Below are 72,089 nucleotides of genomic sequence, written 5' to 3'. Positions count from 1 at the left end.
TGTGACAAATGTACAATTTCTCTTGTTGTTTAAAGTGCAATTTATTGATCTGAATTCCCAATTCAGATGTGGTTCTGTGTATGACCTCTAGTTCAATCTACCACTGTCCCGGCAACCTACCGGTCGTCACTAGTTACCACAGCCACAAAGTCTAAGCGTTTCTCAAATGTATCTTCTTGAAATGTGATTTTAAACCTAACCTTAACCACACAGCTAACCTTATGCCTAACCTTAAATTAACCTTAAAATATATATTTTTTGTTTTCGTTAATTTGACTTTGTGGCTGTGGTAACTAGTGGAACCCCCTACCAGACAGTGGTCACCTTAATGCTGTACCCCACTCAGCAACGATGGTATTAATGCCTCCATGTTCTCTGTTGTCAGTACATACTAAATGTTCTCTGTTGTCAGTACATACTAAATGTTCTCTGTTGTCAGTACATACTAAATGTTCTCTGTTGTCAGTACATACTAAATGTTCTCTGTTGCGTGTCTCTCCTCCATGTTCTCTGTTGTCAGTACATACTAAATGTTCTCTGTTGTCAGTACATACTAAATGTTCTCTGTTGCGTGTCTCTCCTCCATGTTCTCTGTTGTCAGTACATACTAAATGTTCTCTGTTGTCAGTACATACTAAATGTTCTCTGTTGTCAGTACATACTAAATGTTCTCTGTTGTCAGTACATACTAAATGTTCTCTGTTTTCAGTACATACTAAATGTTCTCTGTTGCGTGTCTCTCCTCCATGTTCTCTGTTGTCAGTACATACTAAATGTTCTCTGTTGTCAGTACATACTAAATTATCTCTGTTGTCAGTACATACTAAATGTTCTCTGTTGTCAGTACATACTAAATGTTCTCTGTTGCGTGTCTCTCCTCCATGTTCTCTGTTGTCAGTACATACTAAATGTTCTCTGTTGTCAGTACATACTAAATGTTCTCTGTTGTCAGTACATACTAAATGTTCTCTGTTTTCAGTACATACTAAATGTTCTCTGTTGCGTGTCTCTCCTCCATGTTCTCTGTTGTCAGTACATACTAAATGTTCTCTGTTGTCAGTACATACTAAATGTTCTCTGTTGTCAGTACATACTAAATGTTCTCTGTTGTCAGTTCATACTAAATGTTATCTGTTGTCAGTACATACTAAATGTTCTCTGTTGTCAGTACATACTAAATGTTCTCTGTTGTCAGTACATACTAAATGTTCTCTGTTGTCAGTACATACTAAATGTTCTCTGTTGTCAGTACATACTAAATGTTCTCTGTTGCGTGTCTCTCCTCCATGTTCTCTGTTGTCAGTACATACTAAATGTTCTCTGTTGTCAGTACATACTAAATGTTCTCTGTTGTCAGTACATACTAAATGTTCTCTGTTGTCAGTACATACTAAATGTTCTCTGTTTTCAGTACATACTAAATGTTCTCTGTTGCGTGTCTCTCCTCCATGTTCTCTGTTGTCAGTACATACTAAATGTTCTCTGTTGTCAGTACATACTAAATGTTCTCTGTTGTCAGTACATACTAAATGTTCTCTGTTGTCAGTACATATTAAATGTTCTCTGTTGCGTGTCTCCTCCATGTTCTCTGTTGCCTCTCCTCCAAGTACATACTTCATGTCCCATTTCTCATTGCAGTGATGGCTCATTGTGATGGCTCTTTGCAGTGATGGCTCATTGTGATGGCTCAGTGATGTACAGTGCATTCGGTTTTTAGACATTTTTGCTAATTTATAAAAAAACGGAAATATGACATTTACATAAGTATTCGGACCCTTTACTCATTTAGAGTCTAATTGGGTATGACGCTACAAGCTTGACACACCTGTATTTGTGGAGTTTCTCCCATTCTTCTCTGCAGATCCTCTCAAGCTCTGTCAGCTTGGATGGGGAGCATAGATGCACAGCTTTTTTCAGGTCTCTCCAGAAACTTTCAATCAGGTTCAATTCCGGGCTCAGGCTGGACCACTCAAGGACATTGAGACGTGTCCCGATGCCACTCCTGCGTTGTCTTAGCTGTGTGCTTAGGGTCATTGTCCTGTTGGAAGGTGAACCTTCACCCCAGTCTGAGGTCCTGAGCACTCTGGAGCAGGTTTTCATCAAGGATCTCTCTGTACTTTGCTCCGTTGATCTTTCGCTGGATCCTGACTAGTCCCCCAGTCCCTGCCGCTGAAAAACATCCCCACAGCATGATGCTTCCACCTTGCTTTACCATAGGGATGGTGCCAGATTTCCTCCAGACGTGACGCTTGGCGTTCAGGCCAAAGAGTTCAATCTTGGTTTCATCAGACCAGAGAATCTTGTTTCTCATGGTCTGAGAGTCCTTTAGGTGCCTTTTGGCAAACTCCAAGTGGGCTGTCATGTGCCTTTTTACTGAGGAGTGGCTTCCGTCTGGCCACTCTACCATAAAGGCCTGATTGGTGGAGTGCTGCAGAGATGGTTGGCCTTCTGGAAGGTTCTCCCAGGATGATCAATGGAAACAGGATGCAACTGAGCTCAATTTCGAGTCTCATAGCAAAGGGTCTGAATACTTATGTAAATAAGGTATTTCTGTTTTTAAAATCTGTTTTCGCTTTGTCATTATGGGGAATTGTGTGTAGATTGCTGAGGATTTTTTTATTTATTGAATCCATTTTAGAATAAGGCTGTAGTGTAACAACATGTGGAAAAAGGGAAGGGGTCTGAATACTTTCCCAAGGCCATGGCCCCAACTGTTGACCAGACTATGATAGAGCTGCAATCTGACCTCGTTACCTTACAGAAAGGTTGGTTTAAAATGTTAACTTAATACGGACTAAATACATCAAGAATGTTTCAGATGGACTATCTCCTCTATCTCTATCTCTCTCTCTTTATCAGTCTCTCTCTCTATCAGTCTCTCTCTGTCTCTCTCTCTCTTTCTGTCTCTCTCCCTTTATTAGTCTCACTCTCTCTTTATCAGTCTCTCTCTTTATCAGTCTCTCTCTGTCTCTCTCTCTCTCCCTTTATCAGTCTCACTCTCACTCTCTTTATCAGTCTCTCTCTCTCTCTCTCTATATATATATATATATATATATACATATACAGTGGGGAGAACAAGTATTTGATACACTGCCGATTTTGTAGGTTTTCCTACTTACAAAGCATGTAGAGGTCTGTAATTTTTATCATAGGTACACTTCAACTGTGAGAGACGGAATCTAAAACAAAAATCCAGAAAATCACATTGTATGATTTTTAAGTAATTAATTTGCATTTTATTGCATGACATAAGTATTTGATACATCAGAAAAGCAGAACTTAATATTTGGTACAGAAACCTTTGTTTGCAATTACAGAGATCATACGTTTCCTGTAGGTCTTGACCAGGTTTGCACACACTGCAGCAGGGATTTTGGCCCACTCCTCCATACAGACCTTCTCCAGATCCTTCAGGTTTCGCAATACGGACTTTCAGCTACCTCCAAAGATTTTCTATTGGGTTCAGGTCTGGAGACTGGCTAGGCCACTCCAGGACCTTGAGATGCTTCTTATGGAGCCACTCCTTAGTTGCCCTGGCTGTGTATTTCGGGTCATTGTCATGCTGGAAGACCCAGCCACGACCCATCTTCAATGCTCTTACTGAGGGAAGGAGGTTGTTGGCCAAGATCTCGCGATACATGGCCCCATCCATCCTCCCCTCAATACGGTGCAGTCGTCCTGTCCCCTTTGCAGAAAAGCATCCCCAAAGAATGATGTTTCCAACTCCATGCTTCACGGTTGGGATGGTGTTCTTGGGGTTGTACTCATCCTTCTTCTTCCTCCAAACACGGCGAGTGGAGTTTAGACCAAAAAGCTATATTTCTGTCTCATCAGACCACATGACCTTCTCCCATTACTCCTCTGGATCATCCATATGGTCATTGGCAAACTTCAGACGGGCTTGGACATGCGCTGGCTTGAGCAGGGGGACCTTGCGTGTGCTGCAGGATTTTAATCCATGACGGCGTAGTGTGTTACTAATGGTTTTCTTTGAGACTGTGGTCCCAGCTCTCTTCAGGTCATTGACCAGGTCCTGCTGTGTAGTTCTGGGCTGATCCCTCACCTTCCTCATGATCATTGATGCCCCACGAGGTGAGATCTTGCATGGAGCCCCAGACCGAGGGTGATTGACCGTCATCTTGAACTTCTTCCATTTTCTAATAATTGCGCCAACAGTTGTTGCCTTCTCACCAAGCTGCTTGCCTATTGTCCTGTAGCCCATCCCAGCCTTGTGCAGGTATACAATTTTATCCCTGATGTCCTTACACAGCTCTCTGGTCTTGGCCATTGTGGAGAGGTTGGAGTCTGTTTGATTGAGTGTGTGGACAGGTGTCTTTTATACAGGTAACGAGTTCAAACAGGTGCAGTTAATACAGGTAATGAGTGGAGAACAGGAGGGCTTCTTAAAGAAAAACTAACAGGTCTGTGAGAGCCGGAATTCTTACTGGTTGGTAGGTGATCAAATACTCATGTCATGCAATAAAATGCAAATTAATTACTTAAAAATCATACAATGTGATTATCTGGATTTTTGTTTTAGATTCAGTCTCTCACAGTTGAAGTGTACCTATGATAAAAATTACAGACCTCTACATGCTTTGTAAGTAGGAAAACCTGCAAAATCGGCAGTGTATCAAATACTTGTTCTCCCCACTGTATATACACTGCTCAAAAAAATAAAGGGAACTCTAAAATAACACATCCTAGATTTGAATGAATGAAATAATCTTATTAAATACTTTTTTTTTTTTTTTTTACATAGTTGAATGTGCTGACAACAAAATCACACAGATTATCAATGGAAATCAAATGTATCAACCCATGGAGGTCTTGATTTGGAGTCACCCTCAAAATTAAAGTGGAAAACCACACTACAGGCTGATCCAACTTTGATGTAATGTCCTTAAAACAAGTCAAAATGAGGCTCAGTAGTGTGTGTGGCCTCCACGTGCCTGTATGACCTCCCTACAACGCCTGGGCATGCTCCTGATGAGGTGGCGGATGGTCTCCTGAGGGATCTCCTCCCAGACCTGGACTAAAGCATCCGCCAACTCCTGGACAGTCTGTGGTGCAACGTGGCGTTGGTGGATGGAGCGAGACATGATGTCCCAGATGTACTCAATTAGATTCAGGTCTGGGGAACGGGCGGGCCAGTACATAGCATCAATGCCTTCCGCTTGCAGGAACTGCTGACACACTCCAGCCACATGAGGTCTAGCATTGTCTTGCATTAGGAGGAACCCAGGGCCTACTGCACCAGCATATGGTCTCACAAGGGGTCTGAGGATCTCATCTCGGTACCTAATAGCAGTCAGGCTACCTCTGGCGAGCACATGGAGGGCTGTGCGGCCCCCCAAAGAAATGCCACCCCACACCATGACTGACCCACCGCCAAACCGGTCATGCTGGAGGATGCTGCAGGCAGCAGAACGTTCTCCACGGCGTCTCCAGACTCTGTCACGTCTGTCACGTGCTCAGTGTCAACCTGCTTTCATCTGTGAAGAGCACAGGGCTCCAGTGGCGAATTTGCCATTCTTGGTGTTCTCTGGCAAATGCCAAACGTCCTGCACGGTGTTGGGCTGTAAGCACAACCCCCACCTGTGGACGTCGGGCCCTCATACCACCCTCATGGAGTCTGTTTCTGACCGTTTGAGCAGACACATGCACATTTGTGGCCTGCTGGAGGTCATTTTGCAGGGCTCTGGCAGTGCTCCTCCTGCTCCTCCTTTCACAAAGGCGGAGGTAGCGGTCCTGCTGCTGGGTTGTTGCTCTCCTACGGCCTCCTCCACGTCTCCTGATGTACTGGCCTGTCTCCTGGTAGTGCCTCCATGCTCTGGACACTATGCTGACAGACTCATTGATGTGCCATCCTGGATGAGCTGCACTACCTGAGCCACTTGTGTGGGTTGTAGACTCCGTCTCATGCTACCACTAGAATGAAAGCACCGCCAGCATTCAAAAGTGACCAAAACATCAGCTAGGAAGCATAGGAACTGAGAAGTTGTCTGTGGTCACCACCTGCAGAACCACTTCTTTATTGGGGGTGTCTTGCTAATTGCCTATAATTTCCACCTGTTGTCTATTCCATTTGCACAATAGCATGTGACATTTATTGTCAATCAGTGTTGAAGTGACCTACGGGACTTTAATGAGGACCAGCCAATCTTTTGATACAGGATGCAGTGGTGAGTATCAGAACTGTCACCAGTGATAAAACAAATGGCGCCACGGTAGACGGCAACCAAAGGTGTAAGAGTGTAATCAGTGTTGCTTCCTAAGTGGACAGTTTGATTTCACAGAAGTGTGATTGACTTGGAGTTACATTGTGTTGTTTAAGTGTTCCCTTTATTTTTTTGAGCAGTGTATTTATTCATTGGATGGTTCTCCCATTTCCACCTATAAATATCTGGGCATTTGGATTGACAAAGACTTCATGTTTTAAAAAAACATACGGATGAGCTAGTTAAAAAGCTCAGATTTAAAGTGGGCCTCTTTTTTTTTTTATAGATCTTGCGTCTCCCAAAACAGCAGGAAGCAGATTGTACCATCAACTTTCCTGCCAGTTCTTGACTATGGTGACACCATTTAGCAGACTGCAGCAGCCACTGCTCTTACACCTTTGGTTGCCGTCTACCGTGGCGCCATTTGTTTTATCACTGGTGACAGTTCTGATACTCACCACTGCATCCTGTATCAAAAGGTCGGCTGGTCCTCATTTAAAGTCCCGTAGGTCACTTCATTACTCCCTTTTTATTTACAAAGCCTTGCTACACAAGCTTCCAACTTACCTAGCTTCATTGCTAAAGTATAAAAGAATGAGCTCTCAGGGTTGGTTAACTCTTGAGGTCCCTTCTGGTCTCAACCAATTCAGGTAAATCCTTTAGTTTTATTGCCTCCCATCGTTGGAATAACAACCTAAATGACAGAGTGACAAGAAGGAAGCCTGTTCAGAATAACAATATTCCAAAACATGCATCCTGTTTGCTACAAGGCACTAAAATAATACTGCAAAGAAATAGGGCAAAGTGTTATGAAATCAACACATAAAGACACTTCATCATTTCAAACCCTTCATTCTGGGTTATACAATCTAATTAGTACGGTAATTCTATCATAATAAAGGTTATACTTCTATGAATGTATTAAAAATACACACACATACACAACATATACACATTGCAGGCGTCCGCTCTGGTTGTGTGGAATTATTCTTAGCAACAGTGGCGAGATCAGTCATATTTATCATTCATCGCCAATGATTGCACAAGTGCCCCCTTGACCTGCCAAAAGATAGTCATGAGCCTCTCTGTTTTTCTGAGATCTCCCAAATTTGGTCCAGGGCACATTGTTGGTCATAGTCTTTAAAAGGCCTTTTTCTTATCAATGCTATAGCAAAGTTCATCACTTAACCGGACACAACCCAGGGCCCCAGCAGGGCTCTCCTTCCTTCTACTTCTGGGCCTCTACTCCGGGCCGGCGTTGGTCCCTTTTCGCTCAGGACTCCTTTTTACTTTGACTCCGGCCACAAATACATTTGCATTTATACTTAGGTAGGTCACATCCACACCACTCCATCTGCATCCTATGCATCCTATATGTGTATCTTCAACGGTTCCTCTGTAGTCACCACAGTTCCCATGTTCTAGATAGCCTCTATAGCCCCTCTAGTCCTGCCGCTTCTATACTTAGGTATTCCCATCCACACCACTCCATGTGCATCCTATATGTATCTTAGGTATTCCCATCCACACCACTCCATGTCCATCCTATATGTATCTTAGGTATTCACATCCACACCACTCCATGTGCATCCTATATGTATCTTAGGTATTCCCATCCACACCACTCCATGTGCATCCTATATGTATCTTAGGTATTCCCATCCACACCACTCCATGTGCCATCCTATATGTATCTTAGGTATTCCCATCCACACCACTCCATGTGCATCCTATATGTATCTTCAACGGGTTCCTCTGTAGTCTCCCAGACACTATGGTACAGTGGTCCCGGACCACATTTACTAATTCCCAGAAATGCCTATAGACCGCTGCTTCCTATACATATAAAACAAACACTCCCCGTGTTCAATAACACCTCGTGCTGTTACTAGTAGTCCCAGACTGCTGCTTCCTATAAATATAAAACAAACAGCCCCCGTGTTCAATAACACCTCGTGCTGTTACTAGTAGTCCCAGACTACGATGGGCGGTGGTGGACGGAAACCCCCCCCCCTAGACAACGTTATTGATGGGGGGAAAAACTCATCTCACGCAGAACTGGAAAACTCAGTTTACATTCCCCCTGACAGCTCTCATTCACTCAGTACGTTTTAAAAAGCTCAATTTCCATCTCTTATTGTCCACAGTTCAATCAGCTTAACATGGTGGTAGAAATATTTAACTCAAAAGTATCTAAAAAAAACCCAGAGCTTGTGAATTCAAGAATATACTTTATTATAGCGCAACAAAGCCGCTCCATGGAGCATCTGGTTGCTTTGACTACGAGCCGCTCCATGGAGCATCTGGTTTGCTTTGACTACGAGCTGCTCTATGGAACATCTGGTTGCTTTGACTACGAGCTGCTCCATGGAGCATCTGGTTTGCTTTGACTACGAGCTGCTCCATGGAGCATCTGGTTTGCTTTGACTACGAGCTGCTCCATGGAGCATCTGGTTTGCTTTGACTACGAGCTGCTCCATGGAGCATCTGGTTGCTTTGACTACGAGCTGCTCCATGGAGCATCTGGTTTGCTTTGACTACGAGCTGCTCCATGGTGCATCTGGTTTGCTTTGACTCCGAGCTGCTCCATGGAGCATCTGGTTTGCTTTGACTACGAGCTGCTCCATGGAACATCTGGTTTGCTTTGACTACGAGCCGCTCCATGGAGCATCTGGTTTGCTTTGACTACGAGCAGCTCTATGGAACATCTGGTTTGCTTTGACTACGAGCCGCTCCATGGAACATCTGGTTTGCGTTGACTACGAGCTGCTCCATGGAGCATCTGGTTTGCTTTGACTACGAGCTGCTCTATGGAACATCTGGTTTGCTTTGACTACGAGCCGCTCCATGGAACATCTGGTTGCTTTGCCTACGAGCTGCTCCATGGAACATCTGGTTGCTTTGCCTACGAGCTGCTCCATGGAGCATCTGGTTGCTTTGACTACGAGCCGCTCCATGGAACATCTGGTTTGCTTTGACTACGAGCTGCTCCATGGAGCATCTGGTTTGCTTTGACTACGAGCCGCTCCATGGAGCATCTAGTTTGCTTTGACTACGAGCCGCTCCATGGAGCATCTAGTTTGCTTTGACTACGAGCTGCTCTATGGAACATCTGGTTGCTTTGACTACGAGCTGCTCCATGGAGCATCTGGTTTGCTTTGACTACGAGCTGCTCCATGGAGCATCTGGTTTGCTTTGACTACGAGCTGCTCTATGGAACATCTGGTTTGCTTTGACTACGAGCCGCTCCATGGAACATCTGGTTTGCTTTGACTACGAGCTGCTCTATGGAACATCTGGTTTGCTTTGACTACGAGCCGCTCCATGGAACATCTGGTTGCTTTGCCTACGAGCTGCTCCATGGAGCATCTGGTTGCTTTGACTACGAGCCGCTCCATGGAGCATCTGGTTGCTTTGACTACGAGCTGCTCCATGGAGCATCTGGTTTGCTTTGACTACGAGCTGCTCCATGGAGCATCTGGTTTGCTTTGACTACGAGCCGCTCCATGGAGCATCTAGTTTGCTTTGACTACGAGCTGCTCTATGGAACATCTGGTTGCTTTGACTACGAGCTGCTCCATGGAGCATCTAGTTTGCTTTGACTACGAGCTGCTCTATGGAACATCTGGTTGCTTTGACTACGAGCTGCTCCATGGAGCATCTGGTTTGCTTTGACTATGAGCTGCTCCATGGAGCATCTGGTTGCTTTGACTACGAGCTGCTCCATGGAGCATCTGGTTTGCTTTGACTACGAGCTGCTCCATGGAACATCTGTTTGCTTTGACTACTAGCCGCTCCATGGAACATCTGGTTGCTTTGACTACGAGCTCTCCTTTCATACAGACACATAGTAATGTTTATACATCCTGCACAGTTACTCCCTTATATGAGGAAAGGGGAGGGTTTGGCCTTATATGAGGAAAGGGTTTGGCCGGCAGGGATGTGGGTTTGTTTCCCAAGGGGGCCAGTATGAAAAAAAACAACAACAAAAACATGTATGCATTCACTAACTGTAAGTCGCTCTGGATAAGAGCGTCTGCTAAATGACTAAAATGTAAATATGTACATCACGCCACCACCATCTTCCAAAGTCCAAGTATCATGCATAGTTTCCTTACAAGGGCCAAGTACCACACATATTGTCCTTACAAGGGCTACGTGCGCTTCTCTAGATGAGTCTTATTTAACATTTTTGTCATTTAGCAGACGCTCTTATCCAGAGGTTATCCAAGGGTTAAGTGCCTTGCTTAAGGGCACATCGACAGATTTTTCACCTAGTCGGCTCTGGGATTAGAACCAGCGACCTTTCGGTTACTGGCACAACGCTCTTACCCACTAAGCTACCTGCCACCCATCCTATCATATTGGTGGCGTGACTCAGACACTTTCTTCAAAATGATATTCATACACACACTAAAGAACAGTTACCCACTGTATTGACTATAGTCACTATCCAGGCATGCATCTGGATTACAAAGTATCAATCATGTTTACTATGTTTTACCCTTATCACTTCATAGCATATGTACTAGAAAATTACCCATAACATCCACATTTCAATCAGCTTAACACGTCCTTCACACACTTACACAACTCTCACATCCACATTCACTTAGTACTATTCCCAAACACATTCGGTGCATCTTCAACGATTCTCTGTCCTTACTTCAGATGCACCATATGTATCTTTCACATACAGTTGAAGTCGGAAGTTTACATACACTTAGTTTGGAGTCATTAAAACTCAACCACTCCACAAAAGTCTTGTTAACAAACTATAGTTTTGCCAAGTCGGTTAGGACATCTACTTTGTGCATGACACAAGTCATTTTTTCCAACAATTGTTTACAGAAAGATTATTTCACTTATAATTCACTGTATCACAATTCCAGTGGGTCAGAAGTGTACATACACTAAGTTGACTGTGCCTTTAAACAGCTTGGGAAATTTCAGAAAATGATGTCATGGCTTTAGACGCTTCCGATAGGCTAATTGACATTATTTTAGTCAATTGGAGGTGTACCTGTGGATGTTTTTCAAGGCCTACCTTCAAACTCAGTGCCTCTTTGCTTGACATCATGGGAAAATCAAAAAGAAATCAGCCAAAAGCTCAGAAAAGAAATTGTAGACCTCCACAAGTCTGATTCATCATTGGGAGCAATTTCCAAATGCCTGAAGATACCACGTTCATCTGTACAAACAATAGTACGAAAGTATAAACACCATGGGACCACACAGCCGTCATACTGCTCAGGAAGGAGACTCGTTCTGTCTCCTAGAGATGAACGTACTTTGGTGTGAAAAGTGCAAATCAATCCCAGAACAACAGCAAAGGACCTTGTGAAGATGCTGGAAGAAGCAGGTACAAAAGTATCTATATCCACAGTAAAACAAGTCCTCTATCGACATGAACCGAAAGGCCGCTCAGCAAGGAAGAAGCCACTGCTCCAAAACCGCCATAAAAAAGCCAGACTACGGTTTGCAACTGCACATGGGGACAAAGATTGTACTTTTTGGGGTAATGTCCTCTGGTCTGATGAAACATAAATAGAACTGTTTGGCCATAATGACCATCGTTATGTTTGGAGGAAAAAGGGGGTTACTTGCAAGCCGAAGAACACCATCCCAACCGTGAAGCACAGGGGTGGCAGCATCATGCTGTGGGGGTGCTTTGCTGCAGGAGGGACTGGTGGACTTCACAAAATAGATGGCATCATGAGGAAGGAAAATTATGTGGACATATTGAAGCAACATCTCAAGACATCAGTCAGGAAGTTAAAGCTTGGTCGCAAACGGGTCTTCCAAATGGACAATGACCCCAAGCATACTTCCAAAGTTGTGGCAAAATGGCTTAAGGACAACAAAGTCAAGGTATTGGAGTGGCCATCACAAGGCCCTGACCTCAATCTTATAGAAAATTTGTGGGCAGAACTGAAAAAGCGTGTGCGAGCAAGGAGGCCTACAAACCTGACTCAGTTACACCAGCTCTGTCAGGAGGAATGGGCCAAAATTCACCCAACTTATTGTGGGAAGCTTGTGGAAGGCTACCCGAAATGTTTGACCCAAGTTAAACAATGTAAAGGCAATGCTACCAAATACTAATTGAGTGTATGTAAACTTCTGACCCACTGGGAATATGATGAAATAAATAAAAGCTAAAATAAATCATTCTCTCTACTATTGTTCTTTCACTTCACATTCTTAAAATAAAGTGGTGATCCTAACTGACCTAAGACGGGGAATGTTTACTAGGATTAAATGTCAGGAATTGTGAAAAACTGAGTTTAAATGTATTTGGCTAAGGTGTATGTAAACTTCTGACTTCAACTGTACATATATAATAACTCCTTATGCTATTAGTAGTGGCTGCAGACCACGTAGACACTTCTCTTTATAAATGCCTAAAGACAGCTGTCCGCGGAGCTTTCCATGGTACCGTTACACCCTCGCTCTAGTCTTCTCATAAGACTAGTGAATCGCCTTCTCTCTATAAGACTATGGACACCTTTTTATGCATTACTCGCCTTAATTGTATTGGTTTTATAATGTTGTTAGTGGCTGCAGACCACGTAGACACTTCTCTCTATAAGACTATATTATGTGTTATTGTTAGTGGCTGCAGACCACGTAGACACTTCTCTCTATAAGACTATTATGTGTTAGTGTTAGTGGCTGCAGACCACGTAGACACTTCTCTCTATAAGACTATATTATGTGTTAGTGTTAGTGGCTGCAGACCACGTAGACACTTCTCTCTATAAGACTATATTATGTGTTATTGTTGGTGGCTTCAGACCACGTAGACTCTTCTCTCTATAAGACTATATTATGTGTTATTGTTAGTGGCTGCAGACCACGTAGACACTTCTCTCTATAAGACTATATTATGTGTTATTGTTGGTGGCTTCAGACCACGTAGACTCTTCTCTCTATAAGACTATATTATGTGTTAGTGTTAGTGGCTGCAGACCACGTAGACACTTCTCTCTATAAGACTATATTATGTGTTAGTGTTAGTGGCTGCAGACCACGTAGACACCTCTCTCTATAAGACTATGGGTACCTTTTTTATGTGTTCATGTTATTGGTTTTATCATTCATTTTTATTTTTTAACTACAAATTCATTTAAATTAACTTACTGAAATCAGTTGCAATCCCTCAATTGTTCGCGGATGATGTGCCTCCTCCTGGGCCGCTCACAGTAAGGGTCTGGGCGGGTCTCGTCGTCTTTTGGTCAGATGGGAATTTTCCTCACGCTTCATAAACAAACCTCGCAGACCCCCACTGGAAAGCTCCGCAGGCAGAATCAATCATTCTGTTTGTTGACGCCAAATTGTCGTGGAAATTCTACACAGGGGACACACTCAAAGTCGATCTTAAATGGAATCATTGTTTATTAATAGCATGCCGGAGAGGTCAAAATCAAACTTGGATGCATAAAGTACTGATCTGAAGTGAGCTCCTCCCGGGGCAGTCCCGTTAGATCCATAGTTAGAGCGTAGTTCATAGGGTCGGTTCCAGCATGTATCTGGCACAGTCTCCAATCTTAATTTATAGAACATGTTCTGCCAGATGGTCCTAAGGAGGAGGTCAATAGTTTGGATTAAACCTCATAGGAAAAACAGTTTAATCATGTATAGGTTTCATTCAGGTCTCTCTGTTTTAATAAAATAATCTGTTTATCTTTGGCAGGAGAGAAACCAGACTCTCACTCTGACAGCGGGAAGAGTCCTTCAGGGAATCCAAATCCAGAGATTCCCAAACCAGCAACACAGCACAACTGCTCCCAGTGTGGAACGAGTTTTAAGTGGTTATGTACGCTCAAAGAGCATGAGAAAACACACACAGGAGAAAAGCTCTTCCAATGTTCCCAGTGTGGAAAGAGTTTTACACATTTAGGAAGTATGAAAAGGCATGAAGGAATACATACAGGAGAAAAACCCTACCACTGCTCTCAGTGTGGAAAGAGTTTTACCCAGTTAGGGTATCTGAAAAAACACGAGAGAATACACACAGGAGAAAAACCTTTCCAATGTTCCCAGTGTGGAAAGAGTTTTACACATTCAGGAAGTCTGAAAAGGCATGAAGGAATACACACAGGAATACACACAGGAATACACACAGGAGAAAAAACCTACCACTGCTCTCAGTGTGGAAGGAGTTTTCCCCACTTAGCGAACCTGAACAAACATAAGAGAATACACTCTGGAGAGAAGCCTTACCTCTGTTCTCATTGTGGAAATCAATTTAGGTGGTTAGGGGACCTGAAGGAGCACGAGAGGACACACACAGGGGAGAAACCTTACCATTGCTCCTTGTGCGGAAAGGATTTTACCAAGTTAGGGAACCTAAATGAGCATAAGAAGAAACACACAGGAGAAAAGCCTTACCATTGCTCCCTGTGTGGAAAGACATTTACCCAGTTAAGAGGCCTGAAATATCACGAGAGGTCACACACACAAAAAAAACCTACCACTGCTCTCTCAGTGTCAAAAGACATTTACCCTGTTAGGGAACCTGAAAAAACATGAGAGAATACACACACTCAGGTGAGGATAAGACCGTCCACTGCTCCCAGTGTGGAAACAGTATAGGTCAGTTAGGGAACCTGAAAGAGCATAAAAAACACATACAGCAGAGAAGCCTTAAGACTGCTCCAGTTGTGGAAAGACATTTTCCCAGTCAGAGGACCTGAAATCACATGACAGAATAGAGGCTGTGTTGTGAAATGTGTGTTTTATTTATGCCACATTAAATCATATTGTTTAAATGAAATCATATATTGATGGAACACAATTATGAACCCTTATGTGTTCATTTAATATGATTTGGATATTTTCAAATGTTAATTATAAATGGATGAGTAGAATGTGGTCCTCTGTAGCTCAGCTGGTAGAGCACGGCGCTTGTTACGCCAAGGTAGTGGGTTCGATCCCCGGGACCACCCATACACAAAAAAAAATGTATGCACGCATGACTGTAAGTCGCTTTGGATAAAAGCGTCTGCTAAATGGCATATTATTATTATTATTATTATTATTATTATGTGTATTTTCTTTATTCTAAGCTTAACCTCTCATGGGTGTGGCCAAAGAGCTCTATTTTCATGTCATCAGACCACGCCACCGATTCTAATCCAAGTGCCAATGCCGTTTAGCAAACTCCATTCGTTTACAATTTGTTGGATGACGGTAGTGCGTTTTGGCATCAAAATAAGGATGCAGAAGCAGAAAAGAACCCCAAACCTACTGTCAAATATGGTGGTAGATCTTTGATGTTATGGGGCTATTCTGCTTCCACTGGTCCTGGGGCCCTTGTTAAGGTCAATGGCATCATCAACTCTACCAAGTACCAGAACATTTTAGCCAAAACACCTGTTTGCCTCTGCCAGGAGGCTGAAAGTTGGCCTCAAGTGGATCTTCCAGCAAGACAATAACTCCAAGCAAACATCAAAATCCATAAACAAATTACACTCAGTTCTCTCTAAGCTGTGCAGCTTTCCCAGTACTGCAGCGCATAATAAATAGCAGCTCACGTAGAGATGCACGAGATTGAACTTCACTGAACTTTTTACTTTGGCCCGTTAGTTAACACTATCAACGTTTCCCTCTACTGTGGGGATTGTGATTAAATCAACCTAATATTAGCCCCTTTCAATGCAACATACCAGAACAATCGAACTATGCAATACTTAGTCTGTGATTTTGTTTTAGGCAGAGAGCATCGGAGGAGGATTCTATTGCACTGAAAAGACAGGACCGGCCGTGAGCACAGTACCAGTCAATAGTTTGGACACACATCCCTTTCCAGGGTTTTTCTTTATTTTTACTATTTTATACATTGTAGAATAATAGTGAAGACATCAAAACTATGAAATAACACATATGGAATCATGTAGTAACCAAAGAAAGTGTTAAACAAATCAAAATATATTTTATATTTGAGATTCTTCAAAGTAGCCACCCTTTGCCTTGATGACAGCTTTGCACACTCTTGGCATTCTCACAACCAGCTTCACCTGGAATGATTTTCCAACAGTCTTGAAGGAGTTCCCACATATGCTGAGCACTTGTTGGCTGTTTTTGGTAGGCCAATTGTTTTTGATGGTAGGCCACTCAGGTTGGCCTACATTATGATCAAATAGCCACAGTAGCCCACTTGAACACTGTTAAAACTGGAACTTAAAGCGGATACAGCCTCAGTGTTCACAGTAAACGCGCGCCGGAAGTTGCACAGAATTCTCACAATGTTAAAGTTTGTACTCAGCAGACCTCAAATTTGCTCAGTGCCTAAATTTTTTTGAGGGAACATTGCTCTGGTGAGAAGCCTTACCATTGCTCCTAATGTGGAAAGAGTTTTAACCAGTTAGACCATTTAAAAATTACACAAGAGGACACAGGAGAAAAGCCCTACTACTGCTCCCAGTGTGATGCGTTTCACCCAGTTACAGCACCTAAAATCACATTACATTTACGTCATTTAGCAGACGCTCTTATCCAGAGCGACTTACAAATTGGTGCATTCAACTTATGATAGCCAGTGGGACAACCACTTTATTTTTTTAATGGGGAGGGGGGGGTGGGGTAAAATGATTAATTTTATACTATTCCAGGTATTCCTTAAAGAGGTAGGGTTTCAAGTGTCTCCGGAAGGTGGTCGCTCTGGATAAGAGCGTCTGCTTAATGACTAAAATGTAATGTAAATGTGGTCAGTGACTCCGCTGTCCTGGCGTCATGGGGGAGCTTGTTCCACCATTGGGGTGCCAGAGAAATGAATAGCTTTGACTGGGCTGAGCGGGAACTGTGCTTCCGTAGAGGTAGGGGGGCTAGCAGGCCAGAGGTGGATGAACGTAGTGCCCTCGTTTGGGTGTAGGGTCTGATCAGAGCCTGAAGGTAAGGAGGTGCCGTTCCCCACACAGCTCTGTAGGCAAGCACCATGCTCTTGTAGTAGATCCGAGCCTCAACTGGAAGCCAGTTTAATGACAGGACACACACAGGACAATCTACCACGGCTCTCTGTATGGAAAGACATTTAACCGGTTAAGACATCTGAATAAGCATGAAAGAATACATACACAGGAGGAGAAGACATACCACTGCTCTCATTGTGGAAAGACATTTTCCCAGTCAGAGGACCTGAAATAACATGAGAGAATGGAGAGGCTGTGTTCCGACTTTTGACTGAGAATGTATGTCTTTGTTTATGCCACACAAAACCAAATTGTATAAATGAAAGCTGCTCAAAAATAGGCCTACATTTGTTTGTCATATCGAGACATAGTCATACCTAAATTCAGATAAATAAGTGTGTTTTATTTTGATTATGAACTTGGTGATTGGATACAAACCCTTAAATGTTGTTTTATTATGGATATTGGCCTTAAGTGTTGTTTGGATATTGGAAAATGTAAATTATTATATAGATGGATGGAATTTACCCTTTCTTGATTCTAACTTTGAATATTGCAAAATGTATATTATTATTATATAGATGGATGAAATTTTCCCTTTCTTGATTCTAACCTTGAAACCGTTTGAATTTGACTTGATATATGATTTGGATATTGATAAATACATTTGATTGCATATATGATTAGGATTTTTCAACAACAACAAAAATGTGGATGGATTTATGATTTGGATATTGCGAAATGTACATTATTAAATCGATGAATATAATGGGCATTTATTAATTATAACCTTGAAACCCCTTGAACTGAGTCGTTTTGTTTCATTCAGATAATCTGTGTAGTATTCATCAAGCTAAATAATACATGTTTTCACTTTTTCATTATGGGGTATTGTGTGTAGATGGGTGAGGGGGGAAAAAATGTTTTTCATATATTTTGAATTCGGGCTGTAACAACAAAATGTGGAAGAAGTCAAAGGGTCTGAATTGTTTCTGAAGGTCCTATCCATCTACATTAGGTATTGGTACACCGTGTAGGAGCAGTATGGACCTAGTCTAGGGGTATGAATTGTTTCTGAAGGTCCATCTACATTAGGTATTGGTACACCGTGTAGGAGCAGTGTGGACCTAGTCTAGGGGTATGAATTGTTTCTGAAGGTCCATCTACATTAGGTATTGGTACACCGTGTAGGAGCAGTATGGACCTAGTCTAGGGGTATGAATTGTTTCTGAAGGTCCATCTACATTAGGTATTGGTACACCGTGTAGGAGCAGTATGGACCTAGTCTAGGGGTATGAATTGTTTCTGAAGGTCCATCTACATTAGGTATTGGTACACCGTGTAGGAGCAGTATGGACCTAGTCTAGGGGTATGAATTGTTTCTGAAGGTCCTATCCATCTCCATTAGGTATTGGTACACCGTGTAGGAGCAGTGTGGAGCTAGTCTAGGGGTATGAATTGTTTCTGAAGGTCCATCTACATTAGGTATTGGTACACCGTGTAGGAGCAGTATGGACCTAGTCTAGGGGTATGAATTGTTTCTGAAGGTCCTATCCATCTACATTAGGTATTGGTACACCGTGTAGGAGCAGTATGGACCTAGTCTAGGGGTATGAATTGTTTCTGAAGGTCCATCTACATTAGGTATTGGTACACCGTGTAGGAGCAGTATGGACCTAGTCTAGGGGTATGAATTGTTTCTGAAGGTCCTATCCATCTACATTAGGTATTGGTACACCGTGTAGGAGCAGTATGGACCTAGTCTAGGGGTATGAATTGTTTCTGAAGGTCCATCTACATTAGGTATTGGTACACCGTGTAGGAGCAGTGTGGACCTAGTCTAGGGGTATGAATTGTTTCTGAAGGTCCTATCCATCTCCATTAGGTATTGGTACACCGTGTAGGAGCAGTGTGGCGCTACAGTGGGGTCTGAAATTATTGACACCCTTGATAAAGATTAGCAAAAATGGCTGTTTAAAATAAATAATTCAAACAATTAGCTATATTGTATGCAAAATAATATAATTTTCAATGGGTTTCAAGTCCAGAGACTGAGAAGGCCATTGCAAAAATGTTGATTTTGTGCCCATTAACCATTTATTTGTGGATTTTGAGGCGTTTGAGGTTATTGTCTTGCTGGAAGATCCACTTGCGGCCAAGTTTCCGCCTCCTGGCAGAAGCAACCAGGTTTTGGTACCGGGTAAAGTTCATGATGCCGTTGACCTTAACAAGTGTCCCAGGACCAGTGGAATCAAAACAGCCCCATAACATCAAATATCCAGCACCATATTTTACAGTAGGTAAGGGGTTATTTTGTGCTCATGCATTCTCATTCCGACTATAAACCCACCACTGGTGTGCGTTGCCAAGGTGATCTATTTTCATCTTTATCTTAGCAACAGATGTAACGTTTGTTTTAAATTCTCACTCATAAAAATTCTGAACTAATCAATCAACACATGCTTTTCTTTGTGAAAATTTTAATATAATTTTATTTAATAGACACAAATTATAAGTTCCCCGAACTTCGTTACCCACTCCAGTCAGCAGATGGCGATGTGTGTCTTTCAGGCGACGCTGCTAGTGTGACGTGTAATCTAGTGGACGGAACGCTTCTTCAACAACTGCAGCCTGCTCGGTAGCTTGCTAGCCAACATAGTCGAAACGTTCAAGCTCTTTAGACAATTTCGTTGTTTATTTTTTTTTTTTTTTTTTTTTTTTTTTTTTTTAATTTTTTTTGGGGGGGGAAGGATCAGCTTAATATTGCAGATAGATTGTATCTTCTATCAATGTAATTGTCTGCATCACTTCCAATCCCCCATATTTTATTTTTATTTTTTATATATATATATATATTCCCCTTTATTACTTTTCAACCCCACCATCCTTTCCCTACTTGGAGTAAATTAGTGAACAACAACGCCCAGGCCTCTACTTCCGGTCCATACTCACTATCTACACCTTATGGACAGAGTTAATTTTACAATAATTCTATATCTATATATATATATATATATACATACATACACACACACACACATATACATATATATACATACATATACATATACACATCTATTTTTTTTTTTTCTCCTGAACTTCTTCTACTCTCAACCTCTCCGATCATCTTCATGATGTCCATCCGGTTTGCCTCTAAATGCCATATCTTTCTAACTGTGCTCCTTCCCAAAAGCTCCCAACATACAACCTATATACTTATTATGGACACAGTATGCTTACATTATTAGCTATCTTTGTTATTATTTGTTGTTATTTGTTATTAGTCCCATCCTTCAACTCTATTCAATACCTCCCATCTATCTCTTAACACCATCCATATAGGATTTCTATTTGCCATATATATTTCAACCATACTGTGATGTTTTACAAAAGTTCTGAACCTTTCTATTCTCATTGCTTCTACAGATTGTGAATTAAAAATAAACATTTTTGCTAAAAGTATTATTATATTATTGATTGATTGACTATGACTTTTCAGATCACCCAGTAATGCTATCTGCAAGGTTAGTTCCAGGTAAATATTGCAATCCTTTAGCCATTCCTGGACCTGTGTCCAAAAACAAGCTACAAATGGACAGAACCAAAACAAATGATCTAATGATTCTATCTCTTCACAGCAAAATCTGCAGAGCTGGGAAGATTGTATCCCCCATATAAATAACATTCTATTGGTAGCAAGAATTTTATATAATAATTTAAATTGAAAGATTCTAATTTTTGAATCCGGTGTCGTTTTGCGTGTCAGTTCATAAACACTATGCCATGGGATCGGTACGTCAAAGATCTCTTCCCAACTATTTTGCAATCTATATGGGACTGCTGTCAATCCTTTGGTCCTTAAGTGAAACTGATATACTTTTTTATTTATCACAGTTTTCCTTAACCAATTATGTTCTTTAATGCAAGGCCGACAGACAAGTTCCTTACTTTCTCCCCCTTCAACTTTCCTCTTCCACTTTTGCGGTATGGCTGCAATTATTTGGTTGTAATTTTGGGTAGAGCAGACATTTCCATATGTTTTTATTAGCTGCATGTGCGACATAACTCCACCAGTCCTACCGATGATATCATTTACGAAGATTATACCTTTTTTAAACATTCTGTCAATAAATATAGGTTTTTTGTCAATTAGTATATTTGAATTTAACCACAATATTTGTTGCATTATTTGTTCTGTCGTTTCTGGAGGATTAAATTGAAATTGTAACCAACTTTCTATGGCTTGTTTTAGAAATAGTGACATTTGGGAGATTATTTCCTTTTCAAATAACTGAAAGTGAGAGGTTGTAATCTGAATAAAGGGAAAAAGGCCTTTCTTGAACAGTGGGTGAGACAATCTTACTAATTTGCTTGAGAACCAGTTCGGATTTAAGTATAACTTTTGGATGACTGAAGATTTTAGTGATAGGTCTAATGCTTTAATATTTAATAATTTCTGTCCTCCGAATTCATATTCATTATATAAATATGCTCTTTTAATTTTGTCTGGCTTGCCGTTCCAAATAAAATTGAATATTTTTTTCTCATATATTTTAAAAAACTGTTTGCTAGGCGTAGGCAAGACCATAAGCAAATAGGTAAACTGGGATAATACTAAAGAGTTAATCAGGGTGATTTTTCCACAAATTGACAGGTATTTTCCTTTCCATGGTAGTAAGATCTTATCTATTTTTGCTAACTTTCTATTAAAATTTATTGAAGTGAGATCATTTATTTCCTTTGGGATATGTATTCCGAGTATATCCACATCACCATCAGACCATTTTATTGGTAAACTACATGGTAATGTAAAAATTGTATTTTTTAGTGATCCAATACGTAATATAGTACATTTGTCATAATTTGGTTTTAATCCAGAGAGGTTAGACAATGTATCTAGATCCTCTATGAGGCTGTGGAGGGATTCTAGTTGTGGATCTAAAAGAAAACATGAATCATCTGCGTACAATGACACCTTTGTTTTTAAGCCCTGTATTTCTAATCCTCTGATATTATTATTGGATCTGATTTTAATAGCTAACATCTCGATGGCCACAATAAATAGATATGCCGATAGTGGACAACCTTGTTTCACTCCTCTTGACAGTTTGAAACTTTCTGAGAAATAGCCATTATTTACTATTTTACACCTAGGGTTACTATACATGATTTTGACCCATTTTATAAGAGATTCTCCAAAATTGAAATGCTCCAGGCATTTATATATGAATTCCAGTCGAACTTTATCAAATGCCTTTTCGAAGTCTGCTATGAATAGCAGGCCTGGTTTCCCATATTTTCCATAGTGTTCTATTGTTTCCAATACTTGCCTTATATTGTCTCCAATGTATCTTCCATGTAAAAAACCTGTCTGATTAGAATGAATAATATCCGACAATACCTTTTTAATTCTATGCGCTATACATTTTGCTAGGATTTTTGCATCACAACACTGAAGTGTAAGGGGCCTCCAATTTTGTAAATGGACTGGATCTTTATATTTTCCACTTGTATCCTGTTTCAGTAATAATGAGATCAGACCTTCTTCTTGAGTGTCAGATAATCTACCATTTACATAGGAGTGGTTAAAACATGCTAATAACGGTCCTCTTAGTATTTCAAAAAAGGTTTGGTATACCTCGATTGGTATGCCATCCAACCCTGGAGTTTTCCCGGACTTAGTCTTTAATTGCATCCAGAAGTTCCTCCTCTGTAATTTCACCTTCACATGAGTCTTTCTGTGTGGCTGTTAATTTGACATTATCAATAGGAAAAAAATCTCTACAATTAGCTTCAGTTAGAGGAGATGGAGGCGACTGAAAAGAAAACATATGCTTAAAATACTTTGTTTCTTCCTTCAAAATATCATTAGGTGAATTATGGGTGACTCCGTCAATTGTAACCAGTTTCATTAAGTTCTTTTTGGTAGCATTCCTATGTTGAAGATTAAAAAAGAATTTTGTGCATTTTTCCCCATATTCCATCCAGTTTGCTTTATTTTTATAATATATTACACTTGATCTTTCTTGAATAAGTTTTTCCATTTCTTTTTGTTTTTCCTCTAATTTATTCTGAGCCTCTATGTTACAGTTTTTATTGCCATCTATCTGTTCTGTTAGACTTTCTATTTCCTTTCTTAGTATAAACTCTTTTGACCTAAATTGCTTTTGTTTTCGAGATGAGTACTGAATTGCATGGCCTCTAAAGGCACATTTAAAGGTGTCCCAACATTTCGTTGTTTATTTGCCACTATGTTTTAAACGCACTTCTGTGGAAACAACCAGTTACCCCATTTAATTTCATATTGACGTTGTTGTCAGCTAGCTGGCTGGTTAAGTTAGCAGTAGTTTAGCTAACATCCCTGACCATGAGTTTACTAAGCTACTCTCCTGCTAAAGAAGAGGTCTGCTGGACGGAGAAAGGAACTATCGTGAAAGACGAAAGTGAAGAGGTGGCTGTTACCGTCAAAAAAGAAGTTAAGGACGAGGCTGTTACAGTGAAAGAGGAGGAGGATGTTAATGTGAAAGAAGAGGAAGAAGCGTTCAGAGTGAAAGAGGAGGAGGATGTTACAGTGAAAGATGAGGAAGACTCGTTCAGAGTGAAAGAGGAGGAGGATGTTACCGTGAAAGAAGAAGAAGCGTTCAGAGTGAAAAAGAAGGAGGATGTTATAGTGAAAGAAGAGGAAGACATGTTTGGAGTGGAGGAGGAAGAGGGGGAGATTACTGTCACATTGGAAGAAGAAGAACAGAAGACTGGAGATCTGATTAACACCAGTAAATACAGTGAGTACCATCTTAAACAGAGGAACAAACTCTGAAGTTGTTGAACTAATGTGTGATTTTGAAAAGGCATTCTACACTTGGTTATGTTGTTCTGTCCTGTAGGAATTGTTAAAAGATGTCCGTCTGTGATTTTTAACTTTTCCTGTTGAAAAGCGATATATATAAATACAGTAAACTACGTACACTACAGAACAACACAGTGTTTTTTTAGACACAACTGCAAACATCAAGGAACAGGGCATTCAAGGAGTTGGTTTGATGGGAAGACATGATGTCATCGGCTAGCTCGGGACTGGTTCATGTGAACTATAAATCCGGAAGCTGTGTTACAACCTGGTCTCAGAGCCGTTCGTACTATTCTGTATATGAATCCGAGACGCTCCATTTAGTATCATATGTTCCGTTTCGTAGGGTGTGGATTAATTTGTGGATGTCCATCAGCAAATTCGTATGGTATGTAAAAGTACAATATATTAAGAATGTACAAAACGTATGATATGTTATGAATTCTAGCTAGGTGTCTAACATTAGCTAGGCTAGGGGTTAGGGTTAAGTTTAGGAGTTAGGTTAAATGGGAAGCGTTAGCTAACATGCCAAGTAGTTGGAAAGTAGCTAAAAAAAGTAGTAAGTAGTTCAAAAGTTGCTAATTAGCTAAAGTTGTCCGTTTTGAGATTCAAACTCACAACCTTTGGGTCGCTGGACATTCGCGTTATACGCCCACTCCCACACCGATCAACCACCCTACCTTCATTTCTGCCTTAAGCAACCTTCTGTTGTCTGTAGCCATACCAAACATAACATTATCATACTAAATGGAGTGTCCAACTAAGTTCAGTGTCCCGGATTGACATGTAGTCTATGACACCCTATCTAAAGTCAATCGTTGCTTTAGATAGGGCTTTAAGAAAGCTACGCTATAAAATGGGTGAAAAATGAAAAATCCACCAAAACCACTCATTCCTTTTAATTTATAAATAACACTAATATGTGAGAATATTTTTTTGTGAACAAATGTTATATTTTGCCGTTATAATAAGGTTGTTAGCAACAAGGAAAATCGTTGTGGAAATCTGTTGCAGCTCAAGTCCACAAAAAAAATCCACAATGCAATGCTCTCTCTATGGGCTGGCTGGCTAGCTAGCTAGCAAACGTAGCTACACACAGTAATACCAAAGACAATATTAGCATGTGAAGTAGCTAGTTAGCTGTAAAATCGCCTAAACAAACTGCACTATCAATTTAGGGGTCTACAATATCATGAGTGGAGTTTGACATCCGCAATGGCAGATATACTTTTGGCTCTACTTTAGAGGAGATGGGGAAACATTGGCCATGCTACGTCGATGTTTCGCACGGTGCATTATGGGCGATTCAATAATAGAGTTTAACATGATTTTTGAATGACTACCTCATCTCTGTACCCCACACATACAATTATCTGTAAGGTCCCCCAGTAGAGCAGTGAATTTCAAACACAGATTCAACCACAAACACCAGGGAGGTTTTTCCAATGCCTCCCAAACAAGGGCACTTATAGGTAGATGGGTTTAAAAAAACATTTGAAGTTATTAATTACACTTTGGATGGTGTATCAATACACCCAGTCACTACAAAGATACAGGCGTACTTCCTAACTCAGTTGCCGGAGAGGAAGGAAACTGCTCAGGGAGTCCACCATGAGGCCAATGGTGACTTTAAAAGAGTTACAGTTTATTGGTTGTGATAGGAGAAAACTGAGGATGGATCAACAACATTGCAGTTACTCCACAATACTAACCTAAATGACAGAGTGAAAAGAAGGAAGCCTGTACAGAATAAAAAATATTCCAAAACATGCATCCTGTTTACAACAAGGCACTAAAGTAAAACTGCAAAACATAGGGCAAAGTAAGTTACTTTTTGTTTGGGGCAAATCCAACGTCACTGAGTACCACTCATCATATTTTCAAGCATGGTGGTGGGTGCATCATGTTATGGGTGTGCTTGTCATCGGCAAGGACTAGGGAGTTTTTCAGGATAAAAAGAAACAGAATTTTGCACAGGCAAAATCCTAGAGGAAAACCTGTTTGTCTGCTTTCCAACAGACACTGGGTGACAAATTCACCTTTCAGCAGGACAATAACCTAAAACACAAGGCCAAGTCTACACAGGAGTTGCATATCAATACGAGTGCCTTAGTTACAGTTTTTACTTAAATCGGCTTGCCATACAACCAACTTGGTAGAACTTGAAGAAAATTAAAAAATAATCATGTGCAAATATTGTACAATTAAGGTGTGCAAAGCTCTTAGAGATTTACCCAGAAATACTCACCGCTGTAATCGCTGCCAAAGGTGATTCTAACATGTATTCACTCAGAGATATCATTTTCAATAAATATACTAAAAATGTCTAAAACATGTTTTCACTTTGTCATTGTGTGTAGATGGGGTGAAAGGAAAAACAATCTATTTTATCCATTTTGAATTCAGGCTGTAACACAACATGTGGAATAAGTCAAGTGGTATGAATACTTTCTGAAGACACCGTAGGCTACTTTTCGGGGCCAATATCATGCTTAATGAAAGACATGTAAAATGATGGCCTACATTATCCACTGACATTCACAGGCAATGGACTGGACACATGGACGTTCTACTGGGGAAAGGAGCTCAAGGACAGTCATACCCTCTGATAGTGAGGACAGTCATACCCTCTGATAGTGAGGACAGTGATACCCTCTGATAGTGAGGGCAGTCATACCCTCTGATAGTGAGGACAGTCATACCCTCTGATAGTGAGGACAGTCATTCCCTCTGATAGTGAGGACAGTCATACCCTCTGATAGTGAGGACAGTCATACCCTCTGATAGTGAGGGCAGTCATACCCTCTGATAGTGAGGACAGTCATACCCTCTGATAGTGAGGACAGTCATACCCTCTGATAGTGAGGACAGTCATACCCTCTGATAGTGAGGACAGTCATACCCTCTGATAGTGAGGACAGTCATACCCTCTGATAGTGAGGACAGTCATACCCTCTGATAGTGAGGACAGTGCTTGTTTTCTACTATTTCACTTAATTGATGTTCAGAAAATACAGTGGGGAAAAAAAGTATTTAGTCAGCCACCAATTGTGCAAGTTCTCCCACTTAAAAAGATGAGAGAGGCCTGTAATTTTCATCATAGGTACACGTCAACTATTATAGACAAAATGAGAAAAAAAAATCCAGAAAATCACATTGTAGGATTTTTAATGAATTTATTTGCAAATGATGGTGGAAAATAAGCATTCGGTCACCTACAAACAAGCAAGATTTCTGGCTCTCACAGACCTGTAACTTCTTCTTTAAGAGGCTCCTCTGTCCTCCACTCGTTACCTGTATTAATGGCACCTGTTTGAACTTGTTATCAGTATAAAAGACACCTGTCCACAACCTCAAACAGTCACACTCCAAACTCCACTATGGCCAAGACCAAAGAGCTGTCAAAGGACACCAGAAACAAATTGTAGACCTGCACCAGGCTGGGAAGACTGAATCTGCAATAGGTAAGCAGCTTGGTTTGAAGAAATCAACTGTGGGAGCAATTATTAGGAAATGGAAGACATACAAGACCACTGATAATCTCCCTCGATCTGGGGCTCCACGCAAGATCTCACCCCGTGGGGTCAAAATTATCACAAGAACAGTGAGCAAAAATCCCAGAACCACACGGGGGGACCTAGTGAATGACCTACAGAGAGCTGGGACCAAAGTAACAAAGCCTACCATCAGTAACACACTACGCGGCCAGTGACTCAAATCCTGCAGTGCCAGACGTGTCCCCCTGCTTAAGCCAGTACATGTCCAGGCCCGTCTGAAGTTTGCTAGAGTGCATTTGGATGATCCATAAGAGGATTGGGAGAATGTCATATGGTCAGATGAAACCAAAATATAACTTTTTGGTAAAAACTCAACTCGTCGTGTTTGGAGGACAAAGAATGCTGAGTTGCATCCAAAGAACACCATACCTACTGTGAAGCATGGGGGTGGAAACATCATGCTTTGGGGCTGTTTTTCTGCAAAGGGACCAGGACGACTGATCCGTGTAAAGGAAAGAATGAATGGGGCCATGTATCGTGAGATTTTGAGTGAAAACCTCCTTGCATCAGCAAGGGCATTGAAGATGAAACGTGGCTGGGTCTTTCAGCATGACAATGATCCCAAACACACCGCCCGGGCAACGAAGGAGTGTTTTCGTAAGAAGCATTTCAAGGTCCTGGAGTGGCCTAGCCAGTCTCCAGATCTCAACCCCATAGAAAATCTTTGGAGGGAGTTGAAAGTCCGTGTTGCCCAGCGACAGCCCCAAAACCTCACTGCTCTAGAGGAGAACTGCATGGATGAATGGGCCAAAATACCAGCAACAGTGTGTGAAAACCTTGTGAAGACTTACAGAAAACGTTTGACCTGTGTCATTGCCAACAAATGGTATATAACAAAGTATTGAGAAACTTTTGTTGTTGACCAAATACTTATTTTCCACCATAATTTGCAAATAAATTCATAAAAAATCCTACAATGTGATTTTCTGGAATATTTTTTTCTCATTTTGTCTGTCATAGTTGATGTGTACCTATGATGAAAATTACAGGCCTCTCTCATCTTTTTAAGTGGGAGAACTTGCACAATTGGTGACTGACTAAATACTTTTTTCCCTGATTATCTGATTTTCCATTTTAGTACCCTCATGGCACAGCGTTGCCTCAAGTGGGTTTACATTGTTTTATTTGATTATTATTGATACATTATCAGAAAGCCTAAATCTTCCCCAAAAATAGGATGGAATATAAATAAATAAAAATAATATTTCACAAAAAAAAAAAAAGTGCAGTAGTGAGTTAACCCCTTATGTTCCATTTTAGTAGAAAACCAACCATTTGCCTCTAGAGCACTTAGAGCAATTAAAGAGAGATTCCATATAAATAAATACATGTTTTCCATATACAATAATAAATCACCAAAATAAGTTCTATAAATATTTGTATTTTACATCCAAAATGTCTCTAACAGTGGAGAGGAAGAGGTTTATATAAATCCCCTCTGTTACAAACCAAATGTTAGACTAGAAACATGGGGTAATAATGACTAGATGATTGTTTCCAGTGGAGATTAGTTTATGAATTGCCTGGCTTGGCTGGGGGACAGTGGATGTATAGGGATAATATGGTCCTCTGTAGCTCAGCTGGTAGAGCACGGCGCTTGTAACGCCAAGGTAGTGGGTTCGAACCCCGGGACCACCCATACACAAACAAATGTATGCACGCATGACTGTAAGTCGCTTTGGATAAAAGCGTCTGCTAAATGGCATATTATAATTCAAATGGAACTTTTAACAGGCTTTACCTGGGATTTTCTAACGGCTATCAACAAATCAGAATCCAGAATCCAAATTGACCATTTTATAATGAGGGATCTAGTCTGGATTAAACCTCGTAGGAAAACAGTTTAATCATGTATAGGTTTCATTCATGTCTCTCTGTTTAATAAAATAATCTGTTTATCTTTGGCAGGAGAGAAACCAGACTCTCACTCTGACAGCGGGAAGAGTCCTTCAGGGAATCCAGACCCAGAGATTCCCAAACCAGTGACACAACACAACTGCTCCCAGTGTGGAACGAGTTTTAAGTGGTTATATAAGCTCAAAGAGCATGAGAAAACACACACAGGAGAAAAGCTCTTCCAATGCTCCCGGTGTGAAAGGAGATTTACCCGGTTAGGAAATCTGAAAAGGCATGAAGGAATAATACACACCGGAGAAAAACCCTACCACTGCTCTCAGTTAGGGTATCTGCAAAACCATGAGAAAATACACTCTGGAGAGAAGCCTTACCCCTGTTCCCACTGTGGAAATAGTTTTACACGGTTAAGGCACCTGAAAGAGCATGAGAGGATACACACAGGAGAGAAGCCTTTCCAATGCTCCCAGTGTGGAAAGGGTTTTAACCATTCATCACATCTGAAAGAGCATGAGAGAACACACACAGGAGAGAAGCCTTTCCAATGCTCCCAGTGTGGAAAGAGTTTTAACCAGTCATCACATCTGAAAGAGCATGAGAGAACACACACAGGAGATAAGCCTTTCCAATGCTCCCAGTGTGGAAAGGGTTTTATAGCGTTAGGGCGCCTGAAAGCGCATGAGAGAATACACACAGGAGAGAAGCCTTTCCAATGCTCCCAGTGTGGAAAGAGTTTTACACGGTTGGGGAACCTGAATGAACATCAAACAATACACACAGGATAGAAGCCTCAACATTGCTCCCACTGTGGAAAGAGTTTTGGCCGGATAGGGAACCTGAAAGAGCATAAAAAACACATACAGCAGAGAAGCCTTAAGACTGCTCCAGTTGTGGAAAGACATTTTCCCAGTCAGAGGACCTGAAATCACATGACAGAATAGAGGCTGTGTTCTGAAATGTGTGTTTTATTTATGCCACATGAAATCATATTGTTTAAATGAAATCATATTTTGATTATGATTGATGGAACACAATTTTGAACCCTTAGGTGTTCATTTTAATATGATTTGGATCTTTTCAAATGTTAATTATAAATGGATGAGTAGAATGTGTATTTTCTTTATTCTAAGCTTAACCTCTCATGGGCGTGGCCAAAGAGCTCTATTTTCATGTCATCAGACCACGCCACCGATTCTAATCCAAGTGCCAATGCCATTTAGCAAACTCCATTCGTTTACAATTTGTTGGATGACGGTAGTGCGTTTTGGCATCAAAATAAGGATGCATGAGCAGAAAAGAACCCCAAACCCTCTGTCAAATATGGTGGTAGATCTCTGATGTTATGGGGCTATTCTGCTTCCACTGGTCCTGGGGCCCTTGTTAAGGTCAATGGCATCATCAACTCTACCAAGTACTAGAACATTTTAGCCAAAACACCTGTTTGCCTCTGCCAGGAGGCTGAAAGTTGGCCTCAAGTGGATCTTCCAGCAAGACAATAACTCCAAGCAAACATCAAAATCCATAAACAAATTACACTCAGTTCTCTCTAAGCTGTGCAGCTTTCCCAGTACTGCAGCGCATAATAAATAGCAGCTCACGTAGAGATGCACGAGATTGAACTTCACTGAACTTTTTACTTTGGCCCGTTAGTTAACACTATCAACGTTTCCCTCTACTGTGGGGATTGTGATTAAATCAACCTAATATTAGCCCCTTTCAATGCAACATACCAGAACAATCGAACTATGCAATACTTAGTCTGTGATTTTGTTTTAGGCAGAGAGCATCGGAGGAGGATTCTATTGCACTGAAAAGACAGGAGCGGCCGTGAGTACAGTACCAGTCAACAGTTTGGATACACCTACTCATTCCAGGCTTTTTCTTTATTTTTACTATTTTATACATTGTAGAATAATAGTGAAGACATCAAAACTATGAAATAACACATATGGAATCATGTAGTAACTAAAGAAAGTGTTAAACAAATCAAAATATATTTTATATTTGAGATTCTTCAAAGTAGCCACCCTTTGCCTTGATGACAGCATTGCACACTCTTGGCATTCTCACAACCAGCTTCACCTGTAATGATTTTCCAACAGTCTTGAAGGAGTTCCCACATATGCTGAGCACTTGTTGGCTGTTTTTGGTAGGCCAATTGTTTTTGATGGTAGGCCACTCAGGTTGGCCTACATTATGATCAAATAGCCACAGTAGCCCACTTGAACACTGTTAAAACTGGAACTTAAAGCGGATACAGCCTCAGTGTTCACAGTAAACGCGCGCCGGAAGTTGCACAGAATTCTCACAATGTTAAAGTTTGTACTCAGCAGACCTCAAATTTGCTCAGTGCCTACATTTTTTTGAGGGAACATTGCTCTGGTGAGAAGCCTTACCATTGCTCCTAATGTGGAAAGAGTTTTAACCAGTTAGACCATTTAAAAATTACACAAGAGGACACAGGAGAAAAGCCCTACCACTGCTCCCAGTGTGATGCATTTCACCCAGTTACAGCACCTAAAATCACATTACATTTACGTCATTTAGCAGACGCTCTTATCCAGAGCGACTTACAAATTGGTGCATTCAACTTATGATAGCCAGTGGGACAACCACTTTATTTTTTTAATGGGGAGGGGGGGGTGGGGTAAAATGATTACTTTTATACTATTCCAGGTATTCCTTAAAGAGGTAGGGTTTCAAGTGTCTCCGGAAGGTGGTCAGTGACTCCGCTGTCCTGGCGTCATGGGGGAGCTTGTTCCACCATTGGGGTGCCAGAGAAACGAATAGCTTTGACTGGGCTGAGCGGGAACTGTGCTTCCGTAGAGGTAGGGGGGCTAGCAGGCCAGAGGTGGATGAACGTAGTGCCCTCGTTTGGGTGTAGGGTCTGATCAGAGCCTGAAGGTTAGGAGGTGCCGTTCCCCTCACAGCTCTGTAGGCAAGCACCATGGTCTTGTAGTAGATCCGAGCCTCAACTGGAAGCCAGTTTAATGACAGGACACACACAGGACAATCTACCACGGCTCTCTGTATGGAAAGACATTTAACCGGTTAAGACATCTGAATAAGCATGAAAGAATACATACACAGGAGGAGAAGACATACCACTGCTCTCATTGTGGAAAGACATTTTCCCAGTCAGAGGACCTGAAATCACATGAGAGAATGGAGAGGCTGTGTTCCGACTTTTGACTGAGAATGTATGTCTTTGTTTATGCCACACAAAACCAAATTGTATAAATGAAAGCTTCTCAAAAATAGGCCTACATTTGTTTGTCATATCGAGACATAGTCATACCTAAATTCAGATAAATAAGTGTGTTTTATTTTGATTATGAACTTGGTGATTGGATACAAACCCTTAAATGTTGTTTTATTATGGATATTGGCCTTAAGTGTTGTTTGGATATTGGAAAATGTAAATTATTATATAGATGGATGGAATTTACCCTTTCTTGATTCTAACTTTGAATATTGCAAAATGTATATTATTATTATATAGATGGATGAAATTTTCCCTTTCTTGATTCTAACCTTGAAACCGTTTGAATTTGACTTGATATATGATTTGGATATTGATAAATACATTTGATTGGATATATGATTAGGATTTTTCAACAACAACAAAAATGTGGATGGATTTATGATTTGGATATTGCGAAATGTACATTATTAAATGGATGAATATAATGGGCATTTATTAATTATAACCTTGAAACCCCTTGAACTGAGTCGTTTTGTTTCATTCAGATAATCTGTGTAGTATTCATCAAGCTAAATAATACATGTTTTCACTTTTTCATTATGGGGTATTGTGTGTAGATGGGTGAGGGGGGAAAAAATGTTTTTCATATATTTTGAATTCGGGCTGTAACAACAAAATGTGGAAGAAGTCAAAGGGTCTGAATTGTTTCTGAGTGTCCTATCCATCTACATTAGGTATTGGTACACCGTGTGGGAGCAGTGTGGACCTAGTCTAGGGGTATGAATTGTTTCTGAAGGTCCATCTACATTAGGTATTGGTACACCGTGTAGGAGCAGTATGGACCTAGTCTAGGGGTATGAATTGTTTCTGAAGGTCCATCTACATTAGGTATTGGTACACCGTGTAGGAGCAGTGTGGACCTAGTCTAGGGGTATGAATTGTTTCTGAAGGTCCATCTACATTAGGTATTGGTACACCGTGTAGGAGCAGTGTGGACCTAGTCTAGGGGTATGAATTGTTTCTGAAGGTCCATCTACATTAGGTATTGGTACACCGTGTAGGAGCAGTGTGGACCTAGTCTAGGGGTATGAATTGTTTCTGAAGGCCCATCTACATTAGGTATTGGTACACCGTGTAGGAGCAGTATGGACCTAGTCTAGGGGTATGAATTGTTTCTGAAGGTCCTATCCATCTACATTAGGTATTGGTACACCGTGTAGGAGCAGTGTGGACCTAGTCTAGGGGTATGAATTGTTTCTGAAGGTCCTATCCATCTACATTAGGTATTGGTACACCGTGTAGGAGCAGTGTAGACCTAGTCTAGGGGTATGAATTGTTTCTGAAGGTCCTATCCATCTACATTAGGTATTGGTACACCGTGTAGGAGCAGTGTGGACCTAGTCTAGGGGTATGAATTGTTTCTGAAGGTCCTATCCATCTACATTAGGTATTGGTACACCGTGTAGGAGCAGTGTAGACCTAGTCTAGGGGTATGAATTGTTTCTGAAGGTCCTATCCATCTACATTAGGTATTGGTACACCGTGTAGGAGCAGTATGGACCTAGTCTAGGGGTATGAATTGTTTCTGAAGGTCCATCTACATTAGGTATTGGTACACCGTGTAGGAGCAGTGTGGACCTAGTCTAGGGGTATGAATTGTTTCTGAAGGTCCATCTACATTAGGTATTGGTACACCGTGTAGGAGCGGTATGGACCTAGTCTAGGGGTATGAATTGTTTCTGAAGGTCCATCTACATTAGGTATTGGTACACCGTGTAGGAGCAGTATGGACCTAGTCTAGGGGTATGAATTGTTTTTGAAGGTCCATCTACATTATTTATTGGTACACCGTGTAGGAGCAGTGTGGACCTAGTCTAGGGGTATGAATTGTTTCTGAAGGTCCATCTACATTAGGTATTGGTACACCGTGTAGGAGCAGTGTGGACCTAGTCTAGGGGTATGAATTGTTTCTGAAGGTCCATCTACATTAGGTATTGGTACACCGTGTAGGAGCAGTGTGGACCTAGTCTAGGGGTATGAATTGTTTCTGAAGGTCCATCTACATTAGGTATTGGTACACCGTGTAGGATCAGTGTGGACCTAGTCTAGGGGTATGAATTGTTTCTGAAGGTACATCTACATTAGGTATTGGTACACCGTGTAGGAGCAGAATGGACCTAGTCTAGGGGTATGAATTGTTTCTGAAGGTACATCTACATTAGGTATTGGTACACCGTGTAGGAGCAGAATGGACCTAGTCTAGGGGTATGAATTGTTTCTGAAGGTCCTATCCATCTACATTAGGTATTGGTACACCGTGTAGGAGCAGTATGGACCTAGTCTAGGGGTATGAATTGTTTCTGAAGGTCCTATCCATCTACATTAGGTATTGGTACACCGTGTAGGAGCAGTATGGACCTAGTCTAGGGGTATGAATTGTTTCTGAAGGTCCATCTACATTAGGTATTGGTACACCGTGTAGGAGCAGTATGGACCTAGTTTAGGGGTATGAATTGTTTCTGAAGGTCCATCTACATTAGGTATTGGTACACCGTGTAGGAGCAATGTGGACCTAGTCTCGGGGTATGAATTGTTTCTGAAGGTCCATCTACATTAGGTATTGGTACACCGTGTAGGAGCAGTGTGGACCTAGTCTAGGGGTATGAATTATTTCTGAAGGTCCATCTACATTAGGTATTGGTACACCGTGTAGGAGCAGTATGGACCTAGTCTAGGGGTATGAATTGTTTCTGAAGGTCCTATCCATCTACATTAGGTATTGGTACACCGTGTAGGAGCAGTGTGGACCTAGTCTAAGGGTATGAATTGTTTCTGAAGGTCCATCTACATTAGGTATTGGTACACCGTGTAGGAGCAGTATGGACCTAGTCTAGGGGTATGAATTGTTTCTGAAGGTCCTGTACATTAGGTATTGGTACACCGTGTAGGAGCAGTGTGGACCTATTCTAGGGGTATGAATTGTTTCTGAAGGTCCATCTACATTAGGTATTGGTACACCGTGTAGGAGCAGTGTGGACCTAGTCTAGGGGTATGAATTGTTTCTGAAGGTCCATCGACATTAGGTATTGGTACACCGTGTAGGAGCAGTGTGGACCTAGTCTAGGGGTATGAATTGTTTCTGAAGCTCCATCTACATTAGGTATTTGTACACCGTGTAGGAGCAGTGTGGACCTAGTCTAGGGGTATGAATTCTTTCTGAAGGTCCATCTACATTAGGTATTTGTACACGTGTAGGAGCAGTATGGACCTAGTCTAGGGGTATGAATTGTTTCTGAAGGTCCTATCCATCTACATTTGGTATTGGTACACCGTGTAGGAGCAGTGTGGACCTAGTCTAGGGGTTTGAATTGTTTCTGAAGGTCCATCTACATTAGGTATTGGTACACCGTGTAGGAGCAGTGTGGACCTAGTCTAGGGGTATGAATTGTTTCTGAAGGTCCATCTACATTAGGTATTGGTACACCGTGTAGGAGCAGTATGGACCTAGTCTAGGGGTATGAATTGTTTCTGAATGTCCTATCCATCTACATTAGGTATTGGTACACCGTGTAGGAGCAGTGTGGACCTAGTCTAGGGGTATGAATTGTTTCTGAAGGTCCATCTACATTAGGTATTGGTACACCGTGTAGGAGCAGTGTGGACCTAGTCTAGGGGTATGAATTGTTTCTGAAGGTCCATCTACATTAGGTATTGGTACACCGTGTAGGAGCAGTGTGGACCTAGTCTAGGGGTATGAATTGTTTCTGAAGGCCCATCTACATTAGGTATTGGTACACCGTGTAGGAGCAGTATGGACCTAGTCTAGGGGTATGAATTGTTTCTGAAGGTCCTATCCATCTACATTAGGCATTGGTACACCGTGTAGGAGCAGTGTGGACCTAGTCTAGGGGTATGAATTGTTTCTGAAGGTCCTATCCATCTACATTAGGTATTGGTACACCGTGTAGGAGCAGTGTAGACCTAGTCTAGGGGTATGAATTGTTTCTGAAGGTCCTATCCATCTACATTAGGTATTGGTACACCGTGTAGGAGCAGTGTGGACCTAGTCTAGGGGTATGAATTGTTTCTGAAGGTCCTATCCATCTACATTAGGTATTGGTACACCGTGTAGGAGCAGTGTAGACCTAGTCTAGGGGTATGAATTGTTTCTGAAGGTCCTATCCATCTACATTAGGTATTGGTACACCGTGTAGGAGCAGTATGGACCTAGTCTAGGGGTATGAATTGTTTCTGAAGGTCCATCTACATTAGGTATTGGTACACCGTGTAGAAGCGGTATGGACCTAGTCTAGGGGTATGAATTGTTTCTGAAGGTCCATCTACATTAGGTATTGGTACACCATGTAGGAGCAGTATGGACCTAGTCTAGGGGTATGAATTGTTTTTGAAGGTCCATCTACATTATTTATTGGTACACCGTGTAGGAGCAGTGTGGACCTAGTCTAGGGGTATGAATTGTTTTTGAAGGTCCATCTACATTAGGTATTGGTACACCGTGTAGGAGCAGTGTGGACCTAGTCTAGGGGTATGAATTGTTTCTGAAGGTCCATCTACATTAGGTATTGGTACACCGTGTAGGAGCAGTGTGGACCTAGTCTAGGGGTATGAATTGTTTCTGAAGGTCCATCTACATTAGGTATTGGTACACCGTGTAGGAGCAGTGTGGACCTAGTCTAGGGGTATGAATTGTTTCTGAAGGTCCATCTACATTAGGTATTGGTACACCGTGTAGGATCAGTGTGGACCTAGTCTAGGGGTATGAATTGTTTCTGAAGGTACATCTACATTAGGTATTGGTACACCGTGTAGGAGCAGAATGGACCTAGTCTAGGGGTATGAATTGTTTCTGAAGGTACATCTACATTAGGTATTGGTACACCGTGTAGGAGCAGAATGGACCTAGTCTAGGGGTATGAATTGTTTCTGAAGGTCCTATCCATCTACATTAGGTATTGGTACACCGTGTAGGAGCAGTATGGACCTAGTCTAGGGGTATGAATTGTTTCTGAAGGTCCTATCCATCTACATTAGGTATTGGTACACCGTGTAGGAGCAGTATGGACCTAGTCTAGGGGTATGAATTGTTTCTGAAGGTCCATCTACATTAGGTATTGGTACACCGTGTAGGAGCAGTGTGGACCTAGTCTAGGGGTATGAATTATTTCTGAAGGTCCATCTACATTAGGTATTGGTACACCGTGTAGGAGCAGTATGGACCTAGTCTAGGGGTATGAATTGTTTCTGAAGGTCCTATCCATCTACATTTGGTATTGGTACACCGTGTAGGAGCAGTGTGGACCTAGTCTAGGGGTATGAATTGTTTCTGAAGGTCCATCTACATTAGGTATTGGTACACCGTGTAGGAGCAGTGTGGACCTAGTCTAGGGGTATGAATTGTTTCTGAAGGTCCATCTACATTAGGTATTGGTACACCGTGTAGGAGCAGTATGGACCTAGTCTAGGGGTATGAATTGTTTCTGAATGTCCTATCCATCTACATTAGGTATTGGTACACCGTGTAGGAGCAGTGTGGACCTAGTCTAAGGGTATGAATTGTTTCTGAAGGTCCATCTACATTAGGTATTGGTACACCGTGTAGGAGCAGTATGGACCTAGTCTAGGGGTATGAATTGTTTCTGAAGGTCCTGTACATTAGGTATTGGTACACCGTGTAGGAGCAGTGTGGACCTGTTCTAGGGGTATGAATTGTTTCTGAAGGTCCATCTACATTAGGTATTGGTACACCGTGTAGGAGCAGTGTGGACCTAGTCTAGGGGTATGAATTGTTTCTGAAGCTCCATCTACATTAGGTATTTGTACACCGTGTAGAGCAGTGTGGACCTAGTCTAGGGGTATGAATTCTTTCTGAAGGTCCATCTACATTAGGTATTTGTACACGTGTAGGAGCAGTATGGACCTAGTCTAGGGGTATGAATTGTTTCTGAAGGTCCTATCCATCTACATTTGGTATTGGTACACCGTGTAGGAGCAGTGTGGACCTAGTCTAGGGGTATGAATTGTTTCTGAAGGTCCATCTACATTAGGTATTGGTACACCGTGTAGGAGCAGTGTGGACCTAGTCTAGGGGTATGAATTGTTTCTGAAGGTCCATCTACATTAGGTATTGGTACACCGTGTAGGAGCAGTATGGACCTAGTCTAGGGGTATGAATTGTTTCTGAATGTCCTATCCATCTACATTAGGTATTGGTACACCGTGTAGGAGCAGTGTGGACCTAGTCTAGGGGTATGAATTGTTTCTGAAGGTCCATCTACATTAGGTATTGGTACACCGTGTAGGAGCAGTGTGGACCTAGTCTAGGGGTATGAATTGTTTCTGAAGGTCCATCTACATTAGGTATTGGTACACCGTGTAGGAGCAGTATGGACCTAGTCTAGGGGTATGAATTGTTTCTGAAGGTCCATATACATTAGCTATTGGTACACCGTGTAGGAGCAGTGTGGACCTAGTCTAGGGGTATGAATTGTTTCTGAAGGTCCATCTACATTAGGTATTGGTAGACCGTGTAGGAGCAGTATGGACCTAGTCTAGGGGTATGAATTGTTTCTGAAGGTCCTATCCATCTACATTAGGTATTGGTACACCGTGTAGGAGCAGTATGGACCTAGTCTAGGGGTATGAATTGTTTCTGAAGGTCCATATACATTAGGTATTGGTACACCGTGTAGGAGCAGTATGGACCTAGTCTAGGGGTATGAATTGTTTCTGAAGGTCCATATACATTATGTATTGGTACACCGTGTAGGAGCAGTATGGACCTAGTCTAGGGGTATGAATTGTTTCTGAAGGTCCATATACATTAGGTATTGGTACACCGTGTAGGAGCAGTATGGACCTAGTCTAGGGGTATGAATTGTTTCTGAAGGTCCATCTACATTAGGTATTGGTACACCGTGTAGGAGCAGTGTGGACCTAGTCTAGGGGTATGAATTGTTTCTGAAGGTCCTATCCATCTACATTAGGTATTGGTACACCGTGTAGGAGCAGTGTGGACCTAGTCTAGGGGTATGAATTGTTTCTGAAGGTCCATCTACATTAGGTATTGGTACACCGTGTAGGAGCAGTGTGGACCTTGTCTAGGGGTATGAATTGTTTCTGAAGGACCATCTACATTAGGTATTGGTACACCGTGTAGGAGCAGTATGGACCTAGTCTAGGGATATGAATTGTTTCTGAAGGTCCATCTACATTAGGTATTGGTACACCGTGTAGGAGCAGTGTGGACCTAGTCTAGGGGTATGAATTGTTTCTGAAGGTCCATCTACATTAGGTATTGGTACACCGTGTAGGAGCAGTATGGACCTAGTTTAGGGGTAAGAATTGTTTCTGAAGGTCCATCTACATTAGGTATTGGTACACCGTGTAGGAGCAGTATGGACCTAGTCTCGGGGAATGAATTGTTTCTGAAGGTCCTATCCATCTACATTAGGTATTGGTACACCGTGTAGGAGCAGTGTGGAGCTACAGTGGGGTCTGAAATTATTGACACCCTTGATAAAGATTTGCAAAAAATGGCAAGTCTGTTCATTATATACAGTGAGGGAAAAAAGTATTTGATCCCCTGCTGATTTTGTACGTTTGCCCACTGACAAAGAAATGATCAATTTTAATGGTAGGTTTATTTGAACAGTGAGAGACAGAATAACAACAACAACATCCAGAGCAGAATAGAGCTATAGTGGGGTCTGAAATGATTGACACCCTTGATAAAGATTAGCAAAAATGACTGTATAAAATAAATAATTCAAACAATATTATTGTACGCAAAATAAAATGGAAAAGAATGTATACTTTGATACTAAAACAAGAGAATGAGATTTTGTGTAACAAGTAATTGTACTCCAGAGAGACACTCAAATGTTTTGTGATATTGGAGAACACATTGGGAGGGATCTTAGACCATTCCTCCGTATCAGAATCTTTCCAGAGCCTTGATATCCTTCATCTGCGATCATGGACTGCCCCTCTTCAATTCAAACCACTGGTTTTCAATGGGTTTCAAGTCCAGAGACTGAGGAGGCCATTGCAAAAATGTTGATTTTGTGCCCATTAACCATTTATTTGTGGATTTTGAGGCGTGTTTGAGGTTATTGTCTTGCTGGAAGATCCACTTGCGGCCAAGTTTCCGCCTCCTGGCAAAAGCAAACAGGTTTTGGTACCGGGTAAAGTTCATGATGCCGTTGACCTTAACAAGTGTCCCAGGACCAGTGGAATCAAAACAGCCCCATAACATCAAATATCCAGCACCGTATTTTACAGTAGGTAAGGGGTTATTTTGTGCTCATGCATTCTCATTCCGACTATAAACCCACCACTGGTGTGCGTTGCCAAGGTGATCTATTTTCATCTTTATCTTAGCAACATATGTTTGTTTTAAATTCTCACTCATTAAAAATCTGAACTAATCAATCAACACATGCTTTTCTTTGTGAAAATGTTAATATAATATTATTTAAAAGACACAAATTATAAGTTCCCCGAACTTCGTTACCCACTCCAGTCAGCAGATGGCGATGTGTGTCTTTCAGGCGACGCTGCTAGTGTGACGTGTTATCTAGTGGACGGAACACTTCTTCAACAACTGCAGCCTGCTCGGTAGCTTGCTAGCCAACATAGTCGAAACGTTCAAGCTCTTTAGACAATTTCGTTGTTTATTTGCCACTATGTTTTAAACGCACTTCTGTGGAAACAACCAGTTACCCCATTTAATTTCATATTGACGTTGTTGTCAGCTAGCTGGCTGGTTAAGTTAGCAGTAGTTTAGCTAACATCCCTGACCATGAGTTTACTAAGCTACTCTCCTGCTAAAGAAGAGGTCTGCTGGACGGAGAAAGGAACTATCGTGAAAGACGAAAGTGAAGAGGTGGCTGTTACCGTCAAAAAAGAAGTTAAGGACGAGGCTGTTACAGTGAAAGAGGAGGAGGATGTTAATGTGAAAGAAGAGGAAGAAGCGTTCCGAGTGAAAGAGGAGGAGGATGTTACAGTGAAAGAGGAGGAGGATGTTACAGTGAAAGATGAGGAAGACTCGTTCAGAGTGAAAGATGAGGAGGATGTTACCGTGAAAGAAGAAGAAGCGTTCAGAGTGAAAAAGGAGGAGGATGTTACAGTGAAAGAAGAGGAAGACATTTTTGGAGTGGAGGAGGAAGAGGGGGAGATTACTGTCACATTGGAAGAAGAAGAACAGAAGACTGGAGATCTGATTAACACCAGTAAATACAGTGAGTACCATCTTAAACAGAGGAACAAACTCTGAAGTTGTTGAACTAATGTGTGATTTTGAAAAGGCATTCTACACATGGATATGTTGTTCTGTCCTGTAGGAATTGTTAAAAATGTCCGTCTGTGATTTTTGTACTTTTCCTGTTGAAAAGCGATATATATAAATACAGTAAACTACGTACACTAAAGAACTACACAGTGTTTTTTTAGACACAACTGCAAACATCAAGGAACAGGGCATTCAAGGAGTTGGTTTGATGGGAAGACATGATGTCATCGGCTAGCTCGGGACTGGTTCATGTGAACTATAAATCCGGAAGCTGTGTTACAACCTGGTCTCAGAGCCGTTCGTACTATTCTGTATATGAATCCGAGACGCTCCATTTAGTATCATATGTTCCGTTTCGTAGGGTGTGGATTAATTTGTGGATGTCCATCAGCCAATTCGTATGGTATGTAAAAGTACAATATATTACGAATGTACAAAACGTATGATATGTTATGAATTCTAGCTAGGTGTCTAACATTAGCTAGGCTAGGGGTTAGGGTTAAGTTTAGGAGTTAGGTTAAAGGGGAAGCGTTAGCTAACATGCCAAGTAGTTGAAAAGTAGTTCAAAAGTTGCTAATTAGCTAAAGTTGTCCGTTTTGAGATTCAAACTCACAACCTTTGGGTCGCTAGACATTCGCGTTATACGCCCACCCCCACACTGATCAACCACCCTACCTTCATTTCTGCCTTAAGCAACCTTCAGTCGTCTGTAACCATACCAAACATAACATTATCATACTAAATGGAGTGTCCAACTAAGTTCAGTGTCCCGGATTGACATGTAGTCTATGACACCCTATCTGAAGTCAATCGTTGCTTTAGATAGGGCTTTAAGAAAGCTACGCTATAAAATGGGTGAAAAATGAAAAATCCACCAAAACCACTCATTCCTTTAATTTATAAATAACACTAATATGTGAGAATAATTTTTTTGGTGAACAAATGTTTCATTTTGCCGTTATATAATAAGGTTGTTAGCAACAAGGAAAATCGTTGTGGAAATCTGTTGCAGCTCAAATCCACAAAAATCCACAATGCAATGCTCTCTCTATGGGCTGGCTGGCTAGCTAGCTAGCAAACGTAGCTACACACAGTAATACCAAAGACAATATTAGCATGTGAAGTAGCTAGTTAGCTGTAAAATCGCCTAAACAAACTGCACTATCAATTTAGGGGGTCTACAATCTCATGAGTGGAGTTTGACATCCGCAATGGCAGATATACTTTTGGCTCTACTTTAGAGGAGATGGGGAAACATTGGCCATGCTACGTCGATGTGCCGCATGGTGCATTATGGCCGATTCAATAATAGAGTTTAACATGATTTTTGAATGACTACCTCATCTCTGTACCCCACACATACAATTATCTGTAAGGTCCCTCAGTAGAGCAGTGAATTTCAAACACAGATTCAACCACAAACACCAGGGAGGTTTTTCCAATGCCTCCCAAACAAGGGCACTTATAGGTAGATGGGTTTAAAAAAACATTTGAAGTTATTAATTACACTTTGGATGGTGTATCAATACACCCAGTCACTACAAAGATACAGGCGTACTTCCTAACTCAGTTGCCGGAGAGGAAGGAAACTGCTCAGGGATTCCACCATGAGGCCAATGGTGACTTTAAAAGAGTTACAGTTTATTGGTTGTGATAGGAGAAAACTGAGGATGGATCAACAACATTGCAGTTACTCCACAATACTAACCTAAATGACAGAGTGAAAAGAAGGAAGCCTGTACAGAATAAAAAATATTCCAAAACATGCATCCTGTTTACAACAAGGCACTAAAGTAAAACTGCAAAACATAGGGCAAAGTAAGTCACTTTTTGTTTGGGGCAAATCCAACGTCACTGAGTACCACTCATCATATTTTCAACCATGTTGGTGGGTGCATCATGTTATGGGTATGCTTGTCATCGGCAAGGACTAGGGAGTTTTTCAGGATAAAAAGAAACAGAATTTTGCACAGGCAAAATCCTAGAGGAAAACCTGTTTCAGTCTGCTTTCCAACAGACACTGGGTGACATTCACCTTTCAGCAGGACAATAACCTAAAACACAAGGCCAAGTCTACACTGTTGCATATCAATACGAGTGCCTTAGTTACAGTTTTTACTTAAATCGGCTTGCCATACAACCAACTTGGTAGAACTTGAAGAAAATTAAAAAAGAATAATGTGCAAATATTGTACAATTAAGGTGTGCAAAGCTCTTAGAGATTTACCCAGAAAGACTCACTGCTGTAATCGCTGCCAAATGTGATTCTAACATGTATTCACTCAGAGATATCATTTTCAATAAATATACAAAAAATGTCTAAAACATATTTTCACTTTGTCATTGTGGGGTATTGTGTGTAGATGGGTGAAAGAAAAAACATCTATTTCATCCATTTTGAATTCAGGCTGTAACACAACATGTGGAATAAGTCAAGTGGTATGAATACTTTCTGAAGACACCGTAGGCTACTTTTCAGGGCCAATATCATGCTTAATGAAAGACATGTAAAATGATGGCCTACATTATCCACTGACATTCACAGGCAATGGACTGGACACATGGACGTTCTACTGGTGAAAGGAGCCTAAAGGGCAGTCATACCCTCTGATAGTGAGGACAGTCATTCCCTCTGATAGTGAGGACAGTCATACCCTCTGATAGTGAGGACAGTCATACCCTCTGATAGTGAGGACAGTCATGCCCTCTGATAGTGAGGACAGTCATGCCCTCTGATAGTGAGGACAGTCATACCCTCTGATAGTGAGGACAGTCATACCCTCTGATAGTGAGGACAGTCATACCCTCTGATAGTGAGGACAGTCATACCCTCTGATAGTGAGGACAGTCATACCCTCTGATAGTGAGGACAGTCATACCCTCTGATAGTGAGGACAGTCATACCCTCTGATAGTGAGGACAGTGCTTGTTTCTACTATTTCACTTAATTAATGTTCAGAAAATATCTTATTTTCCATTTTAGTACCCTCATGGCACAGCGTTGCCTCAAGTGGGTTTACATTGTTTTATTTGATTATTATTGATACATTATCAGAAAGCCTAAATCTTCCCCAAAAATAGGATGGAATATAAATAAATAAAAATAATATTTAACAAAAAAAAAAAAAAAGTGCAGTAGTGAGTTAACCCCTTATGTTCCATTTTAGTAGAAAACCAACCATTTGCCTCTAGAGCACTTAGAGCAATTAAAGAGAGATTCCATATAAATAAATACTTGTTTTCCATATACAATAATAAATCACCAAAATAAGTTGTATAAATATTTGTATTTTACATCCAAAATGGCTCTAACAGTTGGAGAGGAAGAGGTTTATATAAATCCTCTCTGTTACAAACCAAATGTTAGACTAGAAACATGGGGTAATAATGACTAGATGATTGGTTCCAGTGGAGATTAGTTTATGAATTGCCTGGCTTGGCTGGGGGACAGTGGATGTACAGGGATAATTCAAATTGAACTTTTAACAGGCTTTACCTGGGATTTTCTAACGGCTATCAACAAATCAGAATCCAGAATCCAAATTGACCATTTTATAATGAGGGATCTAGTCTGGATTAAACCTCATAGGAAAACAGTTTAATCATGTATAGGTTACATTCATGTCTCTCTGTTTAATAAAATAATATGTTTATCTTTGGCAGGAGAGAAATCAGACTCTCACTCTGACAGCGGGAAGAGTCCTTCAGGGAATCCAGACCCAGAGATTCCCAAACCAGCGACACAACACAACTGCTCCCAGTGTGGAACGAGTTTTAAGTGGTTATGTAAGCTCAAAGAGCATGAGAAAACACACACAGGAGAAAAGCTCTTCCAATGCTCCCAGTGTGAAAAGAGATTTACCCGGTTAGGAAATCTGAAAAGGCATGAAGGAATAGCGCACACCGGAGAAAAACCCTACCACTGCTCTCAGTTAGGGTATCTGCAAAACCATGAGAAAATACACTCTGGAGAGAAGCCTTACCCCTGTTCCCACTGTGGAAATAGTTTTACACGGTTAAGGCACCTGAAAGAGCATGAGAGGATACACACAGGAGAGAAGCCTTTCCAATGCTCCCAGTGTGGAAAGGGTTTTATAGCGTTAGGGCACCTGAAAGCGCATGAGAGAATACACAAAGGAGAGAAGCCTTTCCAATGCTCCCAGTGTGGAAAGAGTTTTAACCAGTCATCACATCTGAAAGAGCATGAGAGAACACACACAGGAGAGAAGCCTTTCCAATGCTCCCAGTGTGGAAAGGGTTTTATAGCGTTAGGGCGCCTGAAAGCGCATGAAAGAATACACACAGGAGAGAAGCCTTTCCAATGCTCCCAGTGTGGAAAGAGTTTTACACGGTTGGGGAACCTGAATGAACATCAAACAATACACACAGGAGAGAAGCCTCACCATTGCTCCCACTGTGGAAAGAGTTTTGGCCGGATAGGGAGCCTTAAAGAGCATGAAAGGACACATACAGGAGAAAAGCCTTTCCAATGTTCCCAGTGTGGAATGAGTTTCACCCATTTAGTGAACCTGAAAAATCATGAAGGAATACACACAGGAGTGGAGAAGACCTACCACTGCTCTCAGTGTGGAAAGAGTTTTACCCAGTTATGGAACCTGAAGAAACATAAGAGAATACACTCTGGAGAGAAGCCTTACCTCTGTTCACATTGTGGAAAGAACTTTAGGTGGTCATGGGACCTGAAGGAGCATGAGAGGACACACACACGGGAGAAATCTTAACATTGCTCCTTGTGCGGAAAGGATTTTACCCAATTAGGAGGCCTGAAATATCAGAAGAGGACACACACACAAAAAATACCTACCACTGTTCTCAGTGTCAAAAGACATTTACCCGGTTAGGGAACCTGAAAAAACATGAGAGAATACACACACTCAGGTGAGGATAAGACCGTCCACTGCTCCCAGTGTGGAAACAGTATAGGTTAGTTAGGGAACCTGAAAGAGCATAAAAAACACATACAGCAGAGAAGCCTTAAGACTGCTCCAGTTGTGGAAAGACATTTTCCCAGTCAGAGGACCTGAAATCACATGACAGAATAGAGGCTGTGTTGTGAAATGTGTGTTTTATTTATGCCACATGAAATCATATTGTTTAAATGAAATCATATATTGATGGAACACAATTTTGAACCCTTAGGTGTTCATTTTAATATGATTTGGATATTTTCAAATGTTAATTATAAATGGATGAGTAGAATGTGTATTTTCTTTATTCTAAGCTTAACCTCTCATGGGCGTGGCCAAAGAGCTCTATTTTCATGTCATCAGACCACGCCACCGATTCTAATCCAAGTGCCAATGCCGTTTAGCAAACTCCATTCGTTTACAATTTGTTGGATGACGTTAGTGCGTTTTGGCATCAAAATAAGGATGCAGGAGCAGAAAAGAACCCCAAACCTACTGTCAAATATGGTGGTAGATCTTTGATGTTATGGGGCTATTCTGCTTCCACTGGTCCTGGGGCCCTTGTTAAGGTCAATGGCATCATCAACTCTACCAAGTACCAGAACATTTTAGCCAACACACCTGGTTGCCTCTGCCAGGAGGCTGAAACTTGGCCTCAAGTGGATCTTCCAGCAAGACAATAACTCCAAGCAAACATCAAAATTCATAAAGAAATTACACTCTGTTCTCTCTGAGCTGTGCAGCTTTCCCAAGAAATACCAGCCCACGTAGAGACGCGCGAGATTGAACTTCACTCAACTTTTTACTTTTCCCCGTTAGCCCAACGTTTCCCTCTACTGTGGGGATTGTGATTAAATCAACCTAATATTAGCCCCTTTCAATGCAACATACCAGAACAATCAAACTATGCAAGACTTAGTCTGTGATTTTGTTTTAGGCAGAGAGCATCGGAGGATTCAGTTGCACTGAAAAGACAGGAGCGGCCGTGAGTAGATGTACTTATTTTGAGATCAAAGCATGTAGCCGCACATTTGTTCATATTCTTTGCTAGTTATTGAGTTATTAGCCCAGTGCTAGCTCATTTCTGGATCAGCCATGGCGAGTGATGGCTTCCTACGTGTACATTTCTAGCCATCTTTGAAATGCAAGTAAGATAAAATAGCTTTTTTATATCTTAAAGGGAGGCTTTTTTTTTTTTTTTTTTTGACTGTAATATATGGGTATGGAAATAATAATGAGTTTTATTTTATAAAGTGGTTTCTTGTGTCATACATTCCAACAACATTTTCAGTCACCTACTTGTCTGAAGGCTAAAAGGGTTCATGTCAAGCCCTGCATGTTTTCAAAAGTCCCATGGAATGTAGGCCTACATTGAACACCACACATTGGCTGCTACTGTAGGCTGAATGATAGAACAGCTATTTCCATGTTAAAATGTTATGGGATGCATTTTCTCCATGGTTTTTGATGGTGGGCCACTCTGGTAGGCCTACATTATGATCAAATAGCCACAGTAGCCTACTTGGCCACTGTTAAAACTGGAACTTAAAGCGGATACAGCCTCAGTGTTCACAGTAAACGCGCGCTGCAACGTTAAAGTTTGCACTCAGCAGACCTAAAATTTGCTCAGTGCCTACATTTTTTTTAGGGAACATTGTTCTGGTGAGAAGCCTTACCATTGCTCCTAATGTGGAAAGAGTTTTAACCAGTTTAGACCATTTTAAAATTACACGAGAGGACACAGGAGAAAAGCCCTACCACTGCTCCCAGGCACACACAGGACAATCTACCACTGCTCTCATTGTGGAAAGACATTTTCCCAGTCAGAGGACCTGAAATCACATGAGAGGATAGGGAGGCTGTGTTCTGACTTATGTTTTTGACTGAGAATTAGTGTTTTTGTTTATGCCACATTAAATCATATTGTTTATGGTTATACCTTTCTATATCATTTTTGATTGAGAATTGATGTTGTATATATGAAAAGCTTGCTCAAAAATAGGCCAACATTTTTTGTTTGTCATCTCAAGACATGGTCATATCTAAATTCATATAAAGTATATTTTATTATTGTGAACTTAGTGATTGGATACAAGAATAACCCTTAAATGTTGTTTATTATGGATATTGCCCTTCAATGTCGTTTTGATATTGGAACAAAATTAAATCCTCATCAATCTACACACAATACCCCATAATGACAAAAAACAGAAATACCTTATTTACATAAGTATTCAGACATTTACATAAGTATTTCTGACTTGAAATTGAGCTCAGATGCATCCTGTTTCCATTGATCATCCTTGAGATGTTTCTACAACTTGATTGGAGCCCACCTGTGGTAAATTAAATTGATTGGACATGATTTGGAAAGGCACACACCTGTTTATATAAGGTCCCATAGTTGACAGTGTATGTCAGAGCAAAAACCAATCCATGAGATCGAAGGAATTGTCCGTTGAGCTCCGAGACAGGATTGTGTCGAGGCACAGATCTGGGGAAGGGTACCAAAACATTTCTGCATGATTTGAACATCCCCAAGAACACAGTGGCCTCCATCATTCTTAAATGGAATACGTTTGGAACCACCAAGACTCTTCCTAGAGCAAACTGAGCAATCAGGGGAGAAGGGCCTTGGTCAGGGAGGTGACCAATCAGGGGAGAAGGGCCTTGGTCAGGGAGGTGACCAATCAGGGGAGAAGGGCCTTGGTCAGGGAGGTGACCAATCGGGGGAGAAGGGCCTTGGTCAGGGAGGTGACCAAGAACCCGATGGTCACTCTGACATGGTGGTGTCAGCATCATGCTGTGGGGATGTTTTTCAGTGGCAGGGACTGGGAGACTAGTCAGGATCGAGGGAAAGATGAACAGAGCAAAGTACAGAGAGATCCTTGATGAAAACCTGGTCCAAACCGCCCGGCCAAACTGAGCAATCGGGGGAGAAGGGCCTTGGTCGGGGAGGTCACCAAGAAAACAAGATTGAATGCCGTCTGAATGCCAAGCGTCAAGTCTGGAAGAAACCTCCCACCATCCCTACGGTGAAGCATGGTGGTGTCAGCATCATTCTGTGGGGATGTTTTTCAGTGGCAGGGAGACTAGTCAGGATCGAGGGAAAGATGAACGGAGCAAATTACTGAGATATCCTTGATGAAAACCAGGACAAGCCTCTGAATGTCCTTGAGTGGCCCAGCAAGAGCCCGGACTTGAACCCGATCAAACATATCTGGAGAGACCTGAAAATACAGTGGCTTGCGAAAGTATTCACCCCCCTTGGCATTTTTCCTATTTTGTTGCCTTACAACCTGGAATTAAAATGGATTTTTGGGGGGTTTGTATCATTTGATTTACACAACATGCCTACCACTTTGAAGATGCAAAATATATTTTCTTGTGAAACAAACAAGAAATAAGACAAAAAAACAGAACTTGAGGGTGCATAACTATTCACCCCCCCAAAGTCAATACTTTGCAGAGCCACCTTTTGCAGCAATTACAGCTGCAAGTCTCTTGGGGTATGTCTCTATAAGTTTGGCACATCTAGCCACTGGGATTTTTGCCCATTCTTCAAGGCAAAACTGCTCCAGCTCCTTCAAGTTGGATGGGTTCCGCTGGTGTACATTAATCTTTAAGTTTTAAGTTATCCCACAGATTCTCAATTGGATTGAGGTCTGGGCTTTGACTAGGCCATGCCAAGACATTTAAATGTTTCACCTTAAACCACTCGAGTGTTGCTTTAGCAGTATGCTTAGGGTCATTGTCCTGCTGAAAGGTGAACCTCCATCCCAGTCTCAAATCTCTGGAAGACTGAAACAGGTTTCCCTCAAGAATTTCCCTGTATTTAGCGCCAGCCATCATTACTTCAATTCTGACCAGTTTCCCAGTCCTTGCTGATGGAAAAACATCCCCACAGCATGATGCTGCCACCACCATGCTTCACTGTGGGGATGGTGTTCTCGGAGTGATGAGAGGTGTTGGGTTTGCACCAGACATTTTCCTTGATGGCCAAAAAGCTCAATTTTAGTCTCATCTGACCAGAGTACCTTCTTCCATATGTTTGGGGAGTCTCCCACATGGCTTTTGGTGAACACCAAACGTGTTTGCTTATTTTTGTCTTTAAGCAATGGCTTAGCTCTTTGTAGTGTACGGCTTAAAGTGGTCCTCTGGACAGATTCTCCAATTTACATTTACGTCATTTAGCAGACGCTCTTATCCAGAGCGACTTACAAATTGGTGCATTCACCTTATAGCCAGTGGGATAACCACTTTTTTTTTGGGGGGGGGTTAGAAGGATTACTTTATCCTATCCCAGGTGTTCCTTAAAGAGGTGGGGTTTCAAATGTCTCCGGAAGGTGGTGAGTGACTCCGCTGTCCTGGCGTCGTGAGGGAGCTTGTTCCACCATTGGGGTGCCAGAGCAGCGAACAGTTTTGACTGGGCTGAGCGGGAACTGTGCTTCAGCAGAGGTAGGGGAGCCAGCAGGCCAGAGGTGGATGAACGCAATGCCCTCGTTTGGGTGTAGGGACTGATCAGAGCCTGAAGGTACGGAGGTGCCGTTCCCCTCACAGCTCCGTAGGCAAGCACCATGGTCTTTTAGCAGATGCGAGCTTCAACTGGAAGCCAGTGTAGTGTGCGGAGGAGCGGGGTGACGTGAGAGAACTTTGGAAGGTTGAACACCAGACGGGCTGCGGCATTCTGGATGAGTTGTAGGAGTTTAATGGCACAGGCAGGGAGCCCAGCCAACAGCGAGTTGCAGTAATCCAGACGGGAGATGACAAGTGCCTGGATTAGGACCTGTGCTGCTTCCTGTGTAAGGCAGGGTCGTACTCTCCGAATGTTGTAGAGCATGAACCTACAGGATCGGGTCACCGCCTTGATGTTAGCGGAGAACGACAGGGTGTTGTCCAGGGTCATGCCAAGGCTCTTCGCACTCTGGGATGAGGACACAACGGAGTTGTCAACCGTGATGGCGAGATCATGGAACGGGCAGTCCTTCCCCGGGAGGAAGAGCAGCTCCGTCTTGCCAAGGTTCAGCATGAGGTGGTGATCCGTCATCCATACTGATATGTCTGCCAGACATGCAGAGATGCGATTCGCCACCTGGTTATCAGAAGGGGGAAAGGAGAAGATTAGTTGTGTGTCGTCTGCGTAGCAATGATAGGAGAGGCCATGTGAGGATATGACAGAGCCAAGTGACTTGGTGTATAGCGAGAATAGGAGAGGGCCTAGAACTGAGCCCTGGGGGACAACAGCAGTGAGAGCACGTGGTGCGGAGACAGCTTCTCGCCACGCAACTTGGTAGGAGCGACCGGTCAGGTAGGACGCAATCCAAGAGTGAGCCGCGCCGGAGATGCCCAGCTCAGAGAGGGTGGAGAGGAGGATCTGATGGTTCACAGTATCAAAGGCAGCAGACAGGTCTAGAAGGACAAGAGCAGAGGAGAGAGAGTTAGCTTTAGCAGTGCGGAGAGCCTCCGTGACACAGAGAAGAGCAGTCTCAGTTGAATGACCAGTCTTGAAACCTGACTGGTTTGGATCAAGAAGGTCATTCTGAGAGCGATAGCAAGAGAGTTGGCTAAAGACGGCACGCTCAATAGTTTTGGAGAGAAAAGAAAGAAGGGATACTGGTCTGTAGTTGTTGACATCAGAAGGATCGAGTGTTGGTTTTTTGAGAAGGGGTGCAACTCTTGCTCTCTTGAAGACAGAAGGGACATAGCCAGCGGTCAAGGATGAGTTGATCAGCGAGGTGAGGTAAGGGAGAAGGTCACCGGAGATGGTCTGGAGAAGAGAGGAGGGGATAGGGTCAAGCGGGCAGGTTGTTGGGCGGCCGGCACCAATCTCTGCTGTGGAGCTTTGCAGCTCCTTCAGGGTTATCTTTGGTCTCTTTGTTGCCTCTCTGATTAATGCCCTTCTTGCCTGGTCCGTGAGTTTTGGTGGGCGGCCATCTCTTGGCAGGTTTGTTGTGGTGCCATATTCATTCTATTTTTTAATACTGGATTTAATGGTGCTCCGTGGAATGTTCAAAGTTCTGGATATTTTTTTATAACTCCACCCTGATCTGTACTTCTCCACAACTTTGTCCCTGATCTGTTTGGAGAGGTCCTTGGTCTTCATGGTGCCACTTGCTTGGTGGTGCCCCTTGCTTAGTGGTGTTGCAGACTTTGGGTCCTTTCAGAACAGGTGTATATATACTGAGATCATTTAACAGATCATGTGACACTAAGATTGCACACAGGTGGACTTTATATAACTAATTATGTGACTTCTGAAGGTAATTGGTTGCACCAGATCTTATTTAGGGGCTTCATAGCAAAGGGGGTGAATACATACTGTACAGTCGTGGTCAAAAGTTTTGAGAATGACACAAGTATTGGTCTTCAAAGTTTGCTGCTTCAGTGTTTTTAGATCTTTTTCTCAGATGTTACTATGGTATACTGAAGTATAATTACAAGCATTCCATAAGTGTCAAAGGCTTTTATTGACAATTACATTAAGTTTATGCAAAGAGTCAATATTTGCAGTGTTGACCCTTCTTTTTCAAGAACTCTGCAATCCGCCCTGGCATGTTGTCAATTAACTTCTGGGCCACATCCTGACTGATGGCAGCCCATGCTTGCATAATCAATGCTTGGAGTTTGTCAGAATTTGTGGGTTTTTGTTTGTCCACCCGCCTCTTGAGGATTGACCACAAATTCTCAATGGGATTAAGGATTAAGGTCTGGGGAGTTTCCTGGCCATGGACCCAAAATGTTGATGTTTTGTTCCCCGAGTGACTTAGTTATCACTTTTGCCTTATGGCAAGGTGCTCCATCATGCTGGAAAAGGCATTGTTCGTCAACAAACTGTTATTGGATGGTTGGGAGAAGTTGCTCTCGGAGGATGTGTTGGTACCATTCTTTATTCATGGCTGTGTTCTTAGGCAGAATTGTGAGTGAGCCCACTCCCTTGGCTGAGAAGCAACCCCACACATGAATGGTCTCAGGATGCTTTACTGTTAGCCTGACACAGGACTGATGGTAGCGCTCACCTTGTCTTCTCCGGACAAGCTTTTTTACAGATGCCCCAAACAATCGGAAAGGGGATTCATCAGAGAAAATGACTTTACCGCAGTCCTCAGCAGTCCAATCCCTGTACCTTTTGCAGGATATCAGTCTGTCCCTGATGTTTTTCCTGGAGAGAAGTGGCTTCCTCGCTGCCCTTCTTGACACCAGGCCATCCTCGAAAGGTATTTGCCTCACTGTGCGTGCAGAATGCCTCACACCTGCCTGCTGCTATTCCTGAGCAAGCTCTGCGCTGGTGGTGCCTTGATCCCGCAGATGAATCAACTTTAGGAGATGGTCCTGGCACTTGCTGGACTTTCTTGGGCACCCTGAAGCCTTCATCACAACAATTGAACCTCTCTCCTTGAAGTCCTTGATGATCCGATAAATGGTTGAGTTAGGTGCAATCTTACTAGCAGCAATATCGTTGCCTGTGAAGACTTTTTTGTGCAAATCAATGATGACGGCACGTGTTTCCTTGCAGGTAACCATGGTTAAAAGAGGAAGAACAATGATTTCAAGCACCACCCTCCTTTTAAAGCTTCCAGTCTGTTATTCTAACTCAATCAGCATGACAGAGTGATCTCCAGCCTTGTCCTCGTCAACACTCTCACCTGTGTTAACGAGAGAATCACTGACATGATGTCAGCTGGTCCTTTTGTGGCAGGGCTGAAATGCAGTGGAAATGTTTTTTGGGGGATTAAGTTCATTTTCATGGCAAATAGGGACTTTGCAATTAATTGCAATTCATCTGATCACTCTTCATAACATTTTGGAGTATATGCAAATTGCCATCATACAAACTGAGGCAGACTTTGTGAAAATTAATATTTGTGTCATTCTCAAAACTTTTGACCACGACTGTACAGGTGTTCTTTGCAACTCTTCCAGTCAGCATCTTGGAGTCTCCTCTTCACTGTTGACGTTGAGACTGGTGTTTTGCGGGTAAAGGGTCTGAATACTAATGTAAATGTGATATTTCAGTTATTATGTTTTAAATAAATTTGCTAAAATGTATAAATCCTGGTTTTGCTTTGTCATTATGGGGTATTGTGTGTAGATTGATGAGAAAAAACAACAATTTTAATCAATTTTAGAATAAGTCTGTAAAGTAACAAAATGTGGAAAGTCAAGGGGTCTGAATACTTTCCTAATGCACTGTAGATGGATGGAATTTTCCCTTTCTTGATTCTAACCTTGAAACCTTTTGAATTTGATTTGATGTGTGATTTGGATACTGATAAATACATTTGATTGGATATATGATTTGGATTTTTCAACAACAACAAAAATGTGGTTGGATTTATGATTTGGATATTGTGAAATGTACATTATTAAATGGATGAATATAATGGGCATTTATTAATTATAACCTTGAAACCTGAAAGTTTGTTTTACATTCAAATCAGGACTAATCAATCAACACATGCTTTTCTTTGGAAATTGTTAACATATAATTTGTGTCTATTAAATATTAAGTTCCCCGAACTTCGTTACCCACTCCAGTCAGCAGATGGCGGTGTGTGTCTTTCAGGCGACGCTGCTAGTGTGACGTATAATCTAGTGGACGGAACGCTTCTTCAACAACTGCAGCCTCCTCGGTAGCTTGCTAGCCAACATAGTCGAAACGTTCAAGCTCTTTAGACAATTTCGTTGTTTATTTGCCACTATGTTTTAAACGCACTTCTGTGGAAACAATTAGTTACCCCATTTAATTTCATATTGACGTTGTTGTCAGCTAGCTGGCTGGTTAAGTTAGCAGTAGTTTAGCTAACATCCCTGACCATGAGTTTACTAAGCTACTCTCCTGCTAAAGAAGAGGTCTGCTGGACGGAGAAAGGAACTATCGTGAAAGACGAAAGTGAAGAGGAGGCTGTTACCGTCAAAAAAGAAGTTAAGGACGAGGCTGTTACAGTGAAAGAGGAGGAGGATGTTAATGTGAAAGAAGAGGAAGAAGGGTTCAGAGTGAAAGAGGAGCAGGATGTTACCGTGAAAGAAGAGGAAGAAGCGTTCAGAGTGAAAAAGGAGGAGGAGGAGGATTTTACTGTCACAGTGAAAGAAGAGGAAGACGTTTTTGGAGTGGAGGAGGAAGAGGGGGAGATTACTGTCACATTGGAAGAAGCAGAACAGAACACTGGAGATCTGATTAACACCAGTAAATACAGTGAGTACCATCTTAAACAGAGGAACAAACTCTGAAGTTGTTGAACTAATGTGTGATTTTGAAAAGGCATTCTACACATGGATATGTTGTTCTGTACTGTAGGAATTGTTAAAGATGTCCGTCTGTGATTTTTTAACTTTTCCTGTTGAAAAGCGATATATATAAATACAGAAAACTACGTACACTAAAGAACAACACAGTGTTTTTTTTAGACACAACTGCAAACATCAAGGAATAGGGCATTCAAGGAGTTGGTTTGATGGGAAGACATGATGTCATCGGCTAGCTCGGGACTGGTTCATGTGAACTATAAATCCGGAAGCTGTGTTACAACCTGGTCTCAGAGCCGTTCGTACTATTCTGTACATGAATCCGAGACACTCCATTTAGTATCATATGTTCCGTTTCGTATTGTGTGGATTAATTTGTGGATGTCCATCAGCCATTTCGTATGAAAACATATTTGAAAAATATGATTATTTCTTGCTGATCTGAAAAATAAGGCCCTTATGCTTCCATAACCGTACTGCAAGAGACCCGTGTTAATGTGAAGAGGTCTTCGTCCAATGACTCTTATGTGTAATGGTGAGCCACGGGAGAGGATATTAGCATGTTTTGTTAATCATGACTTCATTCATGGTTTTTCTTAATCATTGTACATCAGGATGAATTTAGAAGTGTTCAGAAACATTTTTTCTAATGGAACTGAAGAGTCATGATCAAGGGAAGTCGTGACGTCATCAGTCTCCTCCCCTTGTTTGAAGAACAATAGATCACCGATAACGATGAGACAGCCTATAGGGAGGTCGTCAGAGACCTGGCCGTGTGGTGCCAGGATAACAACCTCTCCCTCAACGTGATCAAGACAAAGGAGATTATTGTGGACTACAGGGGGGAAAAAAGAGGACTGAGCACGCCCCCATTCTCATCGACGGGGCTGTAGTGGAACAGGTTGAGAGCTTCAAGTTCCTTGGTGTCCACATCATCAATAAACTATGGTCATGGTCCAAACACACCAAGACAGTCGTGAAGAGGGCACGACAAAGCCTATTCCCCCTCAGGAGACTGAAAAGATTTGGCATGGGTCCTCAGATCCTCAAAAAGTTCTACAGCTGCACCATTGAGAGCATCGTGACTGGTTGCATCACCGCCTGGTATGGCAACTGCTCGGCCTCCGACCGCAAGGCACTACAGAGGGTAGTGCGTACGGCCCACTACATCACTGGGGCCAAGCTTCCTGCCATCCAGGACCTATATACCAGGCGGTGTATAGGTCCTGCATAGTCACTTTAACTCTACCCACATGTACATATTACCTCAATTACCTTGACTAACCGGTGCCCCCGCACATTGACTCTGACCGGTACCCCCCTGTATATAGCCTCGCTACTGTTATTTTATTTTACTGCTGCTCTTTAGTTATTTGCTTTTATTTTTTACTTAACACTTTTTTAGTTTTTATTAAAAACTACATTGTTGGTTAAGGGCTTGTAAGTCAGCATTTCACTGTAATGTCTACACCTGTTGTATTCGGTGCATTTGGCGAATAAAATTTGATTTGATTTGAAAATGACGCCAGATCTGCGATCAGATCCATGACCAAAGCATTGCATTTCAATTTAGCCCACAGGCAGGCTCTATAGAAAACACCCCTGGCTGCCCGAGTGGCGCAGCGTCTAAGGCACTGCATCCCAGAGCTGAGGCGCCACTACAGCCTGGGGTTGGATCCTAGGCGGTGTCACAGCCGGCTGTGACCGGGAGCCCCATAGGGCACAATGGGCCCAGTGTCGTCCGGGTTAGGGGAGGGTTTGGTGGTGGTGGGGGGTGGGGGGCTTTCCTTGGCTCATCGCGCTCAAGGAACTCCTTGTGGCGGGCCGGGCACCTGCAAGTTGACTTCGGTCGTCACATTGGTGCGGCTGGCTTCCAGGTTAAGCGAGCAATGTCTTAAGAAGCAGAAGTTTCTGAGAATGCATGTCTCGACCTTCGCCTCTCCCGAGCCCATTGGGGAGTTGCAGCGATGAGACAAGATTGTAACTACCAATTGGATATCATGAAAAAATTAATAAATAAAATAACTCACCTGGCACCACAGACACAACGAGCCATCCATCCACACTGAGAGCCACAGACGCCATCCATCCACACTGAGAGCCACAGACACCATCCAACGAGCCATCATCCACACAGAGAGCCACAGACACATCCAACGAGCCATCATCCACACAGAGAGCCACAGACACCATCCAACGAGCCATCCATCCACACAGAGCCACAGACACCATCCAACGAGCCATCATCCACACAGAGAGCCACAGACACATCCAACGAGCCATCATCCACACAGAGAGCCACAGACACCATCCAACGAGCCATCATCCACACAGAGAGCCACAGACACCATCCAACGAGCCATCCATCCACACAGAGCCACAGACACCATCCAACGAGCCATCCATCCACACAGAGCCACAGACACCATCCAACGAGCCATCCATCCACACAGAGCCACAGACACCATCCAACGAGCCATCCATCCACACAGAGCCACAGACACCATCCAATGAGCCATCCATCCACACAGAGCCACAGACACCATCCAACGAGCCATCCATCCACACAGAGCCACAGACACCATCCAATGAGCCATCCATCCACAGAGAGCCACAGACACCATCCAACGAGCCATCCATCCACAGAGAGCCCAAGTGTAGACAGCCAGTGGCTCCCAAAACATAACTCATGCAGAAAGCTCCAGAAAAACTTTCCCATTGAGCAAAATCCACAATCTAAAGAGAATCTGGCTCAATCCAAAAATGTATAATCTGAACACGTCTACATTAATCCTGATAATGCCATGATTACGAAATCATGATGAGTGAGAATCTTAGAGGCTATAACAAAACATGCGAATATGCTCTCCCATGTCATTGGTAATGGTGACCCAATGGAGAGCATGTTAGCATGTTTTGTTGTAGGTAATGGTGACCCAATGGAGAGCATGTTAGCATGTTTTGTTGTAGGTAATGGTGACCTATGGAGAGCATGTTAGCATGTTTTGTTGTAGGTAATGGTGACCCAATGGAGAGCATATTAGCATGTTAGCATGTTTTGTTGTAGCCTCTGTAAGCTTCTCACTCGTCATTATTCATTCATGGTTTTTCTTAATCATGGTATTATCAGGATGAATGTTGATGTGTTCAGAAACATTTTCTAATCCTCCTTGAATAGAAAATGGCACAAGACATTATTCACCATTCAGTTCTGGTTGGAAAAACAAAACTACAAATGCATCCAAGGAGTTTGTAGTTACAAGCTTGATGTAGTCATTTTATGCAAGGAATATGGGACCAAATACTAAACTTTTGACTGCTTTAATAAAATTAAAATGTTTACTTTATTGTGCTCATTAATCTAGAGGTTCACACACTTTTCCCCACAAAGAAATTGAATGTTGGCTCAGTGCAGAAATTAAAAAGTACAATTGCTTTTGTGTTATATATATATTTTTAAATCTATTATTAGGACTTAGATGAAGATCTGATCACATTTGAGGTCAAATACATGCAGAAATACAGAAAATGCTAAAGCAGGGGTCTCCAACCCTGTTCCTGGAGCGCTACCCGCCTGTAGGTTTTAATTAACCTGGTTCAACTTATCAACCAGCTAATTATTACAATCAGGAAGTGCTAGATTACAACCCTGTTCCCGGAGCGCTAACCGCCTGTAGGTTTTAATTAACCTGGTTCATCTTATCAACCAGCTAATTATTACAATCAGGAAGTAGAATCAGGAAGTGCTAGATCATAGGACAGTAGCTCTCCAGGAACAGGGTTCACAAACTTTCTCTCAGCGCTGTAGAAGCCTATAGAAGATCTACAGAAAGTCAACACCCTATATACAGTGCATTCAGAAAGAATTCAGACCTGTCCTTCTGGAAGGTTCTCCCATCTCCACAGAGGAACTCTGGAGCTCTGTACGAGTGACCATCGGGTTCTTGGTCACCTCCCTGACCAAGGCCATTCTCCCCCCGATTGCTCAGTTTGGCCATGTGGCCAGCTCTAGGAAGAGTCTTGGTGGTTCCAAACTTCTTCCATTTAAGAATGATGGAGGCCACTGTGTTCTTGGGGACCTTCAATGCTACAGAAATGTTTTGGTACCCTTCCCCAGATCTGTTCCTCGACACAATCCTGTCTCGGAGCTCTACGGACAATTCCTTCGACCTCCATGGCTTTGTTTTTGCTCTGACATGCACTGTCAACTGTGGGACCTTACATAGACAGGTGTGTGCCTTTCCAAATCATGTCCAATCAATTGAATTTACCACATGTGGACTCCAATCAAGTTGTAGAAACATCTCAAGGATGATCAATGGAAACAGGATGCACCTGAGCTCAATTTCAAGTCTCATAGCAAAGGTTCTGAGTACTTATATAAATAAGGTATTCATGTTTTTTAGTTTTAATACATTTGCAAAAATGTCTAAAAACCTGTTTTCGCTTGTCATTATGGGGTATTGTGTGTAGATTGAGGGGGAAACTGTATTTAATCCATTTTAGAATAAAGCTGTAACGTAACAAACTGTGGAAAAATGGAAGGAGGGTCTGAATACTTTCTAAATACACTGTATAAAGAACAGTTGAAAACTGTATCTTTAGCCATCTTCCAATAGCGGACTCCTATCACCTGTTCTAATCACTGTCGCTCAGTTTAACTAAATGCTCTGTTTGTCTTTAGCAGGAGAGAGACCAGACTCTCACTCTGACAGACGGAAGAGTCCTTCAGGGGACCCAGACCCAGCGATGTCTAAACCAGTGAGACAACACCACTGCTCCCAGTGTAATAAGAGTTTTAAATGGTTATGGAAGCTGAAAGAGCATGAGAGAACACACACAGGAGAAAAGCCCTTCCAATGCTCCCAGTGTGGAAAAAGTTATACCCAGTTAGTGAGCCTGAAAAGGCATAATGGAATACACTCAGGAGAAAAGCCTTACCACTGCCCTCAGTGTGGAAAGAGTTTTACCCAGTTAGGGAACCTGAACAAACATAAGAGAATACACTCTGGAGAGAAGCCTTACCCTTGTTCCCATTGTGGAAAGAACTTTAGGTTGTCATATAATCGGAAGGAGCATGAGAGGACACACGCAGGAGAGATACCTTACCATTGCACCATGTGTGGAAAGGGTTTTACCAAGTTAAGGAACCTAAAAGAGCATGAGAGGAAACACACAGGTGAAAAGCCTTACCAATGCTCCCAGTGTGGAAAGAGTTTTTCCCATATAGGGAACCTCAACAAACATAAGAGAATACACACCGGAGAGAAGCCTTACCGCTGTTCCCATTGCGGAAAGAATTTTAGGTTGTCCGATAACCTGAAGGCGCATGAGAGGACACACACAGGGGAGAAAACTTGCCACTGCTCCCAGTGTGGAAAGAGTTTTTCTAATTTAGGGAACCTGAACAAACATAAGAGAATACACTCTGGAGAAAAGCCTTGTCATTGTTCCCTGTGTGGAAAGAGTTTTACTCAGTTAGGGAGCCTGAAAAGGCATGAGAAAACACACAGGGGAGGATAAGCTCACAGTTTGGAAAGAGTTTTAGTCAGGGAACCTAATTGTAGAAAGACATTTTCCCAGACAGAGGACCTGAATTCACATGACAGAATAGACAGGCTGTGTTCTGACTGATGGTTGACTCTTATTTTATGCCACATTAAATCATATTGTTTATATGAAATGTCTAAAATAAGGTTTTATAATGTGTATTTTGTTTTGATTATGGATTTGGATTGATTGAATTGAACTATTATTATTATCAAATCATTATATGATTTGGATATTTTAAAATAAAAATTATTAAATGGATGAATAATGGGTCTATAAGCAACCATTTTAAATGTAAGCAGGTTCTCCAGCAAAAATGTGAAAATGGTGTCTAATGTTAGTATATAGTAGTCTAGTCAACGTTATTAGTAGCTAGTAGTCTAGTCAACGTTAGTAGTAGCTGGTAGTCTAGTCAACGTTAGTAGTAGCTGGTAGTCTAGTCAACGTTAGTAGTAGCTGGTAGTCTAGTCAACGTTAGTAGTAGCTGGTAGTCTAGTCAACGTTAGTAGTAGCTGGTGGTCTAGTCAACGTTAGTAGTAGCTGGTAGACTAGTCAACGTTAGTAGTAGCTGGTGGTCTAGTCAACGTTAGTAGTAGCTGGTAGTCTAGTCAACGTTAGTAGTAGCTGGTAGTCTAGTCAACGTTAGTAGTAGCTGGTAGTCTAGTCAACGTTAGTAGTAGCTGGTGGTCTAGTCAACGTTAGTAGTAGCTGGTAGTCTAGTCAACGTTAGTAGTAGCTGGTAGTCTAGTCAACGTTAGTAGTAGCTAGTAGTCTAGTCAACGTTAGTAGTAGCTGGTAGTCTAGTCAACGTTAGTAGTATCTAGTAGTCTAGTCAACGTTAGTAGTATCTAGTAGTCTAGTCAACGTTAGTAGTATCTAGTAGTCTAGTCAACGTTAGTAGTAGCTGGTAGTCTAGTCAACGTTAGTAGTAGCTGGTAGTCTAGTCAACGTTAGTAGTATCTAGTAGTCTAGTCAACATTAGTAGTAGCTGGTAGACTAGTCAACGTTAGTAGTAGCTGGTGGTCTAGTCAACGTTAGTAGTAGCTGGTGGTCTAGTCAACGTTAGTAGTAGCTGGTAGACTAGTCGACGTTAGTAGTATCTAGTAGTCTAGTCAACGTTAGTAGTAGCTGGTAGACTAGTCAAGGATGCATCAATGCAATATTGGAACACAACATTTTTTTACATACCAATGGAACAAAAGAAAACCTTGAATTTGTAGGTTTAAATATCCCTCTAGTGGCCCGGGGGTTGACCTGTTTAGTGGCCGGGGTTGACCTGTTTAGTGGCCGGGGTTGACCTGTTTAGTGGCCGGGGTTGACCTGTTTAGTGGCCGGGGTTGACCTGTTTAGTGGCCGGGGGTTGACCTGTTTAGTGGCCGGGGGTTGACCTGTTTAGTGGCTGGGGTTGACCTGTTTAGTGGCCGGGGTTGACCTGTTTAGTGGCCGGGGGTTGACCTGTTTAGTGGCTGGGGGTTGACCTGTTTAGTGGCCGGGGGTTGACCTGTTTAGTGGCCGGGGGTTGACCTGTTTAGTGGCCAGGGTTGACCTGTTTAGTGGCCGGGGGTTGACCTGTTTAGTGGCTGGAGTTGACCTGTTTAGTGGCCGGGGTTGACCTGTTTAGTGGCCGGGGTTGACCTGTTTAGTGCCCGGGGGTTGACCTGTTTAGTGCCCGGGGTTGACCTGTTTAGTGCCCGGGGTTGACCTGTTTAGTGGCCGGGGTTGACCTGTTTAGTGGCCGGGGTTGACCTGTTTAGTGGCCGGGGTTGACCTGTTTAGTGCCCGGGGGTTGACCTGTTTAGTGGCCGGGGTTGACCTGTTTAGTGGCCGGGGTTGACCTGTTTAGTGGCCGGTGGTTGACCTGTTTTAAGAAATATAACGTGTCAGTCAGAACATCAGGAGAGGTCTTCTGATTGGGTGAGTGGATGGCTGGAAAGTTGATAATACAATGTGTCAGTCAGAACATCAGGAGAGGTCTTCTGATTGGGTGAGTGGATGGCTGGAAAGTTGATAATACAATGTGTCAGTCAGAACATCAGGAGAGGTCTTCTGATTGGGTGAGTGGATGGCTGGAAGGTTGATAACACAACGTGTCAGTCAGAACATCAGGAGAGGTCTTCTGATTGGGTGAGTGGATGGCTGGAAGGTTGATAATACAACGTGTCAGTCAGAACATCAGGAGAGGTCTTCTGATTGGGTGAGTGGATGGCTAGAAGGTTGATAACACAACGTGTCAGTCAGAACATCAGGAGAGGTCTTCTGATTGGGTGAATGGATGGCTGGAAGGTTGATAACACAACGTGTCGGTCAACATCAGGAGAGGTCTTCTGATTGGGTGAGTGGATGGCTGGAAGGTTGATAACACAACGTGTCAGTCAGAACATCAGGAGAGGTCTTCTGATTGGGTGAATGGATGGCTGGAAGGTTGATAACACAACGTGTCAGTCAGAACATCAGGAGAGGTCTTCTGATTGGGTGAGTGGATGGCTGGAAGGTTGATAACACAACGTGTCAGTCAGAACATCAGGAGAGGTCTTCTGATTGGGTGAATGGATGGCTGGAAGGTTGATAACACAACGTGTCAGTCAGAACATCAGGAGAGGTCTTCTGATTGGGTGAATGGATGGCTGGAAGGTTGATAACACAACGTGTCAGTCAGAACATCAGGAGAGGTCTTCTGATTGGGTGAGTGGATGGCTGGAAGGTTGATAATATAACGTGTCAGTCAGAACATCAGGAGAGGTCTTCTGATTGGGTGAGTGGATGGCTGGAAGGTTGATAACACAACGTGTCAGTCAGAACATCAGGAGAGGTCTTCTGATTGGGTGAATGGATGGCTGGAAGGTTGATAACACAACGTGTCAGTCAGAACATCAGGAGAGGTATTCTGATTGGGTGAGAGGATGGCTGGAAGGTTGATAATACAACGTGTCAGTCAGAACATCAGGAGAGGTCTTCTGATTGGGTGAATGGATGTGTCGTATATGAAGATTATGACTTTGTTAATGTTTTTTAAGTGGAACTGAAGGGATGTTTATTTAGTGTCAGAGGGAATGTTTTAGTGTGACGCCACATACAAAATACAGAAAGTGTGTGTTGTAGACAGGGGATTGGACAGTAGAGGGAGCCACCCATATCTTGGGAAGATTATATATACTGGGTAAAAAGGAAGAAGAGGTTAGAGCGGCCATTGCAATCTGGGACGCCGTTCTCCGGGTGACCTTGACACCTGTAAAACTTATGCTGAAAGCTTGTGATATGAATAAAACTTATGATCAAAGGTTCAGTATGAGCGGACTCCTTTGTTTATCAGCAATAATTGCCAGCATTGACTCGATACTACAGATGGCTGGAAGGTTGATAATATAACGTGTCAGTCAGAACATCAGGAGAGGTCTTCTGATTGGGTGAGTGGATGGCTGGAAGGTTGATAACACAACGTGTCAGTCAGAACATCAGGAGAGGTCTTCTGATTGGGTGAATGGATGGCTGGCAGGTTGATAACACAACGTGTCATCCTGAATAACAGTCACTTAGATCAGGGTTTCCCAAACTCGGTCATGGGGCCCAACCTGGGTGCAAGTTTTGGTTTTTGTCCTAGCACTACACAGCTGATTTCAAATAATCAAAGCTTGATGATGAGTTGGTTATTTGAATCAGCTATCTGATGCTAGGGCAAAAACTAAAACGCATGGGTGCCACAGGACGGAGTTTGGGAACCCTGATTTAGATCATATCACCTCAGGATCGCACACTCTTCCTTCTCTCTTCCATGGCAGTCGTAAAAGAAACACAGACGGACAAGTAGATGCGCAATGGATTATGGTCATTGTAGTTAATTATCGTGTTTTATGCGCTTAACTATGTAGAATATTGGCCTGTTGGAAACTACAACTCCCTACTACATCACACAGTTCAGGCTGGATCTAATTTATTTATAGAGAAACTGTGCAATGTGCACATTGAAGTCACAGAAAAAAAAGGAACAAAATGGAATTGAAATAATTGAAACAACATTGGTCAGTTGTTTAAAAAAACGAAAAATAACCAACATTTTGGTTAATCACTCAGCACTAAGTTCTTGAACAGAATTTTTGGTATCATCCGGTTGGTGGGTGTGGCTTCTTTTTGCACGTCTCAATATAATAACATTATATAATTAAATAAATAAATCTACTTTTTGTCTGAAAAATAAAATAAACGTTTCCCTCGACTGCGTTACCCACTCCAGTCAGCAGATGGCGATGTGTGCATCTTTCAGGCGATGTTACCAGTGTGACGTATAATTTAGTGGACGGCACGTTTCTTCAGCCACAACAGCTCGTCAGTCACCTCCGTAGCTTTCTAGCCAATATAGCCGAAACATTCAAGTTCTTTAGACACTTTCTGTATATATTAGCCACTGTGTTTTAAACCATGAGCTCACTAAACTACTCCCCCGCTTCTAAAGAGGGGGTCTGCTGGACGGAGAAAGAAGCCCTGGGGCTGAACATTGTCGTGAAAGAGGAGGAGGAGAAGGAAGAGGAGGATGTTACAATGCAAAAACAAGTAGAGGGTGATGCTGTTACCGTGAAAGAAGAAGAGAAAGATGTTACAGTAAAAGAAGAGGAAGACGTGTTCAGAGTGAAAGAGGAGGAGGATGTTACAGTGAAAGAAGAGGAGGACGCGTTCAGAGTGAAAGAAGAGGAGGATGCAGTTTTTGGATTGGGAGAGATTACTGTCACATTGGAGGAAGAAGAGACAGGAGATCTGATTAACAACAGTGAGTAATATCTTAAAAACAGGGGCGCAAATTCTGCAGTTGTTGAACCGATGTGTGGTTTTAAAGGGCCATTCTAATGAAGGTCTACACTTTAATAGGTTGTTAAATCTACACTACCTTTGTAAACATCTGAATATCTCTTTCTGTAGTGCTTTGCTCTGTGTCTATGCTTGACATCACATAAAAGCAAAAAACGACTTGTGTGTGACTTAAAATGATGAAGTGGACAGAATCAAGACAAAGAAGGATCATTTTGATCTGGATTAAATGTATTTAAAATAAACTGATCAGGTTATTTAACCAATAAAGCATGAAAACCTGTGGATTATTGTACCACATGACTAAAGGCTGTTCTTAGTGTTATTCACAATAATCCATGGGTTGAGTAATTTTTCTTCTGAGAGCTTTTATCAAACATGATTAATAAGATTGACAACATGTTTTCTGTATACCAGATGATATCGTCTAAAAGCACCAACATTCCCAATGTTGACAAAATGACACTTTCTGTCAAACAGTAACACTTCATATTTTATTAACGTTTTGTAACACAAGTAAATGGTTTAAATTCCCCCCAAATAAGCATATTTTAACATGTAACTCGAGGCCCTTCTCCCCCGATTGCTCAGTTTGGCAATTTCCGGCAGCCAGATCTAGGAAGAGTCTTGGTTCAAACTTCTTCCATTTAAGAATGATGGAGGCCACTGTGTTCTTGGGGACCTTCAATGCTGCAAAAATGTGTTGGTACCCTTCTCCAGATCTGTGCCTCGACACAATCCTGTCTCGGAGCTCTACGGACAATTCCTTCGACCTTATGCCTTGGTTTTTGCTATGACATGCACTGTCAACTGTGGGACCTTAAATAGACAGGTGTGTGCCTTTCCAAATCATGTCCAATCAATTGAATTTACCACAGGTGGACTCCAATCAAGTTTTAGAAACTTCTCAAAGATGATCAATGGAAACAGGATGCACCTGAGCTCAATTAAGAGTATCGTATCAAAGGGTCTGAATACTTATGTAAATAAGGTATTTCAGTTTATTTTTAATACATTTTCCCCAACAAAAAAAATAACCCTGTTCTCTTTGTCATTATGGGGTATTGTGTGTAGATCGATGAGGAGAAAAATGTATTTAATCAGTTTTAGAATAAGGCTGTAACGTAACAAAATGTGGAAAAAGTGTAAGGAGGGTCTGAATACTTTCCGAATGCACTATATATAGCTGTCCTAGCCTACGTCTTTCAGGTAATACATTCAATGCAGTGTTATCCTTATATTTAGCTAATTAATGATTGGTTTATGCATAATAAGCTTCTGGCCTCTGTCTCTTGCGCAATACTCAAGCACCTGTGCTCCGCTGGCCTCTCCGTAAAAAACAATCTTTAGCTCTTGAAGTCACGCAGGAAAAGCTAGCCAAAAATAGCTTGCTAGAGTTAATGTTTATTTTTTTTAGCATTTCTTATACCAATAGATTATTGGAAGAGGGAGGCAAGCTCTTTTTTTACTGAATGTTGCACTGAACAGAAAATATGAACGCAACATGTAAAGTGTTGGTCCCATGTTTCATGAGCTGAAATAAAAGATCCCATAAATGTAACATGCGGCCCAAAAAAAATTGGTGCACACATTTTTTTTTTTTAATCCCTGTTAGTGAGCATCTCTCTTTTTGCCAAAATAATCCAGCCACCTGACATGTGTGGCACATCAAGAAGCTGATTAAACAGCATTATCATTACACAGGTGCACCTTGTGCTGGGGACAATAAAAGGTCACTCTAAAATGTGCAGTTTTGTCACACAACACAATGCCACAGATGTCTCAAGTTTTGAGGGAGTGTGCAATTGGCATGCTGACTGCAGGAATGACCACCAGAGCTGTTGCCAGATAATTTAATGTTAATATCTATATCTATAATATTTAAGGTTAATACCATAAGCCGCCTCCAATGTCGTTTTAGATAATTTTGCAGTACGTCCAACTGGCCTCACAACCGCAGACCACATGTAGGCGTTGTGTGGGCGAGCGGTTTGCTGATGTCAACGTTGTGAACAGAGTGCCCCATGGTGGGGTTATGGTATGGGCAGGCATAAGCTACGGACAACAAACACAATTGCATTTTATCGATGGCAATTTGAACACACAGAGATACTGTGACGAGATCCTGAGGCCCATTGTTGTGACATTCATCTACAGCCATCACCTTCATGTTTCAACATGATAATGCACGGCCCCCATGTTGCAATGATCTGTACACAATTCCTGGAAGCTGAAAATGTCCCAGTTCTTCCATGGCCTACATACTCACAAGACACGTCACCCATTGAGCATGTTTGGAATGCTCTGGAACAATGTGAACCACAGAGTGTTCCAGTTCCCGCAAATTTTCAGCAACTTTGCACAGCCATTGAAGAGGAGTGGGACAACCTTCCACAGGCCACAATCAACAGCCTGATCAACTCTATGTGAAGGAGATGTGTCGCGCTGCATGAGGCAAGTGGTGGTCATACCAGATACTGACTGGTTTTCTGATCCACGCCCCTACAACAGATGCATATCTCTATTCCCAGTCATGTGAAATCCATAGATTAGGGCCTAATTTATTTATTTCAATTGACTGATTTCCTTATATGAACTGTAACTCAGTAAAACCTTTGAAATTGTGCATGTTGCATTTATATTTTTGTTCAGTATATGTGTGTTTGTTTGTTTGACCAGTTTTTCTGTTGATATTTCTTTGTATGATATAATAAGATATTGATAATAGTGCTGATGCTTGATTTTCATCAGGCTGGCTCAGAAAAAGTTGCTGTCTCATCCGGTCACGTTCATTACCTGTGGCAGGGCGGAGATCACGTTTCAAAATGTCAACATTGTTGCTGTAGTGGCTTCAAAACAACGTCCCAATATTCTAATCAGCCACTTCCTTTAGACACCTTTACAAGGACTGTTTCAACATGCTTCCGTGTGTCCAAGAAAAGGCCTAAGATATATTTTCTTGGTTGAACAGAAATCACATTTGTTATACAGTGGGGGAAAAAAGTATTTAGTCAGCCACCAATTGTGCAAGTTCTTCCACTTAAAAAGATGAGAGAGGCCTGTAATTTTCATCATAGGTACACGTCAACTATGACAGATAAAATGAGAAAAAAAAATCCAGAAAATGACATTGTAGGATTTTTAATGAATTTATTTGCAAATTATGGTGGAAAATAAGTATTTGGTCAATAACAAAAGTTTCTCAATACTTTGTTATATACCCTTTGTTGGCAATGACACAGGTCAAACGTTTTCTGTAAGTCTTCACAAGGTTTTCACACACTGTTGCTGGTATTTTGGCCCATTCCTCCATGCAGATCTCCTCTAGAGCAGTGATGTTTTGGGGCTGTCGCTGGGCAACACAGACTTTCAACTCCCTCCAAAGATTTTCTATGGGGTTGAGATCTGGAGACTGGCTAGGCCACTCCAGGACCTTGAAATGCTTCTTACGAAGCCACTCCTTCGTTGCCCGGGCGGTGTGTTTGGGATCATTGTCATGCTGAAAGACCCAGCCACGTTTCATCTTCAATGCCCTTGCTGATGGAAGGAGGTTTTCACTCAAAATCTCACGATACATGGCCCCATTCATTCTTTCCTTTACACGGATCAGTCGTCCTGGTCCCTTTGCAGAAAAACAGCCCCATAGCATGATGTTTCCACCCCCATGCTTCACAGTAGGTATGGTGTTCTTTGGATGCAACTCGGCATTCTTTGTCCTCCAAACACGACGAGTTGAGTTTTTACCAAAAAGTTATATTTTGGTTTCATCTGACCATATGACATTCTCCCAATCCTCTTCTGGATCATCCAAATGCACTCTAGCAAACTTCAGACGGGCCTGGACATGTACTGGCTTTAGCAGGGGGACACGTCTTGCACTGCAGGATTTGAGTCCCTGGAGGCGTAGTGTGTTACTGATGGTAGGCTTTGTTACTTTGGTCCCAGCTCTCTGCAGGTCATTCACTAGGTCCCCCGTGTGGTTCTGGGATTTTTGCTCACCGTTCTTGTGATCATTTTGACCCCACAGGGTGAGATCTTGCGTGGAGCCCCAGATCGATGGAGATTATCAGTGGTCTTGTATGTCTTCCATTTCCTAATAATTGCTCCCACAGTTGATTTCTTCAAACCAAGCTGCTTACCTATTGCAGATTCAGTCTTCCCAGCCTGGTGCAGGTCTACAATTTTGTTTCTGGTGTCCTTTGACAGCTCTTTGGTCTTGGCCAATATGGAGTTTGGAGTGTGACTGTTTGAGGTTGTGGACAGGTGTCTTTTATACTGATAACAAGTTCAAACATGTGCCATTAATACAGGTAACGAGTGGAGGACAGAGGAGCCTCTTAAAGAAGATGTTACAGGTCTGTGAGAGCCAGAAATCTTGCTTGTTTGTAGGTGACCAAATACTTATTTTCCACCATAATTTGCAAATAAATTCATTAAAAATCCTACAATGTGATTTTCTGGATTTTTTTTCTCAATTTGTCTGTCATAGTTGATGTGTACCTATGATGAAAATTACAGGCCTCTCTCATCTTTTTAAGTGGGAGAACTTGCACAATTGGTGGCTGACTAAATAATTTTTTCCCCACTGTACTTAAAGGTTTGTCACACAGTTATTTTGTTGTTGAATGGTAAAGGAAGCAATATATCCAGGTAAACATAGACCGGTCCCAGTTGATATTGATGGTAAAACAGGTTCTAATTGATATTGATGGTAAAACAGGTTCTAAATGATATTGATGGTAAAACAAGGTCCAATTGATATTGATGGTAAAACAGGTTCTAATTGATATTGATGGTAAAACAGGTTCCTATTGATGGTAAAACAGGTTCTAATTGATATTGATGGTAAAACAGGTTCCAATTGATATTGATGGTAAAACAGGTTCCAATTGATATTGATGGTAAAACAGGTTCCTATTGATGGTAAAACAGGTTCCAATTGATATTGATGGTAAAACAGGTTCCAATTGATATTGATGGTAAAACAGGTTCCAGTTGATTTTGATGGTAAAACAGGTTCCAGTTGATATTGATGGTAAAACAGGTTCCAGTTGATATTGATGGTAAAACAGGTTCCAGTTGATATTGATGGTAAAACAGGTTCCAATTGATATTGATGGTAAAACAAACTAAAAAAGAAGGGCATTGAAGATGAAACGTGGCTGGTTCTTTCAGCATGACAATGATCCCAAACACACGGGGGACCTAGTGAATGACCTGCAGAGAGCTGGGACCAAAGTAACAAAGCCTACCATCAGTAACACATTACGCCGCCAGGGACTCAAATCCTGCAGTGCCAGATGTGTCCCCCTGCTAAAGCCAGTACATGTCCAGGCCCGTCTGAAGTTTGCTAGAGTGCATTTGGATGATCCAGAAGACGATTGGGAGAATGTCATATGGTCAGTTGAAACCAAAATATAACTTTTTGGTAAAAACTCAACTCGTCGTGTTTGGAGGACAAAGAATGCTGAGTTGCATCCAAAGAACACCATACCTACTGTGAAGCATGGGGGTGGAAACATCATGCTTTGGGGCTGTTTTTCTGCAAAGGGACCAGGACGACTGATCCGTGTAAAGGAAAGAATGAATGGGGCCATGTATCGTGAGATTTTGAGTGAAAACCTCCTTCCATCAGCAAGGGCATTGAAGATGAAACGTGGCTGGGTC

At 42.0% G+C, this 72,089-nt stretch overlaps 2 protein-coding genes across 2 annotated transcripts in view; both read left to right on the top strand.

Annotated features, from left to right (window-relative positions):
• Positions 1 to 14,928, top strand: part of LOC311120598 (uncharacterized protein) — a 15,959-nt gene extending 1,031 nt beyond the window's left edge. The window contains exon 2 of the mRNA XM_084195185.1: positions 13,915 to 14,928. Coding sequence (XP_084051311.1) covers positions 13,915 to 14,753 — 839 coding nt within the window. The 3' untranslated portion in view covers positions 14,754 to 14,928. The remainder of the gene's footprint in view (positions 1 to 13,914) is intronic.
• Positions 14,929 to 41,247: 26,319 nt separating this feature from the next.
• LOC311120495 (uncharacterized protein) lies at positions 41,248 to 61,492 on the top strand (the record flags this gene model as incomplete). The annotated part of the gene is made up of 5 exons (XM_084195081.1): positions 41,248 to 41,643; positions 55,767 to 56,016; positions 60,763 to 61,048; positions 61,223 to 61,381; positions 61,474 to 61,492. Exons 1-5 carry the CDS (start codon positions 41,416 to 41,418, stop codon positions 61,490 to 61,492), a joined length of 942 nt encoding a protein of 313 aa, XP_084051207.1. The 5' UTR covers positions 41,248 to 41,415.
• Positions 61,493 to 72,089: the final 10,597 nt, after the last annotated feature.

Source organism: Coregonus lavaretus (genome assembly GCF_964263955.1).
Source record: "Coregonus lavaretus genome assembly, contig: HAP1_SCAFFOLD_47, whole genome shotgun sequence".
Classification (NCBI taxonomy): Eukaryota; Metazoa; Chordata; class Actinopteri; order Salmoniformes; family Salmonidae; genus Coregonus; species Coregonus lavaretus.
Note: the sequence above shows the minus strand (reverse complement) of the source record. Positions and strands in the feature narration are given on the sequence as shown.